This window comes from Thermobia domestica, chromosome 18 (genome assembly GCF_964235325.1).
Source record: "Thermobia domestica chromosome 18, izTheDome1.hap1.1, whole genome shotgun sequence".
In the NCBI taxonomy this organism is placed as follows: Eukaryota; Metazoa; Arthropoda; class Insecta; order Zygentoma; family Lepismatidae; genus Thermobia; species Thermobia domestica.
The window spans coordinates 538,422-610,510 of record NC_137471.1 but is presented as its reverse complement, the minus strand read 5'-3'; the positions used below and the strand labels follow the sequence as shown (position 1 = coordinate 610,510).

Below are 72,089 nucleotides of genomic sequence, written 5' to 3'. Positions count from 1 at the left end.
ATCCTAAGTATGCACTTTGGTCCAAGCAATATCAAATACAAGATCATAAATTATACAGAATCATTTATACACCAGCAGAAACTAAATTACGACTATGCATTCCAGATTCATTGAAAGATACAGTCTTTCAAGAATTTCATTCAGACACCCATCCTGGTTTTCATAAGTTAAAATTTCTAATCAAAGATAGATATTATATACCTAACTTACAAAATTGGCTCCGTTCAAAATTAAATGGATGCATAGAATGCAATAAATTTAAGCGAAATTTTCGCCCTAATGATATTCACATACAAACACATCAGCCGTCAGTACTCTTTGACACCTGGTTTGTGGATGCTATAGGCAAATTACCCATGTCAAATGGTTACAATTATATTTATGTGGCTACAGAAGCAGTAACCTCCTATGTAGTGGCTAAACCTGTCAAAGATATGACTACTGATACATTTCTCCAATTTATATATGAGAATATCATTTTGCAGTATGGTTCGCCAAAATGCATACATATGGATAAAGCTCCGAACCACACCGCCATTAAAGTACAGGAATTTTTTAAATCACTAAATATTCAGGCAAGATATGCGCTTCCCGCATCACATCGCTCCATTGGCTCTGTAGAGGCAGCAATCTCCAAAATTCAATCTGCCATTAGGTTTTTATCTAAATTAGACCATTCCACATGGTCTCAGTATGTCCAACAAGCTGTAAGTGTTTGTAACAATACGCCACTGACACAATCAGGTACACCTCCTTTCACATTACTTTATGGCCAACAATACAGATTTCCCATAGATAATATCTTACAGATACCTACAAATAAAGAGGACCAAGACAATAGACTATTACAAATTGATGAACTCATGTCTTTGGTTCATTTCCATAAACATAGGATCTTTCAGCAATTAAAATCCAAAGCTCAAAATAAGCCCAGGGATTATTATTTAGGAAGTCAGGTTATGGTTAACAAAATGCACACAAAGAAGGGTGAGTCACCATCAATGTCTGCACTCTATACAGGACCACATACAGTGAAAGCTAAGTCCTATCACAAAAATGAGTATATTATAGACATTAATGGTACATTGCAACCCATAGCCATAGATCGTTTAAAGCTTTACATCCCTGATACATCTCCAGATCCTATTTTTCAAGCCAAATATAGAAAATACATGGCTAATAGTGTACCCAAGTAGTATTATAACTATAATGTACATAGTAGATACATATATCTCATTTCTATGAGTACTTCTTATATCTCTTATAATTGCTATATATATGTATATTTACATGTAACATTGAAATGTTATACATTTCCTTTAGGTTGAGATGAGAGATGAAAAAAAGTTAGTTATTCTGTTACGTTATTGTTTCATATGCTTTCTTTCTAATTGCAATATTTTAATGCACAGACATACTTATTTCAATATATATATATTTATATTTAGTATTTGTATATTTAGTAATATATTTAGTTCATACATAAAATATGTCTATAAATAGTTTAGAATATAGGTGTAATAACATCCTCCCCCCTACTCTTACAATCCTCTCCCCTATAATTAGTACCACCCACCCCAATATAGATCTAGTACCTACTCTATTCTTCAATCTTTCCTATGACTCAAACAACAGAGTTTGATTGACAAGTTTATGGGTATTTTAGGTCTAAAAAGAAATTTGGTTCAAAGAATCGAAATTAGGTTAACATTACTTCCTAAAAGGAATTTTTAAAGGTATTACATATCTCAATTTATTTATTTTCAATAATATGACAGAAAGTCCTTCAGTTCTTCCATATTCATCATATTGCGGAACTTAACATGTCAATAAAGGTTATTCCTTCTTCTTATATATAGTTTCCCACTCACGTCACTTCAATTCTGTTATTTCTATATTTCTATTTCTATAACGGCATTTCCCGTTATGCATATACTTCAATGAAATTTCTCCGAAGTGTGCGTGGTTTATTTCAGAGCCAGTTTTCTTTCAGATCTGTTGAATAACGTATGTATGTAATAAATCCTCTTTCCCCTTATCCCATTATATTCGCGTTTTCACACCCTATATCCTAATCCCTCTCACTCATGTATATATATTATTTAAAATATCAGTCATTAATCTCTCTCTCATCTCTCCTCATTCTACACGGCTCCATGCCATCGCTCAGCTGTATCCAGCCTCCGAGATGATCTCGCTTCCAGAGATCACAGATGTCTACGTAATAAGGACGACCAGTCACGATGATTGACCGCAGACAGCAATCTACACAGCATTCCTGATACTTCAATTGTCATCAGCAGCATACCAGGCAGTCAACGTTCCAGTAACCAGCAGGTGTTTCCAGTGGTTCTCCAGCAGACGCCTCATCGAAGTGGACTCAGCATGGACACGAACCAGTCATCTCCAGTGATCCAGTCCCACCTGATGGACCCCAGTTCAATTTCCCACCCCACCCCCATGTGTTTCACTCATTACATTCACAACAAGACGCCACAAACTATCGTCTTCGACTATCGTTTGTGTTACATCTTGTGATCATCATCTCTCTCCAGCATCATGGTTTGGTAGCTAGCACCCTTGCAGATGACCAGCGGCAGTATTGACATCTTAAGACACCAGTTCGCAGCCAGGGTTTCCGTCATCCGACATGGTGTTCAGTGCAGTCATCCCACGAAGAGCTGGCCTCTCAACAAGGATGCTCCCTGTTACGTCGCCCCTGCCTGATACGCAGTCAGCGTGATTCTATGGAGTCGCGACCATGAGAATCAGCACGCTCCTGTCCAATGGTTTCGTCTCTTACCAGATGCTCCATTTCTCATGTCACCGATCATCACAGTTTATCATCAAAGGAAGACGTTCCTTCTCAGCCGATCCACTTTGCTGTTTCTTCACTGTCAAGGTCAACTTTCTCCAAGACAATGAACTCGGTTTTCAAGTCACCGTTAACCTTTATGCTTCTATGTTTATAAACACTAGTGAAGTGCTTTTCAGAAAGTGAATGTGTTTTCATTTTCGTTTTCTCTTCCCAGTGTACTCACTATATACAGTATACATTCATCACTTCGAAATTTTTGAAATATTAAAAATATTATTCTTTTTTTAATTTGATGCTAAAACATTCAAATGAAAGAACAATTTTAGCAGAAGATGCTATGTTATGATTATTTTATTGAAATATTAAAAAAACTTTTTTATATGAATGTACGAACACGAACTTTTCAATAGTGTGGTACTAGAGAAGAATAACAAAATACGTCATGAGACAAATAACAAAATACGTCATAAAACAAATAAGTTGTTTGTCACGTAGTTCACTCTCTCCAACCAGTATATAAGCTTCGGAAAATTAGAACTTTTATGAATCTCTCAAACAGACATCGACTCAGATCTTACATCATACTTTGCGTCTCGCATTTGGACTAGAAGCCACGACGAAGATGGTCAACATTGAGTTGAGAGAGAGACCTCCGAACTACACATGTAAGTTTCATCCTTTTGAATAATTTCAGTCTCTAAGAAGAAGTAATTTCTTCTATGGCAGTCTCCTGCTAAAGGCCTCATTAATAACAGATTCTTAAACTTTGCTTTATTTGTTAATTTCTTTATTGTAAATCACTGCAGACTAACTTGAGCTCATTTATTATTAACATTTGATTTATTATGTCTGCATATTGTAAAGTAACATTTTATTCTTTGTAATAAATTTATATTATTAAATTAAACACATGTGTAAATCCTGTACTTTTTGGACTTTACGTACAGCAAACGTGTAACTGAAAAAGTATATTTCATACGTACTTTCCGTTTAAGTATTCCGAACAGCGGCGGCCGCTGAAGGGGAACCAATGTGCCGTGCCACTACCACAAATAATACAAAAAATAATATAAATAATATTTGTATCTTACTAAATAATAAACTTTTTAATTTTATGCACAATACTTTACTTGCAACGTCATCATTGCTCACGAGAAGCTGGTTTGAGTCGCGCTCAGTGATGAGTGATTGAATGCGCTCAGAATTACTCGCACGCTAGCAGTACAGTTGTGCCAAGTTCTCCCGTGCTCTCCCGACTGTTCTAAAAATGGTTTGTGCGCATGCTCGTTAGTTGGCGAGCAGGAGGAAAGCACGGAGAAATAAGCAGCGTCTTGTGCCACGATCAAAGGTGCCTCGAAGCGGGAGATTTGCTTCGTCTTATGTTTTGATGCTCTAGGAAAGGGGGCTTTGGTTTGGAGTTAAGTCGCCTCGAAATCTAACACGTGACTCCTGATTCACTTGTTCCTATTGCAGTGTTTCCAAACTAGTTACTTATTTCATGCCAATATGTACCATCTAGATTTGACCCTCCCAAAAATCGATTTGCAATTTATTTCGTTATTGTCTTGTCAACCCAGGTATGATCCCCCCCTGATTGAAACCTAAACACATTGTGCTCCTGAGTGTTTGTGGTGTTGAATGTGGTGTGTGTAGACCTATAATATATTTTTGAGAAGTTTTGATGCTGAGTATTTAAGTGTAGTGCTGTTTTCTTCTTTCTCTATATTTGTAACTATTTTCCATGAAACCAGAACAATACATTACAATGAATGCGGCAAGTAATTTAGTAAAATATCCGTTTTCATCTCTATCATATGACGACAAACTAACTGGAAGCAGGAAATTTAGGAAAGCAAATGCCTAATTTAAAATTATGTGTTAAGCAAGTGATCTGTAATAAGGAAAGATCGCATCAATTTAACATGAACATATATTTGAAAAACAGTTCGAATTTGTGGTGTGATGTAGATAATCCTTTATTTTGTTTTCCGTGTGTGTTTTTTTTTTTTGGGGGGGGGGGTTCGCAAGCTGGACAAAATCTGTTTTATGTTTATAATAAGTTTACTGTAGGCACAAACAACTTCATTCTAGATAACTCTCTCTCTCTCTCTCTCTCTCTCTCTCTATATATATATATATATATATATATATATATATATATATATATATATATATATAATGTGTGTGTGTGTGACTGTAATAAAATATTGTTACTCGTGCCTTTACATGTACTCTTTTTTACGGATATGCGCTTATTTTTTGTGTACGTTTTGGCACTACCATATCATATACTCACGAGCCGTCACTGATTCCGAATAAACGTATTTTCCGTACGAACGAAAGAACTATATATTATAGGCAGTGAGGATCTCACATACATATAGCTGACGTATGTAACATACGAATATATATGTAATATACGGAGACTATTAGATGTCATACATCCTGTGTATGAGAAGGTCAATAACATCATTTACGTTGTCGTATGTACAAGTATTAGTGAATGGCAGCCATCTTTGTTGTCGGTGGAGTGCCATATTTTGCATTTGCAAGCGTTTACGAAAACTACAGTTGCTAAGGATGTACGAATCAGACGAACACCAAACAAAAACGAATCTCTAGAGAAGAGAATAAGGTACACGAAGAAGATATACACTTGCTTCTAAATAAATATGCAGGGTTGCAAACCAACACATTAAATCCCTAGAAAAATACAGAAAATTACACTTTTAAAGGGGCTGTATTTTGGAATGGCATAAAGTGGGGGGTTCATAAGTTTTGAGCTGAATACTATTGCATGTAAGGAGTCTGCGGAAATATCAACACCCATGATACTACTGGCACCATCGATTTATGGGGGTTCGAAAGTGTAAGTTTGTGATTTTGATGCCATGTTTGGGGCGTAACATCTCAGGAGGGCAAAGTGCTAAAAATTTCTGCTTAGGCCACAAAGAAATTCTGTATGTGAATAAACTATTGCAAAAAAAATCATAACTGATATAACATGGAAAAAGAAGTAAGGACATGGTAAAAACGCGAAGAAAGCACGTGCGTAACGATGGTCATAGCCGGGAAAAATTTAAATGCTTTGATATGTTTCATGCTAGATCTCAAAACCTACGGATTGTTCAGCAATTAGGCGCGCTTTTGTTTGTGTTCAGTTGTGCAAAAGCTTGCAAGTGGCCTTTGTTCCATCTTTCTAGCTCCATGATCGTTACCACATTTATATGGTAATGGATTTAGCTCCCCCTTGCACCCACGACATCCATCGTCAAACTGGACTGCTGTATTAAGGCACTTAATGTATCAGCAAAGTATCATTAAAATCCAATCCCAGTTACGGAAGTTAATGTGTTCACAATGTTGCGTTACACCTATCTATCCTATCCTGCTGAAAATGGTGTATTTGTGGAAAATATTTAAAATGATTGTTGTTTCCCTTCTCTTCTATAGCATTACAGCAATAACTTTTAATAGCTTTAATTACAGCAAGTTCTCGCAATTACACTATTTAAGCAGTGTTGCAAATTTCAGCAATATTTATTATATCTTCGAAATGATTTTAGATATCGAAGTGTTGTAAACGGCAAAATAATTTACATATCCATTATAAACCATACAAGTAACTAGATATAATACTTACTTCAATTTTTTTTCGAAATAAAGACTTTCAACAAAAATTAAAAGATAGTGTCTGATGAAGCCAAAGTATTAGTTGGCGAAACTGTAACACGTATGTAGTTTTTTATGTGAATATATTGTTTTGCTCAGCAAATAGTTTGTTTGTGTTTAAAAATTAAAAGTTTCAAGCCATGGTAACTTCGTTCCTATTCGTTCGAAGCAAGTCATACCATAATCATGGTATCCAAGACTAAAGTACTTTCGATGTGCATTAATCTGTGCATCTCCGTTATGCTGTATTTGTGTTAGAGGTTTCCGAACTTTGAATGTTTGTGATACTATAACATCCTTAGTTTGCTACACTGAATGTTAAAGTGATATTTTAAGTTTACGTTTGACACATGTAATAATCTGCCGTAGTGCCATTTGAAAAAAAAACTTTATATTGGTTTGGCAACACTGTTTGCTGGGTCTTTCTGTTTAATACATACATAGATGTTCCCCTCGTTATACTTGCTTCGTGCAAAGTTTCGCTTTTCTCTGTTTTGATTTGTCCGTTATAACGGATGATCAAGATGAATTGTCCACCCTTAGACGTATCCACCGGAATATACAATTTCCGGTTTCAATGATAATTGCGAAAGAGCAAAAATGGTGAAAGAAAGCAAGAAAAAGTTCCTTTGAGATGAATTTAGTGTTAAAAAAAAAAGAATTTAGTATAAAAAGTGTATAGTGTAAAAAGTTTTTAGTTTAAAGATAGAATTTAGTATAAAATGAATTTAGTGTAAATACGAATTTGGTGAAAAAGAATTTAGTTTAAAGAAATAATTTAGTATAAAAAGAATTTATTGTAGAAAAAAATTAGTTTAGAAAAAAATAGTGTAAAAAAATTAGTGTAAAGAGGAATTTGATGTAAAAATTTTACTTTAGATAAATAATTTAGTATAAAAGGGAATTTAGTGTAAAAAGTATTTAGTTTAGAAAAAATAGTGTAAAAAGAATTTAGTGTAGAAAGGAATTTGGTGTAAAAAGAATTTAGTTTAAAGAAATAATTTAGTATAACAAGAATTTAGTGTAGAAAAATTTAGTTTAAAGAAAAATTTAGTGTAAAAGAATTTAATTTATATAAATAATTTAGTATAAAAGAATTTAGTGTAAAAAGGGTTTTGTTTAAAGAAAAAATAGTATAAAAGAATTTAGTGTAAAAAAGTAATTTGATTAGAAAGAATTTAGTTTAAAAAATAATTTAATATAAAAAGAATTTATTGTAGAAAGAATTTAGTTTAAAGAAAAAATAATGTAGAAAGAATTTAGTGTAAAAAGGAATTTGATGTAAAAAGAATTTACTTTAAATAAATAATTTAGTATAAAAGGAATTGTGTAGAAAAAAATTAGTTTAAAGAAAAATTTAATGTAAAAAGAGTTTAGTGTAAAAAGGATTTGGTGTAAAAATAATTTAATTTATATAAATAATTTAGTACAAAAGAATTTAGTGTAAAAAGTATTAATTTAAAGAAAGAATTTATTGTAAAAGGAATTTAATGTAAAATGGAATTTGATGTAAAAAGAATTTAGTTTAAAGAAATAATTTAATATATAAAGAATTTATTGTAGGAAGAATTTAGTTTAAAGAAAAATTTAGTGTAAAAAAGAATTTGATGTAAAAAGAATTTACTTTAAATAAACAATTTAGTGTAAAAAGTATTTAGTTTAAAGAAAGAATTTATTGTAAAAGGAATTTAATGTAAAATGGAATTTGATGTAAAAATAATTTAGTTTAAAGAAATAATTTAATATATAAAGAATTTATTGTAGGAAGAATTTAGTTTAAAGAAAAATTTAGTGTAAAAAGAATTTGATGTAAAAAGAATTTACTTTAAATAAACAATTTAGTATAAAAAGAATTTAGTGCAAAAAGTATTTAGTTTAAAGAAAGAATTTAGTATAAAATAATTTAGTGTAAAATGAATTTGGTGCAAAAAGAATTTAGTTTAAAGATATAATTTGATATAAAAAGAATTTGGTGCAAAAAGAATTTAGTAGTAAAAAATAGTATGAAAAGAATTAGGTGTAAAAGGAATTTAGTGTAGGTTGAGTGTTGGATATAATTCTTTTATTATTACCTTATGTAGCAAAAATCTATCACTTCTGGTCTGAATACTATAAAGGAAGAAGATTGGTTGGTGTTTAGTGTTCCTTTCAGCACCGCAGCTATATGGAACATGGAACTTCAATTTAAGGTGTAATCCAAATCACAGTTTTACACTCAAATTTCAAGTCTGTTGCAGCAGGAATCGAACCCGGAACGCCATTCATCAAACCCCGCGTGCTAGCCAATAGTCCAGCGTAGAAGCTAGATGAACAAGGATAAGAGATAGGAAGAACCGTTTTATAATTTAAAGAAAAAGGAAAAAACGTATTCGACGTTTTGTAAGCTCTGTTAAATTACATGAATTCATTGATTTTTCGTACAAAAAGTAGATTTCGCAAACAAAGAACTCTTTACATGTTTCATAACACACATTTTCTCTAACAAGTCTGTCGTTATATTTATTGAGATCTTTTTTACTTGACTTCTGCGAAGGTGAAACGACGTTAAAGTTTTGCTCGTACATACAGTACATATATGTTGATAAATTTACTTTACTTATTACAACGTAAGAGCAGTGATGCCAATTTAGCTTATTTTTTTTGCTAAATCTAGCTTATTTGGAGAGGCATTTAGCCATACAAATTCACGAAATGCTTATAGCTTCAAATATAGCTTAATTTATGAAACTCTTTTGCAATTTTTGTCCTTTTTATTAACCGTTAAATAAATTCTAAAATAACTTTTTTCTTTGAAAATATTTTTTTTTTAATTAGCCTATTTGTCATTAATATCATCGTATTGATTTCTCTAGACAGAAGGTATTTTATTACCCAAAAAACATTTTTTTCATTCTTCTTCTTTTTCCCCACCCACAGATTTACAAATATTTAACAATATTTATTGACTCAGAATTTCAATGTCCCTCCTGTAATGGCCCCATTATTTGCTACTATTTAATTATCTTAATTTTCACATTTCATTACAAGTATGAAAGTTTTCTAATACAAATTTAGTAAACTGTTTGTTTCTGCAAGCTACAAAGATTGTATTTGTTTATTAAGGAAACAAATAGGGTATCTAATTAAATTTAAAACTCTCAATGCAATCATGATGATTCATGTGGATGTACGGGGTAATAAGAAGTGTTTGTAAGAACTATGACCTGCGGAAAGAAGTACTACTAAAAATTGGGACAATGGCAGGCTATATAAACACAACCAATCCACAATCCAACGATAGTGCATCCAGTTCCAGCGCCTAGGCTAAATGCGATGTTATCGATGATCACTTATTTCAATTAAACTGATAATATGGCTGTTGATTTTCACAAATCAGATGAGTTTATGGATTTTATTGTAATTTAAGGTCATGTATGTTCCTTGTTAGTCTTCAGCGAATAAAATTCAACATTTCAAATTGTACTATAACTCACTTCTAATCCTACAAATCCAAAAAAGGGGTTTTAAATCTACAATATGGGTTATAGATTAGCAGTTCAAAATCTAGCCATATTTTGTGTGAAAAAGCTTATTTCTGAAGATCATCTAGCCTACTTCCTCGAGAGGTTGTTGGCAACACTGCATAAGAGATAGCAAATGGCTAAATAGAACACCTCATAGCAACCGTTCTTAACTGCATGGCTTTTCGATGTGTTTGCAACGCGTTTTTATGGCTCATGAGTACGCTTGGAATACGCTGACCATGTATTTAAATAAGGATGGCTAGTAACAATGCACTGCAAACGCAAAAGCAATATAAACGCGCAGAATACGTCGGCTCGAGTGTATTTAGTGCGTTTCGGAACAATAGACCGACTGCTGTTTCGGAATCAGTAAAATATATCTACACGAAGGCGGAAAAAAAAAGTAAAGACGTGTTTCCAGTTAAGGAAATTTTAGCAAGAAAGGGCTGCTTGGAAGATGCTTTGTGCAGAGAATTGGAACTAGAATGTTATAAAGTATGTGAATGTATAACAAAAGAAAATTCACAAAAATACAAGGAAATTCCAAAAAATTAGCTGATCACAGAAAAAATCTATGTAACATAATAGCATTATGTATCGTGATTCGCATTAATTAGAATAAGGGTGTGGCAGTATGGCCTGGAAACTCTGACTGGCTGAAAGTATAACTCTAGCGAAAGTAAACTTACCGAGTAGCCACCTAGGTCACGTTCGCTGCGGGGGGTAATGAATCGGAAATGCATTCTCGTATAGCCATAGTCTTAATTTGTGCACATTGGTGGTATCACATTTCTGCCAAGATACTGACAATTGTTTATGCTGATCAGATAAGTTGTATATGACTAAACCAAAGATTTCTAATCTTCGGTTACCATTAATGACACTTACATAAATTGCAAACACCTAGCACAACGGTTTCTGTTATTTCACATCCAAGAGTAATGTCTTCAAATATCTTTAATTTTGTTACTAGCACTTGTGAGTAGGGCTGTTCCGATAATCGAGTAATCGATAACAATTCGATAAAATTTCAAAACCGTTTCATCGATAAAGAATTTTAATTTTATCGAATTATCGAACTTTCGAGACTCACGAAATGATCGAGACTCCCGAAATGTTCGAGACTCTCGAAATGTTCGAGACTCCCGAAATGTTCGGGACTCTCGAAGTGTTCGAGGTACTCGAAATGTAAGAAACATTAGACAACTTCGAGACACTCGAACTGTTCGAGAATCTCGAATTGCTTGAAAACAGCAAATACAGAAATATATCAATATGATCGCATTTGTCGAGTCGCTTGAATATTTAGAAAAGTTCGGGATTATTGGAGTGTTCGAAAGAAACGATGTATTATAGGTTATCATAGTTGTATATAATATGTATTACATATATGCAGAGTGTTCATTTTAAAACTTCTCTCCTTAGCAATGTAGTGAAGGAAAAGTTTTATCCCCACAGATCTGTACAAGGTTTAAGCAGTCTGTCAAAAGAGAGAAAGAGGAAGAGAAATTAGGCATCACCCGAATGGAATTGGAATCCAAGACAACATTAGTCTACTAATAGTCACTTTGCCCATTGCGCCAATAACGGAGCAGGCAGAAAAATAATTTTACATATGATTTCGACAAATACAACTTTGCAATAACTTATCAGATGAAAAAAGTTGTTTGACTAGTTTGGCTGCAAGAAGGAATCATTGGAGAGGTGAAGGAACCGAACTGTTCATCACTACTTTTGATAATACCCGAAACTTCGATAATACTCGAAATGTCGATAGTACCCGAAACTTCGATAATACTCGAAATGTCGATAGTACCCGAAACTTCGATAATACTCGAAATGTCGATAATACCCGAAACTTCGATAATACCCGAAACTTCGATAATTTCAAATACTCGAACGGTTTCGAGTAACCGATGACAACTCGATAAATTTTCACTCCCGAAGTTCGATAGGTCTTCAGCCTTATCGAACACCCCTACTTGTGAGATCAGTCCAAATACCACTCCAGATCTTGTCTATTTTCCGTCTCAAACAAATCTGCGTAATTCTATTTCATTCATTATAGATTCTGTTTTTACCATGCCTTGAAGATAGAAGTGCACTGATTCCACTTCCAGCGTATCCAGCGAATTTGGGGCCAGCGGCATGATCATTCATCGAATTCAGAAAAAATGCAGCTTTCAATTTCCTGTTTTTTCTGCTCGAACAAAATTATAAATAATTTAATCCTGACGATGATACTGAACCCATATTTTTCTGTACAAGAAAATTGTTGAAAGTTGGTTATAGTTTGGCTTATTTACAACAAAATAATTTCCAAATGCTCATTTCTGTAACAGATCTGATTTCTTTATTTTCAGTTACCTTCTTGTATATTGTAACCAAGTATTCCACATCTCCAGCTGTTATACGACCACTCAAACATTTTTCAAGAAGCAACGACATTCTTATAGCTTTTTGCGTCAGTTGGTGTGTGCACGAGTACCTCGAGCATATGCTTGTCCTGGCATCATGTGTGTGACCGGGGTTTTATAATAATCAAGTTGCTAAATGTTCTAACACTTTTATAACAACTAAATAACAAGGAATATACATTAAATTAAGCTTGTATATTATATTAATTATATATTCTATATAGGGGAAGATGGGGTAATAAGAGACATAATAGACAAAATGGCTGGTACTTTGGTTTATCATCAGAAAAAACTGAAAAAAAATCCACAGCTTACTGTATTTTTCTGTGTAAAAGCCTAAAAAATCATTGCTTTTAGGCAACTTCTTTACCTTCCTTTCTGCTTTACGAAAAGAGTCTACCAAAATCTTTAGGCATCTAAAGTCAATTTTTTTCGTGAAGAACTTAGTTTAGTTTACATCTTGGTTATAAGTGTTTCCTTAACAAAATTGTTCCATAAATTTGTACAGCACTAGTGATATTTCAAATTGGAATTGTTCGTTTTTCACTCATAAATGAGCTTACCAGACTATGCGTGTCCCTTACTACCATTTTTTTCTTTGTTTTGTCGGGGAAATATGACATATCCATTTTGTCTTTCCAGGTTCACGAACTGAATATTAAAATTCCATTGGCCTCCTCATGATGATATTCAGGAAGTGAATAGTGTTTATCTTTTGTGGTCCTGTAGTTTTATTAGGAAATGATCCGTTCATTGTTAAAAGAGCAGAACTTGTAAATATTAAGAGGCTTTATTCTATTAAAAAGAGAGAATATTTGGTTTAGAAAGTTTTGGTCTAGGGCTATTTTCTGTTTTAGAGCTCAAAGTTTCATTCCATTATTGTTAAAAGTATTCACACATGCTATTTATCATTTTGGTATAGCCTATTTAATGTTGAATAGCCTACTGTGTAAGACGTCACAGCATAAAGAGTTGCTTTACAATATAGGCCCTATCCTTTTAATAATAAAAAAAAGGTTGTTGTGACTACAATGTGTAATTTTGTTATTTCAAATTGTTCAGAATGAGTGAGAAACTTCACAAATTATGAAAGGCTGTAAATTGTATAGTTTGTAATTAAAAGCATTCAACTTTGAAGTACGACTTTCACTAACCTTAATTTTCACATGGCAATTAACAGAAAAGTAGCCAGAATAAAAACACGTAAAAAGGTAGAGCAATAGAATATATCTTAGGCATGTCTCTTACAACCCCAGTTTAATAATAAGGCACAGCATGAAAGAAATCTGGGCAGCGTCTCTTATTACCCCATACGGGTAATACTTGAAAACTGATAACATTTTATATTACTTGTGACTTGAAAACTGATAACACTTTAAATTACTTCTGGCTCTTATTACCCCAATTGCATTGTATCTTATTATCCCAATTGCATTGTATCTTATTACCCCATCTTCCCCTACATAAATAGTATAAGAATGGTTTAATTCATTTTATGTGGTTATATTTTCTTCTAGCTAGTGAATGATGAACATGTTTGAAATTTTCTTTACGTGAAAATAGTGTCTTAAGCGGAAATAAACTAAATTTCAAACTCTACAACATTTTAAAAGATGATGGCATATTTTCCATGTAGGATTTTTTTTGTCACGTGAATAAGGGGATCCTAAAGATCATATCTATCAAAAAATAGCTTTCTACCAGTTTTTTCCCTTCTTTAATTCTGATTTTATATTTTCCTGGACTAATAGTAGTTGCTAATGAGGAAAGCGTTAAATTAATAAAATGCTCGCCCCAGCTTCTTCGACAATACTTCGACGCTTCTTCTCTGTCCTACTAGACTCTTCTGCAACCTCTACAGTACCGTGCCGTGGAGAGGGGGCGATGGTCCCGGGCGCCGTAGTAAGGGGCTGCAAAATTCGGGAGGAAAAGATAAAAGATATATATTGTAATATTCCATGTGATGTAAACAAACAATTGCACATGTCAGTGTTTACAAACACCCCCCACGTGGTTCGGCAAAAAGACTTCACACCAGAGGGACCTACAATCACTTGCGGACGACGGCTTCTAGCCCCTCCCACGGAGCAGAAGACGACATCGGAGCAGCAGCGCCACCGCCACCCAAGGAATCCTATAAATTGGATGGAGAAAGGCAAAAAAACTGGTGACCCTCTACTGTCTGCTTCGGGACTTTAGTAGTAACCTAACCCCAGGGCCACTAGTCTGCTTTGGGACTACGCCTATCCTTTCTCCTGGCTTAGCCTGCTCGGGGCTCTGACTGGGAAATCCAACCTCAGCCGCTTAGCCTGCACGGGACTCTGCAGAGATCCTGTCTGTGACCTTACGGTCAAAGACCACCTATAATTAACCTTTGATATTAGAGAGATTAATTTGTACAGTATTTTGTGGAAATACTTTTTATAGAGAAATTTTATAATAAAATTGGTAGTGCGAGATCGATTCCGCACACTCTTTCTATTAACCTCTACCTATACATATACCTATATGGGACAGAGTTTTACAATATAAAATGGAAGGAAGCTCAAAATCAAGGAAATACAGCGTTTAACTTTGAAGATTTTCTTACCCTTCGCGCCAACCATGGTGGAGCTTTGCATATGTTCTGTTGACACCACTCATATGTACGGGGGAGGAGGGGGTGCACACGGGTCGGTACTGCACATTTAGTACCGCACTCCTCTTGAATCAACACAGGTAGTAGCTAAACAAAATAGCATTTCTTATAAGGAATTAAATGGCATTAAAAAAAGATGTAACTATGTTTCGAGTCATTACCGACACGTGAAGATGTGAAGAGGCTTACAGAAAACGACTTTTCTTTTCTTTAATTTTTTGGATCAGAAGATCCAATATATTTCAGACAAAAATTTTCTTGTAGGCTCTATGTCTGGAGAACTACATATAGTGTAGCCAAACCTAACTATCACTTACCTCAGTATGATGTGGTTATTGCACAAAAAGTGCGAAAACTCGATTTAGGGACTGTTCAAAAATTTTGTGGCCCCTGATCCCAAAAATCCAATATACTTGGTTCAATCAAAAATTTTTCTTGTAGTCCTTATGTCTGGAGAAATACATATAGTGTAGCCAAACTCAAACTATCACTTAACTCAGTACGGTGTGTTTATTCCGTAAACATAGAAACGAAAACTCGATTTAGAGGCCGTTCAAAAATTTTGTGGCACCCTAATCAAAGAACTAATATATTTCGTTCAATTAAAATTTTTCTTGTACGACTTATATCTGGAGAACTACATATAGTGAAGCCAAACCCAAACTATCACTTAATTCAGTATGATGTGCTTATTCAGTACAAAATACAAAAACTCGATTTAGACCGTTCAAAAATTTTGTGGTCCCTGATCCAAAAAGTAATTATTGGACAAGATCACAATCTTTTAATCCATTTTTGATCATTCCAAAAATTCTTGTTAAAATATACGAAGTATATTTCTTCGAAGGAGGTATTATTTGTACAATACCTAAATTGAACGTGCACAAAGTTTAACTTAAGTGTTTAAGTGTTTTGCTGTTAAGAGAAAGACTATAATGTGCCGATAAGAAAAAAATGGAGACAATATTATTGAAATAAATTTTACTTCTTTTCTATAAAGGCTTTTCTTTAATGCCACAAAATTAACAATCGAAAGTGCAATGATTTACTGATTTACAAATGTACGGATGATTTACAAATATCAATCAGTACCACTTTTTAGCATAACTACATCTTAGTGGTATGGAACCTCGGTTAGAACGTTTCCACTGTCTTCCAAAGGAATCTCATCATGTTCAGTATCTTTAAAATCTTATATGCATTGGTTTCATCTTGTTCTCTAAACTAGGCTCAATCTTTAATGACACTTGTTACATAATGAATTTAATTTTACTTCTAGGTTTCATATTTTATAAAGATTACAGTACGTAATACTAAGTTTTCTACAAATCTTTCATCAAAATTTGTTGAATGGAAACGTCTATGAGCTTCACTACTTAAAACAACATGTGTTTTCTTCAATGAAATGGTTCTTATAGCAATAACAACAATATATATACAGTAACATAACAACAATTAACATTTATTATTATTATTATTATTATTATTATTATTATTATTATTATTATTATTATTATTATTATTATTATTATTACATTGCTATCTTCCTTTAAGCAGCACAGACTTTAGACCTAAGTGAAGTTGGGAAATAGTGGAATAACCAACTCTCAACTTTGACAATACATAGTAATTTGCCGACCATTTGTCAAGGTAGCACTTATGAAAGAAGAAAATTCCATTAGCAATACGAGGACAAAAACTGTTGGGCAAGTGATGGCAAATTGTTGGCTACCCAACATATATTCTAAACAACGTTGGGTCAGCGTATTTTTCAACTTCACTTTTGCAATTTCTACTTTCTAACCGTGTCTACTATTTAGCCTATGTTTGGTTTAAAACGTGTGCTGCTTAGGGTTAGCTAGAAACAACTTAATTGATAATAATTTATTTCGACTCAGAATATATGAACAACAGCAAAGATTATCATTACAAGGATAAGACAAACGGGGTTTCTCAAGGTGGAACATTTTGAGAAAGTACAACACAAAGACTTTGTTTTAGTATTTTTAATAACTGTGTTACTAAATCAACAATACCAGTTCCATAATTGAAGTCTAGATTGATATAATGATTAATTTTATCATCTTGCACAGTTACAATTGCAATTAATTTTATTACTTGCATAGTTGAATCATTACTTATTAACTAAATCATTCTTCTTGCATAGTTGAATCTTTACTTACTAGTTGAATGGTTCTACTTGGATACTTGATTCGTTATCTATTAGTTGAATCGTTCTACTCTCTTCAATTCTTTTAACATTTGAATCACAATTCATTTTGTATATTATGTTTGTTATTACTCTATTTTCTTGCATTGTTACAAGCTCTATTAATTTACCTTTTAGCACTTTTACACAATTAGAATCATTCTACTTTGCCTTTTCGTAATGCATATTACCATACTTGTGAATTTTTACAATTTTTTCATTTTATTGCCGTCACTATTTTTTGTTATTTAAGACACTCAGGTCAATAGCATTAACTTTTCTTCTTTTTATGATTTGAACCACAATATTTTAATGTATTTTTTATCATATATACCTATATTTCTTTAAATTTTTATCACTTGAATAAATCTATTATTCACCTACAGTTTTTATAACTTGAATTAATCTATTTTCTTTAAGTTCCTTATTTTAATAAATCTATTTCCTTACATTTTTATCATTTGAATAAATCTGTTTTCTGGCATTTTTCACTTGTATAAATCTGTTTCGTTTAACTTTTATCATTGAATGTACCTATTACATCCTCATAAGTTGAAATAATATATTTCCCTTTATCTTTATTTTAAAAAAGGTTATAAGTATTTCTGTGAAGCTTTATAGTGGTCAGTGATAGACAGTTCTTCCAATTATTGCTTATTAAAACAATGTACACTTTCAATAAACAATGAGCTAAGCCAGAATAAATTCATATCATGAACATTCTTTGTTATCTCTTATTCTTTATATAAACATGAAAAAAATTTTCACACATTTTCAGTGTACTCTATGTGCAAATGAATCAAATATGAAAAAACACACATAAAATAAACTTCGATCACTGACTTTTAATACGAATAGGAATAGGAAGTGTGTTTCTAGGAATAGGGAAACTAGTGAGCATTTTCTTTATAATCCGGAATTTTTTTACATTTCTTCTATACTACATACATATTACAAAGAGCAAGTAACTGGGTACTGCAGTAAAGTTATATTTTAAAAACATATAATTGTAAGTTTAGAGAAATTGTGAGTAGAAAGTAGAAATGTTTGCTGAATGGAAACTAATCTCATTCTTTTTTTCAACACACACACAGACATAAACTTATCGAAATATTTCAGAATTCCAAGAAAATTTACAAAAGCAGAGATGAATATAAAGAAATGTCTTTTTAAATAAAACCGTAGTGTATCATTGACAATGCCACGTTGAACCTACAAATTTATTATAAAGAAATCATTCGAGAAGCTATTAGGAACATCTAGAGTTAAGGACAATACAAGTATCGGATTCCTACATAAAAATAAATAATAATTGTTTTTTTTAACTATACAAACAACACTTCATTGTTTCTTCTTAGAAAGTCCTGAGGAAATTTTTCTCATGACGTTAATTAAAATACAAAGTCGATCACCAAAGGAACTAAGTGTCCACTGTAGCTGTGGTAGATTCTTTCTTCTTTGCAGTTGCCATGCAAATGGCCAGAGCGATGCCAATCACCTATTTTAAAAAATAAAATACTTAAGAACAAATACATAGTACTTGTTGAAAATAAATGTAATATATTGTGATGTCGTTCAAACGTTCCGTTAATGATAGGGCTCCCAGATTTTTAGACTAAAGCTCAGGACACCCTATGAAAATTTAAAGTACACTCATAGCTTTCTGTTGATATGTCAGAAGTAATTAAATAATAGTTTAACAATTACAAAAAGTGAGTGACATAGTAGATTATAGTTATTAAGTATTGATGACTAATAAAATAGTAGATTATTCCTATCACTTAAGTACCGATGACTAATAAGAGTAGATTATTCCTATCAATTGAGTACTTTTGACTAATAAAAGTGATATTTTTTTAACGAATAATGTTAACTTATGTTTTTGGAGAAAAAACATCACACTGAAAGTTTTCAGCAACTTTTGAGTCACAGATGATGAAACTTCGGGACTATTCTGGCTAAAGTGGAACGTGTGGGAGCCATACGATATGCTCAACACCACTTGCTTAAAAATAATTTAGTCAATAAATTAAATACAATGAAGAATATCTGATATAGAAGTTAAACCAGAAAGTATAGTTACAAAACACTATTATATGAACTAATAACTGCTTTTAACAAGTTTTCATAGATGCTTTAATTGCTTGTTCTGAGCTGCTATAGGTACATGAATTATGAAATACAGTATCTCTAAAAAGTCACACAACATACACTACAGTTTGTGAAAATTACATAAATAAAAATAGTGGTGTAGGCAGATTTTCATTAAGGAGAGGTTCAGACTCAATTCCATATCCTTTCAGGACCAACATGATTTTTATATATTAATCTTGATGTAGTATTTTTTTTTATTTTTCATATCTTGCTGAAGGAAGGAGATTTAAATCTTAAACTTACCTTCTGTACGCCTCTGACTAAAATTGATTCATGCTAGAAGACTGAAAGTATAGGTCTACCACAAAGTTCTTATATCACTATAACGAAATAATCAACATGTCAAACCTGAACATCATTTGTAACCATAATAATTTAGTATGGTGAAACCTTGAAGTGCTTCAATTTGAACCTCTATAAGTTACTGCATCAAATCGAACACGCGCTGGGTGTGCTTCTAAAGAATCACATGATGTACTGCTTGTGTGCGAATCTAGAAGACATGGTGACTGTTTACTGCACGGCCGCGAAGAACATGGTGTTCAGCAAAGATATTCCACACGTTGATGGCGGCATGTCAAGCGATGTGCAGACTATGGAAGTAGCAATACGCTTCTTCTTTGAAGAAGGCTTGTAAATGCAGCTGTACATGATCTTGCTGAAACTTTGTGTTCGAAGGTGTCGGAAGGAAAGGTATGACCCGTACACTTCCCTAATATAGCAGCTACTTGTAAAGTTACCCTCGATATGTAGCAGCCAAAAGTCACATATTCTAAGTAATGGCGCTATACCCATGATATCTGTCGTTCGGCCACTACGCTGTCAGCTAGCGCTTTCTGACTATAGTCTAACAGCATACAAGCATTACTGCAGGACAGGTTCTGCTTCCACTCGGCACCCCAGCGACTGCTCCAATAACAATTTGAGTTGGTTGTCGATATGAAAGCCTATTCGAAGGAATGAGTACAGACAGTTCAGTATTCAGCACACGCTGTTGAATTGTCGACTCAGATAATTTTACACCTATCGTTTTGGTCCAGCGTCGAGTTAACGATGAACTAAATTATGCGGTCTGTCGTAGCCATGTGGACAAAACATCTATCATCCTATATTATTGTTGCATTGCGCGGTCCTTGCACGTTTTTCACCGCGCTCAGTTATATCTACTTACTGCTTCAATACAATTATGACTGTAATTGGTTGGCCGGTTGGTTTGGAGTTTAGCACCGAAGCTATATGAGAAATACACCTGCAGTTTAAGGTGGTGGTGGTGGCGTGCCTTGTTCGCGCTTCAAGAAGTTCGTTATATTCAACAGTTTGTTTATTTATATCGGACACTTTGATCTTTACAAGACATATCGATGTTTTCCCGCAAGTTTCCTGTTCATATATCCAAGCTCCATTATTAAAGTGCAGTTTATACCACCTTTTTCTCCAGATATCAAAAGAACGGCACTGTCAGGCTCATGATGGTGTTATCCTACTAAAGTTATAAGGGTTCGTACAGGGTGAGCCGAAAGTTACATTACTCTATGATTTATTGTTCAACTGCAAGCTTGAGGACTTATCGACCGAGTATGTTTTCAGCAATACGGAGTACCACGATATTAATCACTTTCCATTAGAGAATATTTCAATGGAATATTTTCCTTCAGATGGATAGGCCAAGGTTCTTCACAATTACCAGCACGTCTGGACTGGCCTTCTATGAGACCCAATCTCCCATTGTATGATAATACACTGTGGAGGTATATGAAACAGAAAGTTGCCCGTACACATTACTACACGACAGACGAACTTAACGAAACCGTTTGAAATACATTTGCTTCTATCACTCCACCGATGATGAAGACAATTTTACACCGTACCTAGAGGCAAATAATTCTCTGTTGTGCAAATGATGTACAATACATACCAGACACTTTGGAATAAAGTATTGACTATAGTCTTCTCAGGTAACATTTATCTTATGTTATTATACTTTACTTACTTCAGAATTATCAATATGCATATCCGAATCTTACTAGGGGATAATGATACTTCCGCTTCATCCTGTGCATATATACACAGAACACTCTACGACAACTGAATAATTCAGACTATTGTTTTCAGTCTACCAAAATTAACTTTATAAGAAAATAAAGACGAATTTAAGAGTTGAATTTTATTTGTACCTGAAGGAAGGAGATGCCAATACCAAATCCTCCAATGGACCTGGCTTTTTCTGATACATACATCTCTAGATCATCGTAGCATCCTTTCTGATAAACGAGGGTAGCGTTGTCTGTGGCAAAACACACCCTGGAGTCCATTTTACAACAAGACAGAGGAAGATATTCTCCAAATGTGTTGTTCCAGTCATTAGGACTGTCAACTCCACAACATTCCAGCTGGAAGGAATACAAAAAATGACGTCTGCTTGAATGGTTATTCAATAGAAGTAGTTCATTTTTTTAAAAAAAAATCCTAAAATATTTGTAAATTTCTCTTTACTATATTATTCTCTATCTGTAGCTCTTATTTAATGTATTGCTTGTTTTTTTATGGGACTTTTCAGTAAATATAAAAGAAGCACGCATCATAAAAAAAAGAGTTTCACTGAGGTGTACAATATGAAACTTTAACAGTTTAACCACTTCCCGGTCCACTTTATCCGAAGTAACCAGGTCCTAGCGGAGCAACCGGAGTTATGAAGATTTCCGCATTTGCTTCGATTTGGACCAGGGCGAGTAAATTCGCAATTTGTTTCGTCGACCGTTCTTTTGTGATTTATTGCGAGATATTTCGTGTAGAACATTGTGACATTTGGGAAGAAATTTCGACCAGAACCGACCTACTTAGTAAAATGAAATAACTCGGGTTAATCCGGGAAGCGGTTAACTCATGTCATGTTTTCAAAACAGTGCATCTGAATGATTTAGTTTCTAATTTTTAAAGTTCACTTAAAAAGATAACAAAACTAACATCTATACATTAAAATACTAGGTTTATATGTTTGTGGTAAAGAAAAATTTATATATTTGTAAACGTTCATATGATGTTGGACAGTTCTTTCGACAGTGAATTCTCGGGAACCATAGGCTCTAGAAAGATAGCGTTTTCACTGATCGATTGCAAATTTTATATACATTGTCCAGTTCTAATAGAATATTTTAAAAAAAGATGGCCATTATTTCTTTATTACATTTTTTATGGGTATAATGGAAGTGTTGAAATTAAAAAATAACATATCCTACGAATTATACAAAGTACATTCCAACACAACATAGTTGCATACAGGGGTTGTTTCATGGCCAATTCATAATGAAAAGCGAAGAATAACCATTTCTCCAGTTTAAGATGAATCTTTACTGTTTGGAGTGTTTTCCCTCATGAAAACCATATTTTACTGACATTAAATTAATTGTCTGTGTAATGTATTTGCTTATTCTTCAGGGTGAGAAGAAAGAAAACACTGATCATAAATGAATTAGAAACTTCAACCGGAAGTAGGCTCAAATCTAGGAAACGGTGCGTGATATTGAAGAAATAATCGAATAAAATCTCCCCTTCATAGTACCTCTGGCCAATTTTTTAAAATCAAGACGGCTTTCATTTGTGTCTGTGAAGGGGCATGCACAGATGTGAGGAATGACACAGAGATTCATGCTCATATTGAATGATGCGCTGTGTAGAGAGTGCAGGTTCAGCTAGTATTCAAATATTGTTTTAAATGACAAACAACTGAATCTAATCTACTGGTTTCAAAATTTTATCATTGATCACTCTTTTCATCTTCCTAAAATTAAAAGTACCATACTAAAGTTAAGAGCGAAAATGTTCAAACTTATCAAAGTAAAAATTAACAAAAATCTGCAGAGAAAGAATTGAATTTTTTAATCCTAGGAAGTCCAAGATTTTTTTTTGTCTCAAGTTGGTCGAAGGGAAGGGGGGGCTTCTCGAACCCACAGTATAACATACTATAACTCACATAATGCCATGTAACAAGAAATGAATATAGAATAAGCATTCAGAACTTACTCGTGGTTGATATGCTGTTTCCCAACATAAGAACACAACCCTTGTTAAATACAAACGAAAAATATCTAACTTCAGGAAATACAGTTGTAGAAAATATGTCACATGGAAGTCCAAGGAGGGGGTTCGATGAGCCCACTACTTTGAAATAATTTTTAACTTACAAGTTACTAAATACAGATGCACATTAATGATGTGGATTTATCAAAGAAGTAATAATACACAATAAACAAAATTCTCAATATTTTAATCAAGACTTACGACGGGATTTTTACAAGAAATACATACGAGTGGGTTCGAGAAGCCCCCAGCCCCTGGACTTCCTAGGGTTAACATTATTGTTACATATTAACAATATCGAAATATTAGCACTTGTTTTGGTCGATAATTATAAAAATACTCATCGATATATGGCAAATGAACTTAACAGATTATGGAACAATTATAGTTTATGGCACACACGATTCAATGTTCTCATTACAAGTGATTTGAGTACGTGAAGAGCCATGTTAGCAAATCAAAGTAATTGGACCAGTGTATAGGAAAATTACCCAATAGACACTCAACTATTAAGCGATAAATTTTAAAAATATATACCTACCGATAGGTACATACCTATTTATATATCTTTCAGAGTATAAGATTCATTTTTGGAGCAGTTTACATCAAAAAGATAGTAAAGCAAGCCTGATCTAACCAGTTTTAATATTGAACGTTACTATTTTAAAAATCAATCTTATGTCCATACAGTAAGTCTATGTTGCAATCAACCTACATGATTAACTAAACTTATTCCAACGAGAAGAAAACTATAACAATAATTTTTGCTAATTAAAAACACAAATTAACATTTCGAACTTCCCTTTCATCTAACATATTCAGTTACAAAGTTAATATGCTTTGTTATAATTATTTATTTTACATGTTGCCAATGGAACACCAATAAAAATTGCTATTAAAATATTACTAAGGAACCAATCACTTTGCAGATTCCACAAAAAATTAGAAGGAAGTAAACTGATTAACTAATTAATGTGGAACTTATATCGTAATTATAAACGGGACTGTTTGAATGCAAAAAGAACTATAAATTGAATAAATGTGCTATATGCCATAAATTATGTGATAATCGATTTCAAGTAAATATGACGTCTTGTGAGAGATGCATACCAATTTATTTCTACATATTTACTACCCGCATTTTTTTCGTTAAATGCGGAAAATTGGGGCCGCGGTGGTTCAGTGGTAAAGGGCTCACCTCTGGTGCATGGAGTCCTAGGTTCGATCCCAGCTCGCGCCAAGTGAGCTTTGTGGTGGACAAGCACCGTGTGCGTGGGTTTTCTCGGGGTTCTCCCGTTTCTTCCCGCTTTCTTCATTCCACCCTTTTACGCATTTCTCATCATCACCGTCTGTTTTAACCTAGCAGGCATAACCGTTGGATATAAAACTGAAAGATTTCATTTCAAATGCGGGAAATTTACTCATATGGTTTTTCTTAAATGCTGATTTAAATGTATGTTACATATAGTGTACTTTTCGAGACAAACTTAATCATTCTTTAAATGTAGGAATGTAAAATCTTTATTCCACTACAACTTTCAGTCATAAACTGTTCCTATGTGTCAGAGAAGCAGTACTTGATACGATTTGTTTTGCATAATCCCACATTCATGTCCAGTTACATCTAAAAAAAACTAAAAGCAATTTTGTGTCTGAGTGTTATAGTGTATGATTGAATTCCGGATATATGAAGGTCCATAAATATGAAAATTACCGGAATGGGCCGCTGAAATTAGTATAATATACATTGGGTCGCAGAGTAATTTGCATTTGAATCAATTTTACATGAATACCGAGGGGACACTTCGCGAATGTCCCTTGTTAGTATTAGGCCGATTTTTTAAAATGTCGACTTCATAGTTATTTTGAAATGTTAGTAATTCAGGCCCTAATTACCCTAGACATATGAGAAAAAAAACAACAGAACACACACAATAGAACAATGATTCAGAAAATGTAAAATTATGCATATTCAGTTAACCGTTGGAGCACGGTGGAAAGGGGGACAAGGAATATAAAAAATGCCCCCAAAAGTATAGTTTTTATTTTATCCTCTCCCTACAATATATTGTACATAAATGGTAATCAATGGTGTACAGGTCTGTCCAGAAAGTATTGATAATGATCTTTCGTAGCCAAGAGGAAAGAGTGATATGGTATCCATTAGAAAGGATGTTGGTGGGGAATGTCATTTATACGACGCGATTAGGTTCAGCTGCCACTGAACATTCACAATGTGGATCGCACCCGGATTGGGCAGTTGTTTTTGGTGTTGTCAGAAATCCAGATGTAAGGTGATTTGGACATGAGGAAAGAATATTCCAAATTGGTTTTCAAGTTTTTCTCGGACGAAAAAGGAAACTAGAATGTTGATTTGTCATGAACTGTTGGAATGTGTGCAGCTTTAAGCCTCATTTTTTGGGCAATGTGATGATGAGTTTCTGCCGGAACATAACGTGGTGACTCTTCCTCAGTCTCTCTACAGTTCAGCTTTGGTCACGCCTGACCTCTTTCTTATCTTTTGGAAGAAATAGAACCTGAAAGAACAACATTATGAGACGATGGAAAGAGTGCAAGCACTTCGACACAGAGCTTGATGGAGATTCCGGTTGCAAATTTCTAGGAAGTGTGTCGAACGTGGCAAAAGAGCTGGCAACAGTGCATTTACACAAAAGGATCTTATTTTGAAGAATTTTAAACAATTGTACATATATCTTGCATAATTTATATTTCTTGAATGAAGTCTTGATAATTTTTGGCAGACTCTGTATGATATAAAAACATACAACTCAGTTTAGTTCAGATTTGTTATCAGAAAACGTCCTGTTAAATTTCAGAATCTTACTACATAACTCAAGTAAACCTCCTAAAGACTGATAAATTTATTTGCAGCAGATTGTAATTAATTAGTTTTGGTTACTTCCAACATAAATATAGACATGCTTGATAAACATATGTGCAGAAATTTGAAATTAGCGAAGCTTATAGCAATTAACTTTTAAACTAGCTGAACCTGCGCTCTCTACACAGCACATCATTTACATATGAGCATGAATCTCCTTGTCATTCCTCACAACATCTGTACATGTCCTTTTACAGACAAAAGTGAAGCACATCTTCATAAAAATCGGCAAGGGGTACCAGAAAGAAGAGACTGTTTTGATTATTTTTTTCAATATCTCGCAACATGTGCAAGATTTCAGCCTACTTCCGGTTGGAGTTTCTAATTAATTTATGATCAGGGTTTTATTTCTTCTTGCATGCAGTATGTAATAAGCAAATGTATTACATGCACAATTAATTATAATGTCAGTGATATATGGTATTCATTGGGTAAAACACTCCAAACAATAAAGATTGATCTTAGACTGGAGAAATGTTATTCTTTGTTTTGAATTATCATTTGGGCATGAAAGAAACGCCAGAGAGATATACAACCTCCTGTATACAACTATGTGGTGTTGGAATGCATAACTCATAGTATATAAGCTTTTTTAAAAAATCAACGTTTCCAGTGTGCCCCTAAAAAATGTAACAACGAAATAACGGAAATGTTTCTTAAATATTCAATTAAAACTGGATAGTCTACACAAAATTTGAAATCGATCAATGGAAACGGCTCGTTTGTAGCACTTCTGGTTTTCGAGATCTTATTGTCGAAAGGATTGGAGACAAATGAACTTTTCTTTGCAGACACACATATAAACCTATCATTTTGATATATATGTGAGGACCGTTTTTCAAAACTAGATAGAGAAAATTTTAAGAAACGGAGATATGTTTTTTTTTTCTGGTATGCTTTTTATGCTACCAATTGAGCTGTTAAATCAGAGCTGACAGATATCGAAATGTGCCATGTGTATAGAATACTAAATCATAAACGTTTTATCAGAACTCGATAGAGGTTATGCACAATAAGAATAAAAATGCAGTCGTTGTAGAAAAGATATTTTGTGCTCTATCGAGTTTTGAGAAAACGCTCCTCATATTCTTACGGAAGCAACATCAGGATTTTTTATGGAATCAAATACTAACAATATTAATATAAATATTTTTAGAAATTCTTATAGTTTACTGAGTTCGTATGAGAATTAATTTACTGAAGCTTATAGAAAACACACACACACACACACACACACACACACACACACACACACACACACACACACACATATATATATATATATATATATATATATATATATATATATATATATATATATATGGCCTATGGAACCCGGAGGTTCAGTGCCGCGTTCACAAAAGCTCTCCACTGACTTCTATCCTTAGCTAATTGGATCCAGTTTCTACTTTGTATTCCTATCTCTGCGAGATCCATCTTAATATTATCCTCCCATCTGCGCCTAGGTCTTCCTAATGGTCGCTTTCCTATGGGTCTACCAGTCAAGACTTTGAAAGCGTTTCTACTTTCTTCCATTCTAGCTACATGACCTGCCCACCTAAGCCCCCTAGACTTGACGACCCTAACAATGTTGGGTAAACCGTATAAACTATGTAGTTCCTCGTTATGAAGCTTCCGCCATTCCCCATTCTCGTTCCTCTTGGGTCCGAATATTCTTCTCAGGATCCTGTTCTCAAATACTTTCAGTCTATGTTCTTCCCTCAGAGTAAGCGACCATGTTTCGCAACCATACAGAACAACAGGCATGATTATCGTTTTATATATTTTAAGCTTCAAATTCCTCGACAGAATTCGCGACGACAAGAGATTTTGAACCGAATAGTAACACGAATTCCCTGCTTTTAGTCGACATTTAATTTCTTCGTGAATATGATTTTCGTCTGTTAATATTGATCCTAAATATTTGAAACTATCCACTTTATCAAAAGTATTATTTAATATTTTAACGCATCCACAATTTGCCGTATATATATTCATTTCTTGCAGAGGCAGTATTACAAATTCTTGGGAAATAAGCTTAACAATACTTACAGAAATAAGTTCAAGAATTCTTGGAGTTAAGTGATTTCTCATAAGGAAACTTAACAAAACTGACACAAATTGGTTTTCATAAAGAAATAAATTTAGACGATGTTTATACAAATATGTACAGAAATGATTATAGTTTATAGCATACTTATTAAAATAAACGTAGAAAGATTTATAGAAAATGATTTTTATATTCTTGCAGAAACATCATCATTAAAAATGCTTAGAGTAATAAATAAATAAATAAATAAATAAATAATATAGACGTGCTTTATAAATTCTTACTGTTTGCTGAATTTTTATGGAAATAATCTTAACAAAGTTTATAGAGTTTATTTTCTAAATTGTTATTGAAACAGCTTTAGAAATTCTTAAAAAAATAAATTTAAAAATGACTATGAAAATAGCTTTAGAAGTTCTTGAAGTTTACTGAGTTCTTACAGGAAGTAACAAAATTTATAGAACATTAGTTTTGAACTTTTACAGTATCGGTATTAGAAAATTTTAAAAGAAATTAGATTGGAAATGCTTATTGTAATTCTTATTCACATCAAAATTTCTCATGCAAATGAATTTAATAAATTTTTAGAAGTAATGTTAAGGTTCTAGAAATAATAACTTTACGTTCTTCTAGAAATAATAACTTTAAGGTTTTTCTAGAAATAATAACTTTAAGGTTCTTCTAGAAGGTTCTTCTAGAAATAATAACTTTAAGGTTCTTCTATAAAGTTCTTCTAGAAATAATAACTTTAAGGATCTTCTAGGAATAATAACTTTAAGGTTCTTCTAAGAATAATAAATTTACGTTCTTCTAGAAATAATAACTTTAAGGTTCTTCTAGAAATAATAACTTTAAGGTTCTTCTAGAAAGTTCTTCTAGAAATAATAACTTTAAGGATCTTCTAGGAATAATAACTTTAAGGATATTCTAGGAATAATAACTTTAAGGTTCTTCTAAGAATAATAAATTTACGTTCTTCTAGAAATAATAACTTTAAGGTTTTTCTAGAAATAATAACTTTAAGGTTCTTCTATAAAGTTCTTCTAGAAATAATAACTTTAAGGATCTTCTAGGAATAATAACTTTAAGGTTCTTCTAAGAATAATAAATTTACGTTCTTCTAGAAATAATAACTTTAAGGTTCTTCTAGAAATAATAACTTTAAGGTTCTTCTAGAAAGTTCTTCTAGAAATAATAACTTTAAGGATCTTCTAGAAATAATAACTTTAAGGATCTTCTAGGAATAATAACTTTAAGGTTCTTCTGGAAATAACTTCAAGGTTCTTTTAGAGATAAGGGAGCATGTAGAAATCAATTTCAAAATTATTATGATAATAACTCCGTAGTAATAAGCAGTCTAATTCACATGAATAAATATGTAAATAACTTACAGATAATTGAACGTTTTCCCACGATTGATCTTCATCTCCGAAGTTTTTGTAATTTTTGATAGAGTTAAACATACAGCTTCTCATTGGGTCTGCAAATCTCTTTCGGGCGTCGAAGGCCAGACTCCCAACGATGAGTTCCAAAATAAAAATAACGAACAGGAGAATTGCGAACTGTAACAGAAATTAAAATAAAGTAATAAGAGAAAGATACAAAATATAATAATTTAAGTAAACATCTTGTCATAATGAAATTTAAGTAGTGTATTTATTTATTTATTTATTTATTTATTTCTACAACATTATTATCGTTTAACGAAAAAAAGTTCAAAGATGAGACATAGAATGGATAGAACTTACTGAGAAAAATAAAATGAGCTGAATTTATTTTAGGTTAACATCTCACTCTTATGACCTTTAGGCTAAAGGTTACACATGATGGCTAATGAATGTGGATGTTTGTGAAATTAAAATACTACTGACACTAATAATGTTAATCATAGATTTTCTTCTGGAACGGTCTATTAAGGTTAACTTTAAATGATTGTGCTTCAAGCAAAGGGAAACGGTGATAATCCGATGAGTGAGTATGGTGAAGAAGAAAGTGGGAGGAAATGGGGGAATCTCGAAAAGCCCACTCACATCCTTTTTCTCTACCAAAGTTAGGTAAAATATATTGATAACTAGTGATGCTGTCAGGCATCGTTGAAACAACGATCCTCCCATTTTTCCCTTCACTAATGTTAACCCCCAAAACAATAGAAGGAAGTCTATAATCTGCAACACACATAGTATACAAAAACTAAACCAAACCGTCCGGCGTGACACCCCTTTGTGGGCCCGAGCCGCTCCATCTATTAACGACCTGCTGAAGTATGTCCAGTCTAGCGACTAGCACGAGCTGCATCAACCTGTTTCTAACAGGCATATCAGGAGCTTTATAGAAACAGTGGTCGTCATTTCTTTTATTTACGTGACTCCCCAGTTTGAATCACGACGCTGAAAAAATTGGGAAGCACCGGTCGAGAATCGAACCTGGGATCACACGGACGTGAGTCCAACTATTAGACTACAGTGTCCTGTAGATACAGAGTATACTGTATAAAAATCGATCGGGATGTTTTTAATAAAATGTCTGTTAAAAATATTTTATTTAAAATCAAGGAGGATTCATTTCTTCATCGTTAATACATTTCAACTTCATCGCAAGTAATACAGACGACTGGGGATAATCAGAAAAAATACGCTAGATTATTATTATTATTATTATTATTATTATTATTATTATTATTATTATTGTGATTATTATTATTATTATTTTACTAAAGTTTATATGAAACAAATTTATTTCTAAAATTCTGGGAGGGACTACTAAGCGAATTCCCATGTTTGTCTGATTTCAATTCTAAAGGCAGGGGTAATATGTGAAAGCCTCAATCAACGTATCATCCAAACTGAATACGAAAGAAATCGCAAAACATATTTTTAAACCAGAAGGATATGTGATTTCATCGGATCAAATTTCTCCCTATTCTTGACTGATTTTAAGGACTTTAATAAAATAAAAACCCAAATGTCATATACACCGTACTGTACAAAAATCGAACATTTTCACCGAAAGATATCGCGGTAGTTCGTCCCTGACCCTAGCTTAATTTTAAATCTAAGTCATTGTGATGACTATGAAGCCTCAGAAATAATATACGGCACACACATATGTGTATTGCACCAAATTCGAATAATTTTTACGAAAGTTACCGTAGAACATACTTTTAAGTTGCAAGGTGTAATTCGCCCTTGATTACAACAAATTTACCTCATTTTGAACTGATTTTAATTGAAAAGAATTAAAAGAATATATGCACTTCCCATTGCATAAAATAGAATAATTTCACAAAAGTTATCATGGAATTATTATTATTATTATTATTGTTTTCTAGAACATCGAGGAAGGAAGGGAAAGTCAATCTCTCACTCTTGAATTTAACTCCATATACATGCTTGTGAAGCCTCTGTAAGTATTCCCCTAGCCTCACGACCACCACACAATGTAGGGTTTGTGGTGGTACAATAGAAGTTACATCACGGACCATTCTTAATCGAAATCGAATCATATTGGCGAACTCCATCCAAGAAAATATTTTCTTATATTATTTTTAAAAAGAAATAATAAATCTTATATTATTCGAAGTTTAATACAATTTTCAATTTATTAAACCCTATATTTATTGTAGAGTATCGGAACGAAAAACTGATTTAAAGGGGGAAAAGAAAGAGATTTAGGTGAAAAGTTGTGATATGACAAATATTTTTCCCGGTTATTATAAATCTCGAGGAGAGGATCCCAATGGTACAACAAATTTTGTGATTGGACTTTCGGAACTTCAGATAATTGCAGTTCCTTGGTAGTTTCACTTCCACAAGCATCGTGGCATCAAAAATGTTTTTCACAATTACCATAGATTTCTATGAGAGGAACACAATGACACACACACACACACACACACACACACACACACACACACACACACACACACACACACACACACACACACACACACACACGCACACACACACACACCTACACACACACACACACCTACACACACACACACACACACACACACAAATGCAATCCGACTTTCGGAACTGCAATTAATCGCAGTTGTTTGGAACTTTCACTTTTAATTCCTCTTCAGACGCTTTATAGCGTACAGGTCAAGTTTAGGGATATCACTCGGAATATTTGTTGCAAAATTATAGCTTTTTCTTCACTAATTTCCTTCTTGTTATTCTAGAAAAGATTTGGACTGGGTAACATGGTAATATTCGACCTAGGGTAGATGAAATTCAACGAGGCCACTATAAGTAATTGTTGAAAAATTAGAATTCATTCACAATTTGGGTATAAAAACAGCGTCCACACGTATGCGATAAAACTACAGTGCGAAAAACAGAAAGAAACATGTGCTAGCTGGTCACTAAAGCACGAATGTTATGTAATTGAGTCAGGGCAGGGCAAAGCTGGGGGCCCGTGTGGTAGTGTGATGGTGCGTCCGACGGGGACAGCCGCGTCAACGAAGATGATATACACGTAAGCAAGAGTAGTGAAAATATGTGGGTTTTCGCAGTAATACGAGTTTCTATAGCACTTGTAATGGTTTCAGAGTAATTACATTACTTATAAACATAAAATATATATTATCGATGAGAGGAACACAACCGGATATATATATATATAATTCAATGCGAATTTCGTAACTTGAAATAATGACAATTTACGATAATTTCACTGACACTTGAGAAGCGATTCTCTAAAGTTACGAAAGTCGACTTGGGAAAATCTTTGTATCGTTGTGTTTCTCTCATTGAGATCTATAATAAGCGTGAAAAATATTCGTGATGCCACACCACTTCACTCCAACCGAAACAGAAAGATAATGTTAGTAGTAGTATAATCCAGAATGTACTTGGAGAATTACATACAAATGAACGCCCGAAAAAAAATTCTAGGGCGGCTCATCTCCCTGGTTGCTATATTAAGTTTGGTATTTTGTTTTTGTATTAAGAAAATCGTAAGAAATTTAATACATTTTCGTGAGCCAGAGGGGGCTCGTGCCCCACCCTGCTCTCCCCTTCGGGCACCCATGGTTACACATTTGGTTTTATTTAAAGGTTCTATATTTTTCTTTGTGAAACATTATTCTTGACATCCAGTATTCATGGGATGGTCTTATAACAACTTAATTTGTGAGTATCAGAGTTTGATTTTTACAGGATATTAATAGCGTTTTGTTTTCTCTTAATAATAATTATAATGTTAATTATAATAATCATAATAATAAATGTATGGGATTAAATTGATTAGCTCCAAATAAAATTTATTGTCAGAGTGCTGAGCTTTAATTAGTAATTGGTATGCACTAGTGCTCCCTTTTGCTTCAAAGCACTAATGTGACGTCTATCCAGGGCCGGATTTCCATGTTTCGCGCTAATGGGCCCTAGCGAAATTACCGCCCCTAAGCACACCAATCGCATCGCTCTCCAAAACTTGCATTCTGTTGGATCCACTTCTTAAAATATTACTTTTACTTTTGTTACTAAATTATAATTATTACTATTACTAGTTATTACTGTTCTTATTTCTTATTACTCATTTTATGTAATATATTTTAATTCCTATATCTGGTCAGCATTTGAAGTAGATTCATTAAAACTTACCTCGCTTCTGCCTAACCTATTTAGCATTAAATGGTGTAAAAGACGGCAAAATATAAAAAAATCTTAAATGATATAAAGAGTTATATTATTGTACCTAAAAATTTACAAAATGTTTCTGGAACTTTTGTGTATCAAAACTGTTTACGTCTTGCTTTCACATTGGCAAAATCATTAATAACGTCACTAAAATCAAGTTTAACAGTCAAGTCATTTTCGATGGCTAAAACAGCTAGATGAACCAGTCTCTTCTGAGAAAGAAAATGAAATTTTTAAGTTTTACGTCCCACGGTTATGCCGGTTAGGCTAAAGGAGACGGTGATTATGAGAAATGAATGAAATGGTGAAATGAAGAAAGTGAGGTGAAACGGGAGAACCCCGAGAAAACCCACGAGCGCGGTGTTTGTTCTTCTGAGAAAGAGTAGATCTCAAATAGTTTTAGATTCTTGACAGTGTGGAAAACGATCTTTCCGCCTGTTAGTTGCTGGTATACATAAAAACACTTTAAGGTAAATACTTATGTTAGGGTGTAAGCCCTTAAGATTTTTCGATATGAGAAATCGGTTAAGTTCCGATAATGACATTTCTTCAGCACTTCCCAACTTCTCTTGAGCTAGAAGTCCTTTTAAATGAAACCACTCAACAACAATCGAAGATTCCTCGATGTCAGCTGCATACACTTCCTGCAGAGAAGTTGCTGCTGTAGTGATTTCTTCGGCGCTCAAGTTGTATAGATTTGCTAAGAAGGAAAATCTCCTGAGAAATTTACTGTAGACCGCAATTCTCTTGTTCAATTCGGAAAGGAGCTTGTCAATGACCACAACAAAGGTTTCTTGAAGACGATGATCTAGTTTTTTCCATCTTCTTTTCCTCTGATTCACCAAAGAATTTCTTCCTTTTTCTTATTCTCTTAGGAGTATTTTCTATGCATTCACCATCAGTTTTAAGAACAGTTTGGACATCAGTTTTCTCACCAGCCATTTTATAGAACTTATACATACCTTTCAGTTCATCCAGAAATGTAATGAGAGATGTATACACACTCACAACTATAGTTACAACCATATTATGGGATTGTGTCTTTTCATTCACAGACTTAAATCTACTGAGAATGTCTCTCCATAAGGCTACCATAAATGAAGTTTCAGGAGAAACAATTTTTCTTGAAAGCCCTTTAACTTCGGTCTTTGTTTCTTCATTTTCATCTTAGCTGAGAATCATACATTTTAGAGCCTTTGCAATTGCCTTGAAATCTCTGTTGAAGCTTTTGCATGCATCTTCCCCGGCGGACCATCTTGTTATGTTCAGTAATTTAATAGAAATATTCTTGTCGTCAGGCTTGAAAAATGATTCTAAAATTTTCCATCGATGGACCGAAGAAGAAGAGGGTTCTTGTAACAAGTCAAATAAATAAATAAATAAATAAATAAATAAATAAATAAATAAATAAATAAATAAAAATAAAAAAATAAAAAAAAATAATATTGAGATATAACAACATTCTGCCGCATCAGATCCTACAAAACTAAGGGAATGGGCAGAGCATGGCACATAAAATGTCAATGGATTTGCTTCTTTTAGTCTAGTTTGTAACCCAGAATATATTCGGGGCATATTTAATGCACTATCGAACGATTGTCCGCTACAATTCTACGTCTACGGCTGTAGAGAGAGGGAGAGAAGGATAACTACGTTCAAGAATGTCTTCCTTTTCTTAAGAGCAGTAATTTAAATGAATGAAATGAAATGAAATCTTTGAGTTTTACGTCCCACGGTTATGCCGGTTAGGCTAAAGGAGACGGTGATTATGAGAGATGAGTGAAATGGTGGAATGAAGAAAGTGGGAGGAAACGGGAGAACCCCGAGAAAACCCACGAGCACGGTGTTTGTCCACCACAAAGTTCACTTGGCGGGGGCTGGGATCGAACCCGGGACCCCAAGCACCAGAGGTGAACGCTCTACCACTGAGCCACCGCGCCCCCCCTAATTTAAATGAATGTAATTGGTTTTTCTATCCGAAGCTAAATGGTGCAATGTAGGCCATACTGCTTCAAACCGAGCGAAATAGCTCTCTTGCTAGAGCGTTGGGTTCGTATTCGGAAGGTCGTGGGTTCGATCGTCACCGCCGACCATCCTAACTGGGAATTTCCCTATTTTTCCCTTGTTATGTATCCAGTGTAAAATGGCCTTCGGGCTGTATCTGGTATTTGTTGAATAAATAAATAAATACACGTCAATTTGTGAAAGTACGAGTGTCAAGCTGCTTACTGCCGCTCTTTTCAGCACCCACAGACAACTGATCAAACCATCATAATAACTAATCGACTTATGACAATATTTGCTGAAACTAATCTGATACAATATTACCGTAGTCATGGGCATTTAAAAAAAATGGCTTTCGCTTACGTTATTGAGTCGTTGGTGAAATAATATTTTCAAGAGTTTTATCGGTTTTTAAATATATTTTTTTAAATCGCCGCTACTCAAAAATTGCAGCCCTGGTCCCAGGTCTATGCGGCCCATGCCTAAATCCGACTCTGCGTCTACCATATTGAGCAGATCAATTTGTCTTTCAGTTTTTTGATTAATACAGAGATTCTGCATTCAATGTCTATCCTTGGGCAGGAAGTCTCCATCGTTATCCCAGAAGAATACTGCAAACACTTTCCCAGGAGACTTTTCTCTCTTGAACTTCATGGGGCGAGGGGAAAATGAATGCTGTCACTCACTGACATGTTTCGTTTCAGGATCGTAGTGGTACAACCATCTTTCCTCCATGGTTAGTATATATGACAGAAATTGATCAGCATTGTGGTAAAAATGAGAGTAGACTTCCCTTGATGCCGTCACTCTTTTGATTCCCAGACAGATTTTTGAGAACCCATTACTTCCATATGCCCAAGTCATGAATTATCTTACCTATATATTTCAGAGAAATGTCCAAAATCTCTGCCAAAGTTTTGTTGAAATTCTGCAAATTTCAAGAATAATGTCATGAATTTTATCCATGATTTCGAGGACAATCATTGCTTTTGGTCATCCTGGACGTAAAGCACCATCTGTTGAGAAATCACCTCCTTTAAACTACCACTCACTATTTCATCAATGCATATGGCGGAAGAGAGTCCCGTAGTGTTTAACTGATTTCCTCATGAATTTATTTCGGTATCAATATTACATATTTTCAAATTGACGAATAGGCAGGGGAGATCTTTTGTCAAGTATACCAGCCCAGCGGTAATATTATTTTATTTTTCGCTAATCGCATTTTCAAAGAATATGAAAATAACAATTAAAATTATAGCCTGAAAATTAAACAAACCGCTGAACAAGACTGCACTTGTTTACACGTGACGTTTCGATCTTCTAGCCAAGATCCTCATGAGTGTACGCCTGATGAGGATCTTGGCTAGAAGATCGAAACGTCACGTGTAAATGTGTTTTTATATTAAATAAGTGCAGTCTTCTTCAGCAGTGTGTTTATTTTTCTGATTTTATTCGCAAGACGTTGACTATGATTGTGTGTCAAATTATAGCCTATATACTCATTTCTCAATTTTACGGACCTCGGTTTAACGAACTTCGGAAGCAACGCACAAAATCTGGAGGAGCCAATTCAAAAGTCTAAAAGTCCTGATTTTAAACCAAAACCGTTGAAATTACTCACTTATAATATATGTTTACAGCGTATATAGTATTTTACACGGCCAGGTTGAATATTGTACCTGACTAAAAGTACTTACAGCTGTATTATTCAATTTTTCTTTCGCAATGTAATTAGAGATATTAGGTACTGAAGACATTTGCAGTGGATATTAGCCACTGCTGTAACTTACAGACAATCTTAAAAAATTGACCGCTCATGCTCCCTTTTTAACCGACTTCCCCACTTTACCCCGGAAGGGGACGGGGTAAACTGAAAATAATATGAAAACACCCTAATTTTAATTGCAGATTAGGGTTTTAGAGGGGAAATACGTAAATTTTATTTAAAACATTTTTTTCGGACTCTGATAGGTTATGGTGTAATCAGTTAAGTCTAGGTTTATTAAAGTATCTTCAATTTCATTAGTTAGATAGGAATTTAGTGTCTTTCTTAGCATTGAGGCTATTAAAATGCAGGCAGAGCATTTAACGTGAAATTCGAACCACTCTAATGGGTTCAAATGTCAATATTCTCCCACTAGGAATCGAATACTTCATATGCAGACGTTACTTCATTTTTGGTATGCAAAGATAACCGCCCCCCAAAATGTCTCTGCCCCTCCTTTGCCCGCCTAAGAAATTACAGCTAGCATCGTCACTGGTGGGTGCATATCAATGGCGGGACATGTTAGTCTATATGTTTTCAGGGAAACCTCGATATTTGATTGATTTACTTTTAGTTAAAATCTTTTATGAACATTGTAATAAAGGGATGTGCTATGATGAAGTAAAATACCGGTACAAACTAAAAATCTTATGGGTGCCGGAGACCCGGAGCACCCACGTAGTCGGCGCGCATGACTCCATATAGACCAAACGAATTTCGTCGTAACAAGTTAACGTAACTGTAAGGAGTGAATTATTTCTTTATTATAGATTATAATAATATAGCTTCTTTTTGTCATTAAGCAGAAACTTATATTTGATGATAATGTAATACTACCCTATCTAAATTATGATCTTAAATATTTTCTTTGCAATTGTGATGGGAATTATAGTCAGAAATTAGACTAGTATTTAATAATAAATAAATATATTTAATCACAATCCATGTGCATTTAAACAAGGTAGGAACAGCTTTCCAACTTTTAAACGTCGAATTCATGTGGCGATAATTTTTGTATCTTCAGACAGAAGATTCCAATGCTGTTGTGAGAAAAAGAGAAATTCATTCAACAGTGAACATCAGTAGAAAAGAGACGTGAAGTGCGATAGTCACTCACTGAAGTAGAAACCTGCCTAATTATTGGGAGCATTTAAATATAGAGATAATAAATGCGTTTCAGACAGCCTGTAGCCATGTTTTGTTATCTTTATAAAAGGAAACCATATTTTTTTCATACCCAGAAAACACGTTCAAAGGCAGATCCCTATTTGGTCCAATTACTGAAAAATAATTTCGGTTTTCTTTGGCTAACGTTTGTGATAGCGACCAGCTCCAGGCCCGTATCCAAACGGGCCGACCCCCCTAATTTTTTGCTGGCCCTGTAAAATTTCTATGGAAGGCTTGCAAATGAACTATAATATGGTGATAAACTATAATAAGGTTGGATCGCCCCCCCTAACTTCAGCGGCCCCCTACATTTTCGGACTGGCTACCGGCCTGACCAGCGCCCTTTTCTGAGCCTTTAGCGACATAACCGTATTACTCGCCAGCCTCTATTCTCTATCGCTTACTCAGCACCCACACTTCCCAGTGGGTCATGTACATAGGCGCCGACTTTGGGGGGCCAGGGCACTTTTGGCCCCCCATCAATATTTAAAGGTGGGGTCCTCGCCCCCCCAATATAATTCAGTTGAGGAAGAATTACCAGAGAGGAGCAAGAATTTCTGTCGTAAATTACGTCGTGCCTTTAATTCAATACTAGGAACAGTCTTTTTATTCGATAAAAAGCACCGTTTTCAAATCGGCGTTTAACCCTTTTAAGATTTCCATTTTTTGAGGTAAATTTTAGACTTTCACTCAAACAGCTACTGCTTCCTTACTGTTTATCGTAGGATCATGGTTCATACCTCGTTTTTCTCAGGATACATCATACTTTCCAACGGTACCACTCTCTTGTCCGTATTATACACCAAAAATAATAAAATTGGAAAAAACATGAGCTTTTTCGAAAAAAAATCGAAATTTTTGTGCTCCTCTGGCCCGGGCCTGGGTTCACGTAGGGATCTGAATCTTTTTAAAAAATCTTGTTATATACATAATACGTGCGCAAAATTTCGTTCTTGTATCTTGAAAACTGAGGTCGGGAGAAATTTTTGAAAGTCTGAAGGTGACCCATCTTTCTTTATATGTATATAAATAGAGGAAGTTCGGGTATTATGGAATAGTCGGATAATATGGAATACCTCATTAGCTCGCCTGTGATGTGTTGCTTCCAAGCGGAGAGGAAAGAAACTACTACCTCACGTCCCCATGATGCTCTACAATCAGTCTCCATGTGATTGTGACATTCGTTGTGTTGGTAGATGTGAAAATCTGATTTCTTACAGGTAAGTGGTTTACAACCTGTATTTTCTTATTGAAATGTAATAGAACAACAATTCTTTATTTACTATGACCTTGGATATACAGAGTGGTAGTTTGATAAGCGCCATTATCCTATACGCCTTCGAATGCGTTTAACAGCTTTTTCGTTTCCAAGCTGGCGTGGAGGGCAATATGGGATACCAGCAAGAAAAGCATGGTATTCCGTATTCGATATGGTATTCCAATTACAAAAATATCTATCGGTATTGAGCAATTAAACATACATTTATGATGACAACAATGCTAATTGTATTTTTTATTACAGCAAATTGTTTGATGATACAAGGGGTGAGCTTGGGTCCAGCGTGCATCATGTTTAATGTGAGCACATAATGACTGTGACGATTCTGAAGCAGAGTATTATATTTATGACTTTTGCAAGTAATCACAATCAGTTATGGCTTGGCATTCAGAATTTTCATGTATTGTCACTATATTCATCGTATGTTCAACAGAAAACTTTTTTCTTTTCTATATAGCATTTGTATTCCATATTACTCTCCAAAGTGGTTTCTTTACAAATTATAAATTTTACCCACCCCTGTAACGAAACTTCTTTGTCGATATACATAAATAAAGCCAAATATGTAAGGTGTATACTTGTTTTCCTTTTTGTTGCAATATGTACGATTATTAACTGAGTTACAAGCGAAACAAAAATGGTATTCCATAATACCCGAACTTCCTCTATATATACCTAGGTATGAAATATTTTAAAAAATGTACTGCGTCATTCCTATTTAGCCTGGAGTCATGGTTCAAACGCCATTTTCTTCAGTATAATAAGCCCTTTCCAACGGTATCACTCACATGTCCGTATCACACACCTAAACCAGATAATTAGGGAAAAACTCGGAAGTATTTTTGCAAATCCAACCAAAACATTTTGCCCCTCTGGCCTAGGTCTGGGTTGACGTAGGGATCTGATTTTTTTTTCTAAAAATACATTGTTATGTACATAATACGTGTGCAAAATTCCAATCTTGTATCTTAAATATCAAGAGCAGAAAAATTGTTGAAAGTCTGAATTTAAGCTCTCTCTTTATACACACACATACGTACAGTATATACTTATTATAAAAATTTACTGCGTCATTATTATTTAGGCTAGAGTCAGGACTTAAACGTTATTTTCTTTAGTATAACAAGCCCTTTCCAACGGTGCCAGACACATGTACGTATCGTATTCCTGAACCAGAAAAATCGGGAAAACTGCATTTTTTCTGAAAAACTCAGCCCCTCGGAACATTTGCGGCCCTCGTGTCCGGACTCGGCTTCACATAATCTCAGAAAAATTTGAGAAATATCCAAAGGTACACACAATTCTAATCTGATATCGTGAAAACTACAGGCGTGAAAAATTTTTGAAATTTGCCTTAAGAAAAAGTAAAAAGTCACGCCCTTTCGCACCCACTTGACGCAGCCAAGTTGACCATTCGGTTCCAAAACGCATCTGGGGTGTTCTTTGGTCCATTCTTGACTTGACTAATAAAAACGCGACTTAAGAACCTGTTATAGAACCTAAATAAGAGATCAATGACAATAGTACGCTATGGTAACAAAAGTTACCAAAAATCCTAAAAGGAGCACTGAAGCTTCAACCAACACTATGGTAACACTGATATGAGAAGTGAAGATCAATGTGGTGCAGTGAAGTTCCCAGAATTTGAACTTGAATTTGTTTTAATGTGTTTACACAAATTTTACTTAGGTCATGAATTTAGCAGTGGAGCGGATGCAGCAGACGGAGATCTGGAGGGAAGGGGGCCTTTATCTAGCAGTTGATAGAAAACGGTTGAATATGACTATATATTTATTCATTGTTTTGGCCCCCCCAATATTTTCTTCAAGTCGGCGCCTATGGTCATGTAACAAGTTTCTTTGTGCTGGCATACCACGTAAAAGTGACCAGTGGGCACAGGAATAACAGAGTTTAGGGCATATGTTGTTATTCCTTGTTTTTACTCGTGTTATTAATCCATGCACTCTTGGTGGTCATTCACCAAGGAGAAAAGTGTTCTAAATGTATTTGGACCACAGAACGTAACTTTAACCATTATTATCATTTGGCAAGGATTCTTAATATGAATTTAAAACACTAAATAGGAAACGAAAGAAATCTGTACTTACGATGATAAGTTTGTTATAATCTTCGACGTGGGTACTGAATACACCAAATGCAACCACTCCAAGGACAAAAAGACCAACAAATATGATAAGAATCGCAGGTGCTCTTATCTCGGCGTTTAGAAAGTAATTGTAGTCCCTAAGATCCTCAATAACACTAGAGCCAGCTGCCACTAGTCCAATACCAATAATCTGTAAGAAATAAAATGAACTTCAGTTTTATGTATTGTAGACTGAATTTTATTTTGAATGACCTAACTGATAAGAAAAAGGAAGATATAAAGGCGCAAGTAATTAACAAAACTGAACTTTATTTTTTCTATTATACACGACCGTATCTAACATATTTACCGCCTCGGAGCATTAGAAAATGCCTCCACCCTCAGGTTTGCGCCAAATTTATGTAGTGTCCAAAATAATAATAATAATAATAATAATAATAATAATAATAATAATAATAATAATAATAATAATAATAATAATAATAATAATAATAATAATAATAACTGGTCCGAGAAAGTTGGACGCCTCCTAATAGTTGCCACCTGAGCCATGGTGGCCGTGGTCATTCGTAAATACGGCTCTAAGTTGTTTTCTAAATCTACAACGGCCTCGCTCCGTACTAGGGATGGTATCGAGACGAGACTTTGTACAATCTCGGTCTCGTCTCGGTTTAAAAATAGCTGTCTCGGTCTCGGTCTCGTCTCGAGTCAAAAATCACCGTCTCGGTCTCGTCTCGGTCAACAAATGCTTGTCTCGATCTCGGTCTCGAAGGCCAAATCTCGGTCTCGTCTCGGTCTCGTCTCGAAAGTCTCGAAATAAATAGGTGAAATTAAAATTGTAAAAATAATATTATTGTAAAGTCTGTCGTTTCTGCTTCTTATTTTTGGCCTTATTCTTGACTTAGAATTATAGTATGGTGTACTTCTTCACAGCTAATTTGCTAGTGCTGATGCCTTCCATGCGTGTGTTCCTGTTTCAATCATCAGTGGGTATATCATATCTGGGATAAAATTCTAATAGTAACCCATATTTCACTTTCAGCAAAAAGACTTTCTCATATGGCTTCAGTACTGCCTATACAATTAAACTCTATTAAATTATCTTCAGTACTATACAGTAGTTTATTTCCTTCCTTAGAATAAGAATTGTTCAATACATTCTAACGGATAACGCAACACATAGCAGCATGAATGTATTTAATCGTACCGAAATTGAAATTTTACAATTTCTCATTTATTATCCAATACGTTCTGTTTTGACTGTCATTTTAAAAACATAATATAACGTTCATTGTCTGAACAAATAGGGTAAATTATTACTACAATATATTTTGTTTAAAATTGATCAAATGCTTTATTACCGTTTCACATCTACGTGATTAATTGACACCTTATAACACGAAATTCCTGAACTTTGTGGTGGGAGCTACGGCACTCATCTTTGTTATGTGTGGCCTCGGGTTGCATCACGAAACAAGTTAGATTCAAAGTCAGATGTTTCGCATAGTTCGCGTCTAAATTTAAGTACATTCTGTTTCTTATGCAAGTTCCTAAAGTTGTAATGCATTACATACGCATACGTATATCCACTGCCGTAACATAGATTAAGCTTATTCCTGAGCTCTTAGCGGTGCATGTGATCTTTATTCGAGAAAACCAATCATGCGTTCATTACGTTGAAATTTTATATTGATTGAAAATTACTTGCGAAACATGAACATACATATTATATAAGTATATAGGTAATTCGAGCTAGCTGTATCTATTTTCTCTCTCTCGCCAAAACAAGTGATTCTTAACTTTCTAGTTTTCTTTTGTATTCATTTTCGTAGTTTTGCAGCAACATGAAGCATTAAATAGTCAAAAATATATTTTTTTTTTTCGCTGTATGACTTTCGTTAAATTTTGGATCCAATTTTACCCTACCTTACCTAATATATATAAACATTAGTGGTAGATTATGTTAAGTCACTTTTTGGTCAAATTGAGTTAGAATACTTTTTTTAAATAGACTATGCTCTTTCTAGTGGTGTAATAATGTGAGTCTAAAGCCGTCTTACTACTTTGTAATTACTTAGTATACTTTGAAAAACAGTATTATAGATCTTAGTTAAGGAACCGGTTTTTCGCTTCTCCTGTAAAATTACGAAATTATGACTTGGTTTAGTTTTCCTCTGAGGTCTCGATATAAAATCATCACCATCATCATAATCAAGCATTATCAATCCACTGCTGGATGAAGTCTTCCCAAGTTTTCTCTACAACTATCCATCTTGGGTAATTCTTTTCCGGGTTACTCCCCAGTGGTTCCTGATTTTGTCACAATTTCTTATATGCGGACATTTCCCAGGGTGTTTTCGTCACGTGGTATCCAATCTAAAATTGTTTTCGGCTATCGATAATAATTTCGTCTTGCAATATGTCCATCACATTTTCCGGTCTATTTTAAACATTATTTCATTAGTACCAGTCATTAGTTGCCAAATAATTCATTTCTATATATTTGGGCTACAAATAGTTCATATCCTCTACTTTTGGAGCACAGACACGCTACTTTTTGATCTTCGGATCTGGCAACACTGACTCTATTGTTTAAATCAACACAATGTAAAAAACCCCATTTGCTGTAATGGCTAGTACGCTTGATTTTGGTTCGCATGGTCCCGAGTTCCGGTAATGTTCAACGACCGAAGTTTTTCGGATTCCACTATAATCAGTAACTCCACGTCTCCTTTAGCCGCCCTAGCATAATCGTGAGACGTTAAACTAACACAAAACAAACCAAAAATCAACACAATGTGTATTACTAACTGTAAGTCTTTGAATAATTGCATATAGCTATATGGCATGGATCGAGTTTGAGGTGGTCGGTGGTCAAACTATAACAAATGAAATGCAGTTAGGGTGTAATTAAAATTTTAATAAAGCAGCATCTAAAAAAATACACCAGGCCTAAGGCTTAGGGAAAACAACTAAAGTTCATTCAACGAACCTTCTGATCCTGATGTAAACATTACAGAATGGTATTACTCCGTCAGTCATCAGATGATTGGCTATCGGTCAGCGCTTCTTTCGAGAAACACGTGCTTGTACCTTGTCGATGTTCTATATATTCCCCGCATGCGGCCACATTGTAAACTGGCGCGTAAGGTGGATCAAAGCCACTTTCTACGCATGCGTGTTCTCTTTTATTGCGTTAATTCAATTTAGTTGTTAAATACAGTGTTGTTTCTGTTATTTGATTTAAAGAAATTGAATTTCTGGTAATGAGCCTTATAAGCAACCAAAAAATATTGTAAAACAGCTTACTTGACAATGAACTATTTTCTTCTGCCGCATGGATGTTCCAAGGCTCTTTAACCAATGAAATGAAACAATCACCACGTGTATTTGTTTAAATGAGGTACTGAACGTTCCTTGAATAAACTATAGTGCTACTGAAAAGTTGCCAGTTACGTTTAATTTCAGTTACAATTTGCTTTTTACATGTATTACTGGAACGAAAACTTTGACATTAACATTATAAGTAGCCCAAAGACTATGAAAAACATCGTGTTTTGAAAACATTCTTGCACCATAAAACAAATTACGAGTAATTTTAAAATATTTTGTACTTTAGCTACGTTATTTGCACTATATTTATAACAATATTTAGCAATTTATTTAAGTTCGCAACACTGCTTAAATTAATGTAACTGCGACTTGTAATTAAAACTACTCAACACTAGTGTTATAATGTTCCTGCCATTTGAGTTATTAGAGATCTCCAAAATGTTGATGTTAGTGATATGTATTGTCCTTTGTTACACTGAATAATATATGTGCTTTTGTGGTTTAATTTAATATCTAAATTAGAAATATGTAGAACTCTTTCGTGGCTAAGCAGTTAGCCTATGGCGTGAGAGACCCGGGTTAGATTCCCGGCAGGAGCTCATGTGGTTTAGATTCAACGTTAATCAGTAGGTTCAGTCTCATATAACCTCGCTGCTGAAAGAGGCGTTAAACTCAATTAGAAAATGAAATGAAATTTTTGAGTTTTACATCCCACGGTTATGCCGGTTAGGCTAAAGGAGACTGTGATGATGAGAGATGAATGAAATGGTGGAATGAAGAAAGTGAGAGGAAACGGGACAACCCCGAGAAAACCCACTCACTAAACTAAATTAACTGAACAGAAATATGTAATATCAAACGTAGTGTAATTTGAGAAATTAGAACTTTATGTTGCGTTGGCAACATTGCTTGTTTATCTAGTGGTATTGCAGAGTATCTAGAATAATTTCCCCTTCCATATTTCACACAGTATGTTAAAAAAAATCAGCATTTTAAATATTTATGACTATTATATATAACTTGATGAAATACCCATTTTTCGCATGGGACCAGTATTTGGAAGTCAAGGCCTGTGGTAGTATCACTTCTCAGCAACCGCGAAAACCATGTATTTGACACTAATATCGGTCATTTTGTATTATTTTTACATGAATCGGTACCCCCTCTCCAGCAGATGAACCCCAGCCCGCATGCACTGGTAACTGAATTTGAAAGTCATCGCTAATGGAAGTGACACCATTGATCTCAGCGACCGCAAAAACTATACTTTGACACTAATATCGGCCATTTTGGATTACTTTTACATGTCTCGGTATCCCTCCTGTGAACTCCGGCCCGCAGCTGAATGGGGGTGAATTTGGAGGTTAATGCGATCGGAGTTTCACCATTGACCTCAGAAAACGCGAACACTATTTGACACTAATATCGGTCATTTTGTATTATTTTTACGTCTCGGTACTCCCCTCCCCCGCAAGTGAACCACGGCCCGCATGCACTGGAAGTTGACTTTGAAAGTCATCGCTAATGGAAGTATCATCATTGATCTCAGCGACTGCGAAAACTATGTATTCGACACTAATATCAGTCATTTTCTACTACTTTTACATGTCCCGGTAAACGCCCCTCCTGATTCAAAATTTTAAAAAACGCTTCTTCTTGGTCTGAGGCCTGGGACATGATACTTGTCACCCAAATTTTCGTAACTCTTGGACCCTCGTCTGGTCCCCAGGCCGCACACAGGCAATCAGAAAGACAGGCACGCAGAAACACAGACAAACAAACTCTTTCTTTTACTTATATTGGATATGATATACAGGCGAGGATCCAAGGGGAGTGTTAAAGGGGTTATACCTCCCCTTGACGCTCAGCTATACACTGTATAAAATGGGCTTCAATCCTACTTCTTTCTTTACACTGGATAACATGTCAAACTATGGTTTAGCCCCTCCCTCGATCATATCCTGGATCCGCTGGTATATATATATATATATATATATATATATATATATATATATATATATATATATATATATATATATATTGAGAGAGGGAGAGAGAGACAGAGATGACTATACACATCAGCAGTAGATTTTGTTTCGGGAGAGGCTTGAGAACGAGTAAGAAATATTTGTGTTGTACGTGCAATGCGAAAAAATGATCACAAATCTATTTCGGGAGGGGCTTCAGTCCGATAGTTATTCCCTAAATACACCACTGAACATTAGTCAACTCTTCCCATATTACCTAATACAGCAACGAAAGAAATTCTGAGTAAAGGTCAATCTTAATAGTTGTCTATATCAATATTCGAGACGAGACCGAGACTTTCGAGACTGACCTAAGTCTCGTCTCGGTAAATAAAAGGCCGTTTCGGTCTCGTCTCGGTATATAAAAGGCCATCTCGGTCTCGTCTCGATAATTCGAGACGATACCGAGACGAGACCGAGACTAGTCTCGGTCTCGGTACCATCCCTACTCTGTACCTTCCCGGGTGTATTTTAAATAATAGCTCTTATTATTATTATTATTATTATTATTATTATTATTATTATTATTATTATTATTATTATTATTATTATTATTATTATTATTATTATTATTTTCTTTAGTTGACTTAAAAATTACAGAAGACTGACCAGCAAAATGACAACAAAATTATTTCAAATTTACCTTAAAGATCACCAATTAATCACATCATGAGAAAATTATACCTTGAGCTTTGCTTTCACCATGCCATGTTGATTCGAGTTTATATAATAAGTGATTGTAGGAAGGAAATATGTATGCGGAAAATATCGGGTGTCCTGAAGATGGCACCCATGGACTAAGAGCGCTATTCCAGTCTACAAGTTAAAATAAAAATAAAATATATAATTATATACTTTTCAGATCCTCGTTTATAGACACGAATTGCACCATGTGGCAACGTCGCAGATAAAGAACCATAGCATAGATCTACCAATCCATGAAATCGTTACATCTACTCTTGCCAGTCAATAGACGTTGACACTAACACCACTTATGGGTGTAACAATCGATGCAACTGGTTGATGGATTCGTAGAACAATGTTAATGGTTCTAATAAGGGACCATTCCGATTTGGTGAATTCAATTGCTGAAAATGATTGGTAGCACTGGATTTAGCATCAAAAGAAACAGAGAAGCAGAGGGTGTTTAGTGGCAGACCGTATACAGGGTGGAAGATAAGTGAGGGCAAAGTGAGAAGATAGGACGTAGAAAATGTCTAGAAATGCCATGCTAATTTTGAAACGAGTAGAGGGATTGAGGCCAAATGTTGGATATGAGGAATGTATGTAGATCTCCACTGAATAGGCGTAATGTGAATCATGGGGGACATTTGGAAAGCCGCCATGTTGGACTTAACGCAAGAAGAATATACGGGAAGGGGGTCATGTGATGTATGGCTCTTGACGCACACCGTGTATTGAAATCAATAATGGCCAATACGGTTTGAGACCTCTGTTTAATTGCAACTGTTATGGACCTTAAGAATGATTGTGTTTTTGATACAAAAATAGAGACAACAGTGGGCACATTTGAAAAACGATAAAGATGGACAATCGGCCTCGTCACAGCTGTCGCCGGTATTGAAATTGAAGCAGTAGTGGGCAGGTATCATGAATGAGCTAGGTGGTGTTTGCAGATACTCAGTTTTGTAGAAAGAGTATCTAATAATAGCTTGGAACTTTGATGCTGCAAACTGGAAGTGGGTGCGTGATTGCAAGTTAATGAAGTTGTCCTGTACATACTTATACAAAAGTTTTTCATAGTTGGATAATACAACAAAAAATTTTAATATTTCACAGATATGATAGACATTGTTAACGTTAGTCAACACACCAGTTCCTCAGTGATGTCGACCTGACTACAATCGGTCGTATAGTAGTGCAACTATGTAGTTTTAAAGTTTTTTTTTTTCTACAAAACTATGCACTTCGGACTACAGGCCCATAAGAACTTTTTTGTTATTATGATGTGAGGAATAGATTCTCAAAATAGTGTGAAAATTTTTTGTAACACCCTGTATATAGAAAACCGGTTGTTAAAAAAATTAGAATAGCACCACTGAGTATAATTAATCATATTCTTCCATCAGTGGACAGTCACTTGTTACATATTTAGAAGTTTCTATATAGGAATGTCGGGGTCCCTTTATGTCTATTGTATAGTAGCTGTCTTTGTTGAATTTCATTTCTCAATTGCCAGTTCAACTTCATACAAATTATTTTAGATTTTTGAGTGCAACATTTTTTCCCATGCTTTCATTTCCCTAGTTCTGTAAAGCTTCTTCTAGAATCTATGTTTCTTTGCTGTGCTATCTTCACGTTACCGTACCTCTACTCGCGAAGTTCAAAATATTCCTACAACTAGTTTGTTCCTGTATCTACTTTCTCTCAACTGATATATTTTTCTTTTATATTTCAAACAAATATCTCTCCTTCTGATGTTTCAACATTTCAATATCCAACTTGTGTCCTACTTTTCTTTCCAGATATATATATATATATATATATATATATATATATATATATATATATATATATATATATACAGTCAGTGGGATTCCATCTGTCATCTTAGGATTGTAATCTCACAAATGGAAGTCGGAAAACAAGTCACATGTTCTTCCATTTCTGACCTTTCTACTGTTTCCATATCCTTTCTTACAATCATCATTCGTTCTGGCTTTTATGAATATAACTTCATCTTCCGTTCCCTATTTTCACAGATTCTTTTAAAAGATTTTCGAACTGGAAATGTTTCCGTTGTTAGATTCCGCAACCCAAGACGAAGGCTACTTGCTAAATGTTTTAATCGATCGAGAACGCGCTCTACGTTCATCTCTGACATTTACTGAACTCACAAAGTGACATTAAGAGATTTTTTAAAAAAGCTTCCCTAATACTAAACAATATTACCATCTTTGTTTAGTTTTAAAATCTATAGCGACAATTTGAATACCTAAAAAAGAAACGAGGCTTTATACCATATTGTATGGATGAAAGCAAATTGTCATGGTTAAAAATGTATTTATTTGTAATTACAGTACTTTAATGAAAAAAGTAGTCTAAAAATACTTTACTTCTGGACTGTTTCCATATATGAATTTATACTGTACAACTGACAAGATTTTATCTATTCTAAAATATGTAACAAGATTCCTGTTTAAGATCAAATTACCGTATTAAATTATTCCATCATAAGGTGATTCCTCAACAACAACCTTCTTTAAATCAACACAAGAGATAATGTACTCCATTTAAAACGCTTTGTACGTTGAAGGTGTTTTCAAAACGAGGTCAATGTTTCCGCCCAATCCCAAATATTTCACTCCAAAATCGAAATATCCCATAACTTTAATCTGTTGCATTGCCAAAATATTAAGACTGTGGGACTGAAAGTGAAAAAGTGGGTTAATTTACTGGACATAGGAGTAGCATAAAGATCGAAAAAGAAGTATTCATGAGTAGTATATACAAATATCACCTCTTCCAACGAAGGAGTACTTTCGAGAAATAATTCAGCTGCTTTCGTACACAATTTACAGAAGAATTTTGCGTTTTTTACTTTCAGATGTGGCACCAACTCATTCACGTTGCTAAACACCGTGTGCGTGGGTTTTCTCGGGGTTCTCCCGTTTCTTCCCACTTTCTTCATTTCACCATTTCATTCATTACTCATTATCACCGTCTCCTTTAGCCTAAGCGGCATAACCGTGGGACGTAAAACTCAAAATTTCATTTCATTTTTCATTTCATTCACGTTGCTCCATATTAATTCTAAGCCTTCACCAAGGACTCTGAATTCTTCCAAATTAAGTCAATATTTCAAATAAAACCATAAATCTTATGATTTTAATCCGTGACGAATTCTCAACTTGCTGAAATTAATTCCAATATAACTTATATAGGCCTACTGCTCAAATTGATCATTAAATGTTATTTACTTTCCAATTACTAACAGATACATCCTCAGCTGACGGATATAGGAAAAAGTAAGTTTCAACAAATCAATATGTTCTGGTAGTACAATTCCGAACTTTATAGACGTCAGACTAAAAATTGGATACTAAACACTTTCACCTTTTTCCTTCAAACGTCTCTTCAAATATTCTAGTACTTCATCTGTTATGGTAGTTGCCAGCTTTCCCAAGTTTTTCAGAACAACCAGTGTCATAACTAAACATTGAGGTGATACATCAGTATCGTTCAAATTTTAGAGATTTTAACGTTAAACAAAGACGCTAAACAACAGCTTTCAAACGATGGCTACTTAACCCCTTTGCTATTTTAAACTTTTGACTTGGACCCTACCTGAGATCCTGTGGGGGCCCAGGAACAATAAGTTTTAACTTAAATCGTTGCACTTTGAAAATGATGCCACACGTCCTTTAATGTTATCACATTTGTCTCACCGTTTCCGATTTATAGGGGTGGCCATGGACCTTTCAATTACATTTTTGTTTACATTTTGACCCGCCGCTATTTTGCACAGGGTTGTCGTAGCGAGTTGAGACTTGCTACGTTTTCTTTCATTTCACAACAGCTTTCAAAAGATGTGCTACTTAATCCCTTGCCATTTGAAACTTTTGAGTTGGACTCCGTCTGGGATTCTGCGGGAAACCCTTGGGCAAACTTTTCACCCCAAAAAGTGTGCACTTGAAAATGATGGAATACGTGTTCGCCGAGGTTTCCATTTACCCAACCGTTTCCGAAAAAATGACCCCGTCCAAACTATTCTGCTAGCTTTGTAGCTTTTACATCACAAAATATATTGTAACTCACGAAATCTCGCCCGGTGGCACGTATAATTTTGGGATTCGTGTAGTTATATCAAATGCGAACACAATTATGTCTTTCGGATTTCAGCGGAGTCACTTCATGACCCTCCCTTGTAAGAACTGAAGGTGGTGACATGTTCGTCCAACTGTCAACAAAATATCATTTGTAGCAATCTTATTTAGGTTGAAGTATATCAGCGAGTTGTTTCGCTGAATTAACTCCTGTAACAATAAAATATGTTTCTTCAGTCTCCTCACTTCTTCCCATCATCACGATCTGGTGGTGCCTTCTCAAACTTCTCTAGTTCAGGAAGAACTAATATCTGTATATTTTGTAGTCGTAAGTGTACTAATACATAACTGCAGGAGTTTCAAAGTCTTCCGTTGAAACTTTCTCTTGCAAAATTTCTAACAAGGGAATCATATTTCTTCCATATTCGATGAGATTAATAAATATGCAAGATAAAACGCAATGATTTGCAGGTAACTCGTCGACAGGGAATGGCCATGCCAATAACTCATGCCAAAGATTGTTTATCAACACAATAGTGTTTTTCTAGGAGCTCTCGACGAAAGAAAATAGCGTATAAGATTCAGTCTATAGAGCAATTGCTACTTAAAGAGTGACATACACTATTTCGAGAATCGAGATAAGGCGAGAAATTTTTACGATACTTTTCGCCTCGTCTCGATTCTCATCTCCAAAGCGAGACGATAATTTGAGTTAGTCTTGTCCCGTCTCGAATGTAAAATGTTAATTCTCATCCCGATTTTTTTGTTTTGTTTTAGAAACGAGATGAGAAATTCCTCTTCTTGTGAGCAACATTAAAGAAAACCGAAATATTTTTTGCCAAATGTCACGTTTCTGCTTGTAATGGTATGACCTGAGCGATAATAAGCTCCTAGCGTTTAATCTTCTACGAGATAATTATTATTATTAATTTATTATATTTACTATTATTATTCCTGAAGATTTGATAGTTCAAGTATTGAAATATCCGCGTATTCAAATATCTGAGTATAATAAAACGTATGTCATCGCCGATTAATCGCCATCAAAAATCTTAAAGTAAAACCAAATACTTGCTCGAGTTGGATTCGATGCAAGAACCTCCAAATTACTGCTCGAGCGCCTTGACCATTGAACCACGAGCACTACGTGGTAAGTGAATCGTCTTTAGCCTGGTTACGTTAGGTTTCTTTGCCTCCGCTTGGGAAGTTGTATGTTATATTTCTTCGCTTCAAAACGTCTTTTGTATTTCTTTTATGATGATATAATTCAATAATTTTCGGCATAGTTTATATTAATAACTTGCGTTGTTCTTAAACCTTTGGTTCACAAGTTTGTTTCTTCTCCACACGAAGCTACAGATATGACAGATTTCATTCTCATACTCTGCATTTGTTTCAAAGCAATCGCCATTACCTGATCAATGACTTGTGTCTGCCACGATACATGACCAAAAAATCCAGATATTTCAATATTAAATAGGAAAATAATATCTTCTTGTACTTAAAAATAGGGAAATCGATTTTTATTGTTTTATTTCGAAAGTTCCATGCATAATTTGTCCGACATAAACATTTGAAGTAAATTTTAGTTATTTGTCTTCTAATTAGTTTTAGAATTTTATGATACAGAGCAAAGACTTTATTACCTACATTCAACTTAAAACAAGTTGAAGTGAAGAAGCTTCATCTTAAAATTGACCTCATAAAAAAATTAATAATTCGTAACAAAATAATTATGTAATGGTTCGTGAAGAACAGGCCATTACAACTATTTCAAAATTAATTCTAAACGGTTCAGTCTTTTACCGGTCACGTGACTACCTTCAATCACCTTACTTACTCCGAAAACTATGGATTTCAACACTAATCTGTTATTTTGTACATTTTATTTTTAACCTCTTCTCACCCCATGACAATAGGACTGAAGTATGATTTTAACTGCTTCAGGAGTGTCACTATTCATCTCAACTAACCCGAAAGCTATGAATTTGATATTAATATACGACATTTTTATTACATTTACATATCGCTCTATTCCGATCTTCTAGGAATGCTATGTATGTTTTATCCACACACTGTTTTCTTCCAGATTGTAATACATAAGACATACGTCTACCAAGTTTGGTTGAAATTGCTCCAGATGTTTCTTCGCAACGGAAGAATAATATTTATGCAAAATATTAGTAAATAATAAAGAAGAAATGAGTAGAATAAATAATGAACAATGCTGTTCTTTTCAAGGGAAGAATAGATTTATTATTATTATTATTATCAAGTATTCCTTCTCTTGGCAGTTCCTAGGACTAATAGGATGTTCTCTAATAGGCAGGCAATTAGGACTAATAGGCAGTTTCCTAATAGGACTAATAGGCAGTTCCCTAATAGGACTAATAGGCAGTTCCCTAATAGGACTAATAGGCAGTTCCCTAATAGGACTAATAGGCAGTTAGATTAGAGTCTGGAAATGAACCAGAAAATTTCTTCGCAAGATATTTCCAATTCAATCGGCCTTCCTATGAAGGATGCTGGCTAAACGTTCCCTCTTCTCTCCTATCCTTTTTAAAATATCTTCCTTTGTTATTCTCTCCGTCCACTTCATCTTCTCCATCTTCCTCCAACACCACATTTCGAAGTTCTCTAAATATTTCTTCTCTAACTTTCTTAATGTCTAAGTCTCTGAACCATACAGTCCAATGCTCCATACATAGCACTTGACCAGTTTTTTCCAATATTAAACCTGCTATTAAGAATGATTTTTCCTTCTTGAATGCCTCTTTGGCTATGGAATTCTTGACCTGATCTCTTTGGTGCCGTTACCGTCTCTCATCAAAATGTTTCCCAGGTATGTATAACGATCGAGACTTTACAGCCTTGAAGCAGGATCTCTACACAGCTCCGATCAAGCTAGATAGTGTGTGTAGAAAACCCTAATGCTCCGCAGTGAGGGGATTAAGAGTCTCAAAGCCCCGAAACAGGCTAAGCTACTGAGGTTGGGTTTCTCCTAGAGCTCCATACAAGCTAGAGGAGAGATCAATCACAAACTGGTCACTATCCGTTGAATCCTTTTCATTATATATGCTCTCTGGGCGGCGATGGCGCTGCTGCTCCCTTGTCATGTGACTTGTAAGTGGTGCTGGTGCCCTGTGTCTGCTTCTTGTAGTAATACAACGTGAGGTGTAGTATTGCATCATAAAATATATGTGGTTGATGTTTAGAAACAGGAGGACGTGTGATTGTTTATAAACACAAGCACGTGGTACATTATAATATTGTTTTCCAGTGTCAACTATTCCGTTCAGAAGAACGGGACGTTAAACTAAAAAAAAAAATAAATAAATAAATTGTTCCGTTAAACTTGTTAAAAATAAACAACCGAAAAACTGACATTTCAACCTTTTTCAAAACCGGTTAAGTTTGTCTACGAAACCGATTTGATAGAAAACAGGACTGATTTTAAAGAAAAACTGTTTTTTTGATAGAAAGCCGAAACCGGTTTTGAAAACTTGAAACCGATTTTTAATAGAAAACGAAACTTGCTTTGAAAAAAAAAAGCTTTTTTGAAAGTTTTCAAAACTTGGTTTGTTTGTTTTTTCTAAAATCCGAAAAACCAGATTTTGTGGCGACAAGCAGTTGAAATATGCCATTCCCACCCTCACAATTTAGTATATTGGTTTTCCGAGACGCTCGGTGATTATGGTTGTTGTTTTACATTAGTGGCACAAGGACATATATATGTAGTTTGTTGTCGATCGAACATTAATGCTGCGATCATCTATTGTATGTGAAGAATGAAGCCTTTGTTCTCACGCACAGTCTGTTGTTTCCGGATATCAATAAGCATGTCATTGATTTTCTCTCTGGGTGTTTACAGAATTAAAAGACAAGTATGTAGAAAAGCAAACACAAAGAAACGGATGTTAAGAAATTTTCTTATTCAAATCAATTGTTATCTTTCCTGTTTATTTTAAATTATGATTTTTTTGTTGTTCATTTGATTTCTGTAAAACAAAACCAATATCAGAAGGATATTCTTTAGTTTAACGTCCCACGATTAAATCTTTTAGGTTAAAGGAGTCGAATAAATATTAGAAGCGAATGATGGTGAAATAGAATTCCTTTCCCACCACGTACACCAAAAGCGTATACGAGATCAACGAAACTTATCCAATCTCAACCGAAATTGGGATGGTGATAGATAATCCATCAACAACACTAATCCAATCTTAACAAAAAATGGGATGTGATAGATACGCGATCAATAAAACTCATCCAATCTTAACCAAATTCGCTTGGTGATAGATACGCGATCAATAAAACTCATCCAATCTTAACCAAATTCGCTTGGTGATAGATACGCGATCAATAAAACTCATCCAATCTTAACCAAATTCGCTTGGTGATAGATACGCGATCAATAAAACTCATCCAATCTTAACCAAATTCGCTTGGTGATAGATACGCGATCAATAAAACTCATCCAATCTTAACCAAATTCGCTTGGTGATAGATACGCGTTCAATAAAACTCATCCAATCTTAACCAAATTCGCTTGGTGATAGATACGCGATCAATAAAACTCATCCAATCTTAACCAAATTCGCTTGGTGATAGATACGCGATCAATAAAACTCATCCAATCTTAACCAAATTCGCTTGGTGATAGATACGCGATCAATAAAACTCATCCAATCTTAACCAAATTCGCTTGGTGATAGATACGCGATCAATAAAACTCATCCAATCTTAACCAAATTCGCTTGGTGATAGATACGCGATCAATAAAACTCATCCAATCTTAACCAAATTCGCTTGGTGATAGATACGCGATCAATAAAACTCATCCAATCTTAACCAAATTCGCTTGGTGATAGATACGCGATCAATAAAACTCATCCAATCTTAACCAAATTCGCTTGGTGATAGATACGCGATCAATAAAACTCATCCAATCTTAACCAAATTCACTTGGTGATAGATACGCGTTCAATAAAACTCATCCAATCTTAACCAAATTCGCTTGGTGATAGATACGCGTTCAATAAAACTCATCCAATCTTAACCAAATTCGCTTGGTGATAGATACGCGTTCAATAAAACTCATCCAATCTTAACCAAATTCGCTTGGTGATAGATACGCGATCAATAAAACTCATCCAATCTTAACCAAATTCGCTTGGTGATAGATACGCGATCAATAAAACTCATCCAATCTTAACCAAATTCGCTTGGTGATAGATACGCGATCAATAAAACTCATCCAATCTTAACCAAATTCGCTTGGTGATAGATACGCGATCAATAAAACTCATCCAATCTTAACCAAATTCGCTTGGTGATAGATACGCGATCAATAAAACTCATCCAATCTTAACCAAATTCGCTTGGTGATAGATACGCGATCAATAAAACTCATCCAATCTTAACCAAATTTGCTTGGTGATAGATAAGCGATCAATAAAACTCATCCAATCTTAACCAAATTCGCTTGGTGATAGATAAGCGATCAATAAAACTCATCCAATCTTAACCAAATTCGCTTGGTGATAGATACGCGATCAATAAAACTCATCCAATCTTAACCAAATTTGCTTGGTGATAGATACGCGATCAATAAAACTCATCCAATCTTAACCAAATTCGCTTGGTGATAGATACGCGATCAATAAAACTCATCCAATCTTAACCAAATTCGCTTGGTGATAGATACGCGATCAATAAAACTCATCCAATCTTAACCAAATTCGTTTGGTGATAGATACGCGATCAATAAAATTCATCCAATCTTAACCAAATTCGCTTGGTGATAGATACGCGATCAATAAAACTCATCCAATCTTAACCAAATTCGCTTGGTGATAGATACGCGATCAATAAAACTCATCCAATCTTAACCAAATTCGCTTGGTGATAGATACGCGATCAATAAAACTCATCCAATCTTAACCAAATTCGCTTGGTGATAGATACGCGATCAATAAAACTCATCCAATCTTAACCAAATTCGCTTGGTGATAGATACGCGATCAATAAAACTCATCCAATCTTAACCAAATTCGCTTGGTGATAGATACGCGATCAATAAAACTCATCCAATCTTAACCAAATTCGCTTGGTGATAGATACGCGTTCAATAAAACTCATCCAATCTTAACCAAATTCGCTTGGTGATAGATACGCGTTCAATAAAACTCATCCAATCTTAACCAAATTCGCTTGGTGATAGATACGCGTTCAATAAAACTCATCCAATCTTAACCAAATTCGCTTGGTGATAGATACGCGATCAATAAAACTCATCCAATCTTAACCAAATTCGCTTGGTGATAGATACGCGATCAATAAAACTCATCCAATCTTAACCAAATTCGCTTGGTGATAGATACGCGATCAATAAAACTCATCCAATCTTAACCAAATTCGCTTGGTGATAGATACGCGATCAATAAAACTCATCCAATCTTAACCAAATTCGCTTGGTGATAGATACGCGATCGATGAAACTCATCCAATCTTAACCAAATTCGCTTGGTGATAGATACGCGATCAATAAAACTCATCCAATCTTAACCAAATTCGCTTGGTGATAGATACGCGATCAATAAAACTCATCCAATCTTAACCAAATTCGCTTGGTGATAGATACGCGATCAATAAAACTCATCCAATCTTAACCAAATTCGCTTGGTGATAGATACGCGATCAATAAAACTCATCCAATCTTAACCAAAATTGCTTGGTGATAGATACGCGATCAATAAAACTCATCCAATCTTAACCAAATTCGTTTGGTGATAGATACGCGATCAATAAAACTCATCCAATCTTAACCAAATTCGTTTGGTGATAGATACGCGATCAATAAAACTCATCCAATCTTAACCAAATTCGCTTGGTGATAGATACGCGATCAATAAAACTCATCCAATCTTAACCAAAATTGCTTGGTGATAGATACGCGATCAATAAAACTCATCCAATCTTAACCAAAATTGCTTGGTGATAGATACGCGATCAATAAAACTCATCCAATCTTAACCAAATTCGCTTGGTGATAGATACGCGATCAATAAAACTCATCCAATCTTAACCAAATTCGCTTGGTGATAGATACGCGATCAATAAAACTCATCCAATCTTAACCAAATTCGCTTGGTGATAGATACGCGATCAATAAAACTCATCCAATCTTAACCAAATTCGCTTGGTGATAGATACGCGATCAATAAAACTCATCCAATCTTAACCAAATTTGCTTGGTGATAGATACGCGATCAATAAAACTCATCCAATCTTAACCAAATTCGCTTGGTGATAGATACGCGATCAATAAAACTCATCCAATCTTAACCAAATTCGCTTGGTGATAGATACGCGATCAATAAAACTCATCCAATCTTAACCAAATTCGCTTGGTGATAGATACGCGATCAATAAAACTCATCCAATCTTAACCAAATTCGTTTGGTGATAGATACGCGATCAATAAAACTCATCCAATCTTAACCAAATTCGCTTGGTGATAGATACGCGATCAATAAAACTCATCCAATCTTAACCAAATTCGCTTGGTGATAGATACGCGATCAATAAAACTCATCCAATCTTAACCAAATTCGCTTGGTGATAGATACGCGATCAATAAAACTCATCCAATCTTAACCAAATTCGCTTGGTGATAGATACGCGATCAATAAAACTCATCCAATCTTAACCAAATTCGCTTGGTGATAGATACGCGTTCAATAAAACTCATCCAATCTTAACCAAATTCGCTTGGTGATAGATACGCGATCAATAAAACTCATCCAATCTTAACCAAATTCGCTTGGTGATAGATACGCGATCAATAAAACTCATCCAATCTTAACCAAATTCGCTTGGTGATAGATACGCGATCAATAAAACTCATCCAATCTTAACCAAATTCGCTTGGTGATAGATACGCGATCGATGAAACTCATCCAATCTTAACCAAATTCGCTTGGTGATAGATACGCGATCGATGAAACTCATCCAATCTTAACCAAATTCGCTTGGTGATAGATACGCGATCGATGAAACTCATCCAATCTTAACCAAATTTGCTTAGTGATAGATACGCGATCGATGAAACTCATCCAATCTTAACCAAATTTGCTTAGTGATAGATACGCGATCGATTAAATTCATTCAATCGTAACCAAAATTGGGATGGTGATAGAACTTGACGAGTTTAGTATGCATATGAAATATAAGCACGCTTTTAGTTCCTGAATCGTTCATGTCATCAAAATTAAAGTTGGATTTAGTGAAAGAATATTATGCATGAAATGCTATCGACCAAATTAATCCCATCTTGACTAAATTGGACATAGTAGTAGATTTCGTGTACACTCATGTCCACTCATGATTTTCGCATATCTATAACTGTCTTCTTGTAAGAATATATTTTGATAATGATTTTACAGGGTACTTTTAATACTGATACTATGTGTGTAGTCGGGAAATGTATATTTGTGGGATATTTCGTAGGAAAAGAATTAAAAATACGAAAATTAGAATGAATAAAACAAAATGTTGCTAAATGAAGAAGAAAGTTTTATTCTCGTTTTATTGTTCTTATTTACTGCTCTTTTGACATGAAATTTGCCACACACATGTCTTTGCCAATTATATACATACTAACGTTATAAGAAATACCTGGCGAAATCCTTATCAAATTATATTCCTACAACAATATATTTATAGACATGTGACAATAATTTTGTACATGAGTGTACGTTAGTGAGGTACATGAAATAGTTTAGTATGCATTCAATTGGCTCTCGAGTTATTGACCAATGGATTTGCGTCTAGACTTAGTGAAATGAAGAAATTTTACTAAATCGCGTTCGATATCTTGACCAAACTTGAGATGGTGAAAGACGTTGACGACCTTTGTTCATATCCAAACATAATATTGCATATGATGGTGTATCGATCTATAATTTCGAGTTATTGGCAATTGAAGTTGGGTTTGAATTCGATGAAATCAAGAAATTTTGAATAAAAAAATATAACTGATGGCACTCATGTGATTCTCACCAAAACTTGGATGACGGTTGGACTTCCCGAGTTAATACGCATTGATTTTGATAATGACTAAGCTCAGATGGGCCTTCATGAGGACCAACACCATCAGAGCATAACATCAGGATGCCTACCTATGATTCCCAGTGGGGGTACTTGCCTCGAATACAAATCCAAGTAGTGGATCTGAATCAGTGGCGGCTCATGCCAAAAAACATAAATGAGGCTCAATTTTATATATGTATAGGAGTGTATCCGAGTGGCCTTGGGGTTAAAAATCCTCTTTGAGAACCAAATATACATTGAATTTTGCGGAAGGGGGAAACACTTTTCTCATTTCAATGCGGTTTAGACGTTCTCCAGGACTGTCTAAAATGATTACCTGGGGCCAGTTTCTTTACAGACTACTTTTTCAAAACGGACCCGGGCGATTTTGTTCATATTTTAGAAGTAAATATTCCGTTATTATTCTTTAATGTTCCATAAATCACTTTGATAAGAATATGAGCAAGGGGCGGCTTACTCTTGGGGTCCTTTTTATTTTAATTCACAGTTTTGTAAAATATGGCTCATACGATTTTGTTATTATTTTACAAAGAAATATTTCATTAATAACCCTAACATATGGCATAAGTTATTTTATATGGAAACATCTTGAAGGGGTATCTGCTTTTTGGAGAAGAGTTTTCCTTTGAGTGAAGATTTCTAATAAAACACCTAGTAGAATTTGGTTTGTATTTCACAACAAAATGGTTCATTAACAGCTGCAGAACATGATTTAGTTCAAGTAATAGGAACGAGAAAGTTTAGTGCGGTGTTTCTGTGATAATGAATCTAGGAAGTTAAAACTTTGAAGTAGTGTGCGCATCACTTTTAGGACAATGTGTCACTGTTGGAAGTATCGGTATCACTTTTACGACAAGATAAACAGCAATAAATACAATATGCCAGTTGCGAAAGTATGTTGCTATATTCTTCTTTCTTTCCGTCTTTTCCCACTTAAGCGGGGTCGGCGTTTCTCATAGTCTCCATAATATTTTACCCTGGAATTCTTGCCCTGTTAGAGTTTTCTCTTGGAAGTCATACCTACTTATATGTGTATCTCTTTCTTTATCTCAATAATACCTCTCTTCCCATCTAGTTCCATTGCCATCAATCTTCAGACCACGTAGTCGTTTCTTCTTTTCATTAGAGCTCATACCACTCCAGTCTTCTTTCTTGAATCTTCTTAGATATACCCACAAACTTGTTTCCTACCCTGATTTTCTCTGCCGTTCCTTACTCTTGTCTCTTCTTGTTTGTTTTGCATAGCAGTATGTAGAAAATTTTACTCAATCTCTTTCGGCAAATTAATTGGGAAGAAAACACAATCCGTTTCGACAAAATATTTGAGAACAGGGTACAATCTCTTTCGGCAAAACAATTGACAACGGAACACAATATGTTTCGGCAAAATAATTGACAACGGAACACAATATCGTTCGGCAAAATAATTGGCAACGGAACATAATAACCTGTTTTGACAAAATAATTGGTAACGGAGTACAATCTGTTTCGGAAAAATAATTGGAATCTGTTTCGGCAAAATATTTGACAACGGAACAGAATCCGTTTGGGCAAAATAATTAGCAAAGGATGGCATACTTTTTAACGACTCAAACATTTGTTTTTCTCGATTTTCCTCAGAATTTATCCTCATTTCCCGTTTTTTTCTCGATCACAATTTATCCTCAAGTATCTCATTTTGTTTATTTCTATATCATCTATCGATTAGTATACAATAATATAATAAAAATTGAACAGTTCATTGCAAATTTGAGCAATATGTCATTAACCATATCTTATAATGCCGTCTTGCTAGTGCGATTATAGGAAGAGTTGTTGAGTATGTAGTTCGCCATTAGTTTTATCTTAATATAAGTGGCGTGATAATTCTGGTGCATAGGTTTACGAAAAGTACACACTACCTTGAAAACTACTTATAAGAATTTAGATTCACATGTTAAACGCTAATATAGCATTGTCTAAATTAGTCTTACTGGCCACATTCCGTACAAGTCTTCGCATAATTTTGCGTATAGCAACGCAACGCAACGCAAAAGTTGCAAAAAAGTACTTGTATCTTCTTCTATGCCGTTTATAATAAACTAACTCGCAAAATTTGGTTTTGCTTTGACGCAAACCATTATGGAATATGGCAGCTAATTCGAATTTCTCAGCAAATCAAATGCAAATATTTGTTTGTTCAACGTTAGAAAAGCTGATAAGTAAAAACGACGGCGGATATCTATTTTTAAATCTCATTGAAAGGTCAAGGTACAAAATTTGTTTCTTGTTGCTAAAGAAGTGTTCGCGTGTTTCTCTCTTATCATAATTCTAACATCTACAGAAGTTCACAGAAGTGTACTTACGCTATTCGAAGGAAACTTCAACAGGCCACATTTCCATTTCTTTTCTCTCAATTTATTACAGCTTTCTTGGAAGGATGCCAATAAATTTAACTCGTGCAATTTATTTATTGCTATGTCAATCCTTAGCAGTGAGAAAGTGTAATACAAGAAATATGATGGGTTTACAAAGGAAAAACTACTAACAAAAATATTGATTTGATTTAAAAGAAATGCATACAGATACCTGCCAATTTAGTGGAAGCATTTATAAAAGAAGTGCATCTGACGATGTAAATATGGCGTTGCACCTGTTTTTGCCCTCAGAATAGCTTTGACGCGACATACAATGGGGGAAAAAAAATGAAATGAAATCTTAAGTTTTGCGTACCCCCACGGTTATGCCGGTTAGGCTAAAGAAGACGGTGATTATGAGAAATGAATGAAATGGTGGAATGAAGAACGTGGGAGGAAACGGGACAACCCCAGAAAATCCACGAGCATGGTGTTCGTCCACCACAAAGTTTACTTGGCTGGAACTGGAATCGAACCCGGGACCCCACGCAGCAGAGGTGAATGCTCTACCACTGAGGTACCGCAGCCCCGCGACGTGCAATGTAGTCATAAAGCTTATGAATGGTTACAAATGGAATATTTCACAATTCTGAGGGCAGTACATCACTCACAAGCAGAAGGCAGACTTTGGTAAGTAAACTTCGGAGCCATTTTTTGCGAGGAGGTAGTGCACATTTACAGAGTTAATATTACAAACTGGAAGAGCGCAATGGGCAAAAATAAGGGAGAAAAAACGTCTTCAAAACTTTTCTACTCGCCATATATACTGTTCGACACGCAAGTTTATTAACTGACGGCGTGGCAGAGTGAGTAAAGTGTGCAACTCACATGCAAAGGTTTGAGTCCCGTTCGAGTCAATCCTTGTTTTATTTTTTTACTTTAACTAATAAACTAACCATTTGTAACTATAAATAAAATATCAATTCACCATATGTTTACAATGAATAAAACCACTTGTAAAATCTTTCAATGTTCCATGTTAACTAGCAAGAAAATTTAATCTATTCCGTAAATATACTGATACCACGAGTTGTATTATGGTTACGACAGTCAACGGCGCCGATTTCTCTGTAATTATTATTTTTTTTTGGGGGGGGGGCATTCATAAAAAATGCATACAACAATACATGTAACAATAAAAATACATATATTTATAAAAATTCATGGGGCCCACATGAGCTTGGGGAAACGCCCCCCATGATCGGCGACCTTGACGACAGTCGTTGTGTAATAAATGTTTTTGACGCTTGGTGTCTACATCTGGTGACAGATGAGGAGGGAGTTTTACAAAGGAGTTGAGGGAGGGAATCCCCTTTGCTAATACTGGATGTTGCTATAACCAAAGCAGATTTCCCCCTCATTCCCTTTGTAATTCTCACACTGTCAACAGATGTAGACACGAAGCTTCAAGAACATTTTGTACACAACGACTGCAGTAACAATAAAATTTATGGAAGAGATTAAATTTTGTTCCTAGTTAACATGGGATATCAAAAGAATTTACAAGTGATTGAAAATTTCTATTGTTTTATTCATTATAAACATATGGTGAATTAATATTTTACTTATAGTTACAAATGCCCACTTTATTGGTTGAAGCAAAAAAAGAAAAAAAAAGTTTGACTCGAACGAGAATCGAACCCAGGACTCTTTGCACTTGAGTCGCTAGTTCTTCTCTCTCTGCCACGCGATCACCTGCTAAGTTTGCGCGTCGTACGATATATGCGCGAGTAGAAACCTTTAAGACGGTTTTATTCCGTAATTTTTGCCCATTGCGCTCTCACAGTTTGTAATATTAACTCTTTAAATGTGCACTACCACCTCGCAAAAGAAAGAAAGAAAAAAAAAAAAAGGCCCTGAAGTTCACTTACCAAAGTGTGCCTTCTCCTTGTCAAACACCTAACTTGTTGCCAAATGTAAGTGTTTCTCTTAAAATTGATAAGAATATGTATCGACCATGTAAAAACCATGCAATATCACGATTAGTTAATCAAGTAAGTCTCGTGTCATATCGTAGACTTCTAAACTTCCTAGACTTCATCACATGGAAGCCGGAAGTGATAGATCTACTCTTCCGGTTTCACTGGAGTAATAAAGGCAAAGATGGAATATATTTTTCGGATGATGTGTCCATGTAAAAAGAAAAAAAGAAAAAGAAAGAAAGAAAGAAAAAAAGTTCTCTCTATCTCTTCCTGATTTAAATATATGAAACACAGTATATTGAAACCGGAAGTGGTTATAAATTTATGTCTTACTATAAGGATAGAGCTGAAGTTGCTATCTATTCTTCGGATTTAAATAAAAATAAAAATAAAAGTGACTAATTACTCTTGAAACACTGGACCGAACTCGATCAAATTTTCAACATAGATGAGGTTCGAGCCTAGGATACATTTTATAATTTCACTTTGACGGTGCACCTTCGGAAGGAGGAAGGAAAATACAGAAAAAAATATCGATAGAAAATGAGCGATATTAGTGTGAAATCCATAGTCTTTGGGGAGTGACACTTTCAGTGTCGTTTAAATCCAAATTTTGCTCTCAAAATCAGAAATCGCTTCAGTAATACTAAAAGTGACTGACTAACGGAACATATTGCTAATTTTTCATTTTTTTTTTAACCCAGCGAAGGGGATAATTGACGCTACTAGGGGAGAGAGGGTTAGCCCCGGTTAGGGCGATATACCATGAAAAACTTGTCGTAAATAGAATCTGATGATGGCGCCTTACTGGCAGCTGTCAGATGAACTAATTTTGAGCGCGACGCCACTGTAGGAGTGATAGGTATTAAATGAAGGCGTGTTGATTTTTTTCGCTGCGTTTGATGTAATATTAGGCAAAATATTCGACACTGTAAATGCTATTCCATTTGATAATTTTATTAAGTGACTTTTTAGGTAGACACTATGCTTACGTAATTCTAAAGTAATCTATAAATTATTACATTTATTTGTTTGTTTGTTGGTGTTGACTGTGTTTTACTCAAAACATGCGTTTTGGGTAGCCCCGGTCAAACGGATGGGGTAATGGCAGTCAGTGACCGGGGCTCCCCGACATTAAAATAAACAATAATAAATTAGTTTTGACAGTCAACCCCCAAACAAAACTCTTCAAGTGTAACCTAACTCAAAGGCCAGAGATGATGAAGTTGAACAAGGAACTTCCACTGGATCCAGTCATATATATTCATTTGATTTTTTTGGCAATACCCATAGATTTATATTTCAAATTTATTAAGGTGTTGAGTAAAAAATATATGTAACTTGAATGAATAAGTAGTTTTTCAAATCTTCTTTACGCGAAACTGCGGTTTATTGTCTGTCCATGTAGATACCCAACTATTCTAAAGTTAATGAATAAATTTGAAACCTTAATGGTGTTGAAGTTCTTTTTTTCTCATATGTAAAACATGGGGAAATCCCTAAATGCCATTGTCCAATCATGTGGTAAATAACGGTCAATTGAGTATGTTCATATTTTAGTTCTTAGCTTGGCAATGAAATAAGAGATGTATTTTGAAATTGGTCACAAGAAACTAGACAGAATTACCTATAGGACTGACTCATCGCGGAAACTTTTCGTGCTTTACGAGCTAGATTATAACGATTATTGCTTAGGTGACCGCCATTCCTCCATTCTCCCCTATATGTAAGTTTGTTGTTATGGCTGTTTTTGCAATATGGCTACCAATATCGAGACCAAAGGGAACACACTTGCAGTTCCAATAGGAGGGGTTTCCAATAATACAAGATACTATGTTTATGTAGTATCCAACGGGTGTTGTTCTGCAGCCGAAGGAAAAAAAAGATAAATAATTCTTAAGTTCCGACACTTATATTCTTACCAAATATGGCAAAATTAGATTATTATTATTAGAATAGAAATAGTACAGGTGATGAGTAAGATCAAATCTTTAGTTTATATCAAGTATTTCTCTGCTAAACTTTATTCAGAAATTGTAGAAGTCTGTGTCGAGTTAAGAAGTCTTGGGGGAGGGGCCTAGACCCTGTGGATCACCCATGGATGCGCCCCTGGTTCGTGCAATCATTTTATCAACTTATAGTTTGTATAGCATGAATTATGTAATACTAAAACTAAGGGTTGGGTGAATTAGTGCCGCCTACGAGATTTATTAAATTTCTCGTTTCGTCCTCGAGATTGTCATTATTCGTCTGGTCGAGTCGAAAATTATCGTCTAGTTTTGAATTTGGGATGCGCACGAGACAAGATTTGTGCCTGTCTCGTCTCGAAAATGTGCTGTCAAATTGATGTCTCGACTCGAAAAATGTATATTTCTCTATTGGAAGAGCCGTGTCTCGACTCAAATTTTGTCAGGAAAATCCTGTCTCAACTCGTCTCGTGCGCATCCCTATCTTGAATTTATAAATGTACTTCTCGTATCGTGTACAAAACTACCCGAGATCCACGCGCCAGAGACAAACACTCTATCACTGAGCCACCGCGGTCCCTAAGATTTGGCTTTTATTATTTTTATTTCTAATTATTTATTTTTCAATATTTCTGCTTCCAAGCCTATTTGCCAACATTAAGACCGTTGGTGTCGGACCGATTATTTTAAAATATGCAGGTAGTTTCAAATGTTCGTACAACATCGTGTCCGTGGGTTTTCTCAGGATGCTCCCGTTTCCTCCCACATTTCATTCCACCGATTCTTTCATCATCATTCACTTGCCTTAATCATACGTCTCCCTTAGCCTAATCGTGTGACGTTCAACTGAAACACCTCAAAACTTCAAATGTTCATACCTTGGTCTCTATTTGGATAATACACATGACACGTAGGAAGAATACGCACGATTCTACAAAGATTCACTTACAAGGAGAAGGCACACTTTGGTAAGTGAACTTTTTGCGAGGTGCTAGTGCACATTTAAAGAGTTAATATTACAAACTGGGAGAGCGCAATGGGTAAACATGACGGAGAAAAACAGTCTTAAAGTTTTCTACTTGACGCATATATCGTACGACGTGCAAATTTATCAAGTGACGACCTGGCAGAGTGAGAAGAACCTTTGACTCAGTGCAAAGGGCACCGGGTTCGATTCTCGTTCGGGTTAAACCTTTTTTCTTGTTTTTTTGCTTCAACCAATAAAGTAGGCATTTGTAACTATAAGTAAAATATTAATTCACCATTTGTTTATAATGAATAAAACAATAGAAATTTTCAATCACTTGTAAATTCTTTGCTAACTAGGAACAAAATTTAATCTCTTCCGTAAATATTATTCTTACTGCAGTCGTTGTGTAAAAAATGTTCTTGAAGCTTCGTGTCTACATCTGTTGACAGTGTGAGAATTACAAGGGGAATGAGGGGGAAATCTGCTTTGGTTATAGCAACATCCAGTATTAGCAAAGGGGATTTCCCCCCTCAACTCCTTTGTAAATCGCACATTGTCACCAGATGTAGACACCAAGCGTCAAAAACATTTATTACACAACGACTGTCGTCAAGGGCGCCGATCATGGGGGGCGTTTCCCCAAGCTCATGTGGGCCCCATGTATTTTTATGAATACGTATTTTTTATTGTTACATGTATTGTTGTATGCATTTTTTATGAATGCCCCCTCCCCAAACTTACAGAGAAATCGGCGCCGTTGACTATCGTAACCATAATACAACTCGTGATATCAGTATATTTACGGAATAGATTGAATTTTCTTGTTAGTTAACATGGAACATTGAAAGATTTTACAAGTGATTTTAAACTTTCTATTGTTTTATTCTTATAAACATATGGTGAATTAATATTTTATTTATAGTTACAAATGTTTAGTTTATTAGTTAAAGTAAAAAACAAAACAAGGATTAACTCGAACGGGTATCGAACTCAGGACCCTTTGCATGTGAACTGCACACTTTACTCACTCTGCCACGCCGTCGGTTGCTAAACTTGCGTGTCAAAAAGTATATATTGCGAGTAGAAAACTTTTGAAGACTTTTTTCCCCTTTAGTTTTGCCCATTGTGCTCTCCCAGTTTGTAATATTAACTCTTTAAATGTGCATTACCTCCTCGCAAAAAAAAAAAAAAAAAAAAAAAAAAAAAAAAAAAAAAAAAACCCGAACCATTGCCTCAGCCAAAAGAGAGCGGAAAATTAAAAAAAAGGCCCCCATGTATGCATCATAATTTGGTATGGTCGTCACTGATCTATAAATTCGTCATGAGTTTTTTTTTTTCTGAAAACACTTTGTACACACAGATTTATACAGCACGAAAGGAATTCGAATTAAGTAAGTGCAAGAATAATTAAAGGATAGCGTGTTGTAGTACTTACCAATAGAATTGCATTGAAGAACATAAGAAGATATTTGAGAATTGGTAACCCACAAATGTCCATTTTGACTCACTATTCCTTATTCAGCAACTTCGTCACGACAACCCAAGAAGACTCAGCAACTATTTTTATGTTCTTTCAATTATTTCTTTCCTCTGCAGGAGTACGTGTATGGCTTCACTCGACAGGAGAACGGTTTGTTATACCTTACTCTTTTAAATATTGATCCAACTGGCAAAAACCTCGTGTTATTTACGCGTAACACCTTTCTGTCTCTCGGTATTCATGCTGGATTTAGCTCCACGATGGGCTTTTTAGGTCTTGTCGCCTCCATAACTTCCTGGCGTAATGATTAGTATTGACCTTACTACATCAAAAAACTTTGTGATATACGGTTCATATCTCGTTAATCTTCGAAATTTGTTTTCTAGCCGGCCTACGGTGTGATGTAATAGTTTCTTATGCACGGTATTTGAAGATTTGGGACAATTGCGTCAGTGTTTCATACTCAAAACTCACAAAGTTACCAGTAAAGATTTGTCTTTACGAAAATTAACTTTATTGTTTAATATAATTGATTCAATGGCATAAAATATTAGATTACAGATTCCTTTTGGTTGTATTGTTAGCCTACACATCTTTGGTACGAGGAATTCGTAATGGGTGATTACAGGATTGATTTCATTTCGGCACAGTAGCTCAGCAGTAGAGCACTTACTTCTGGTACACATGGTCTCTAGTTCGAACCTCAACCAAGTAATCTTGTGGTGGACCACATCCTATCAGTGGGTTTTCTCGGGGTTTCTCCCGTTTCGGGCACATTCTCATTCCACTAGTTCTTCCATCATAGTTCGCTTGGCTTAGTCGTCGTCTCTCTTGGCCTAAAGAATACAGGGTGGCTCAAAAGTAGGTATACAGTCCCGTACTAATCAACTCATTGCTTTTTATCTCACTTCTTATCAAGTAGGGGGCGCGGTGGCTCAGTGGTAGAGCGTTCACCTCCGGTTCGATCCCAGCTCGCGCGGTGTGGACTTTGTGGTGGACAAACACCGCGCTCGTGGGTTTTCTCGGGGTTCTCCCGTTTCCTCTCACTTTCTTCATTCCACCATTTCACTCATCTCTCATCATCACCGTCTCCTTTAGCCTAACCGGCGTAAGCGTGGGACGTAAAACTTAAAGATTTAAAGATTTTTTCTTATCAGATAGACTTAGTTTCGTTATTATTCATTCTTAATGTCTTTTTACTTATATCTTAAGCTCGGAGTAGCCGAAGCAAATAAACCTATAAGCTAGAATCTTATACTTGATCAATGCAGGAGTGTATATCTACTTTTGGGCCACCCTGTATAATCGTAGGACGTTAAACTGAAAGATTTTTCATTTCATTAACTGGAGTGTAACTGAGTCGAAAAATAACGTTTTCTAGTCTCATCTCGTCTCATAAATTTAGTAAAATCTCGTCTCGAAAAGATGACTTGTCTCGACTCGAAGATTTCTTTTCTCGTTTTATAGATTTATGTTTAAAATTAGTGTGTAAGTACCTAAAAATTTATGCCAAGTTTTTATTAATGGCATCTAAAAGATATCAGAATCCTCTCATGTCATGACAAATGGGCGGAAGATGTGAAATAACACAATTTAAAACCTGTTTGATATTGGAATATTGTGAAAGGACTTGCACATCTATAGACGTTGAATAAAATGCTCGTCATTGTGTTCGTACCATCA

The 72,089-nt window shown here is 34.8% G+C and overlaps 1 protein-coding gene across 1 annotated transcript; it reads right to left on the bottom strand.

Annotated features, from left to right (window-relative positions):
* Positions 1 to 16,041: 16,041 nt before the first annotated feature.
* On the bottom strand, positions 16,042 to 70,836 carry LOC145674956 (CD151 antigen-like). Its single transcript, XM_081745254.1, has 5 exons — positions 70,362 to 70,836; positions 42,412 to 42,600; positions 29,832 to 30,002; positions 21,586 to 21,801; positions 16,042 to 18,755 (listed from the first exon to the last, which is right to left on the bottom strand). Exons 1-5 carry the CDS (start codon positions 70,422 to 70,424, stop codon positions 18,678 to 18,680), a joined length of 717 nt encoding a protein of 238 aa, XP_081601380.1. The 5' UTR covers positions 70,425 to 70,836; the 3' UTR covers positions 16,042 to 18,677.
* Positions 70,837 to 72,089: the final 1,253 nt, after the last annotated feature.

Bases quoted from the DNA above. Each gene is read 5' to 3' on its own strand.
- LOC145674956 (XM_081745254.1), bottom strand. From the start codon at position 70,424: ATGGACATTTGTGGGTTACCAATTCTCAAATATCTTCTTATGTTCTTC. The intron at 42,601-70,361 runs GTAAGTACTACA...TATTTCTTACAG, and splicing joins TCTTCAATGCAATTCTATTG to ATTATTGGTATTGGACTAGT. The intron at 18,756-21,585 runs GTACAAATAAAA...TTTTTAAAATAG, and splicing joins TTGGCATCTCCTTCCTTCAG to GTGATTGGCATCGCTCTGGC.